Source organism: Mastigoproctus giganteus, chromosome 3 (genome assembly GCF_048544385.1).
Source record: "Mastigoproctus giganteus isolate SK-2022 chromosome 3, ASM4854438v1, whole genome shotgun sequence".
Classification (NCBI taxonomy): domain Eukaryota; kingdom Metazoa; phylum Arthropoda; class Arachnida; order Uropygi; family Thelyphonidae; genus Mastigoproctus; species Mastigoproctus giganteus.
Window position 1 is genome coordinate 172,847,236 of NC_143577.1, and position 72,089 is coordinate 172,919,324.

A 72,089-nucleotide genomic window follows, 5' to 3' on the forward strand; every position below is an offset into this window, starting at 1 on the left:
GCAACTCTTGCAGAACGTGCTTACATAGCTGAAAGTAACAGCTGATGCAATATTAAGTCATCACCGACGCGTGTCAATCTTATCTGATGCAATATGTAAGAAATATTGCCATCTACTTCCGTTATTCGGACGACTATTACTGTACAATTTTAAGGGGTGATGCGCTTTCTTTGAACACCAGCGTATTTCTCTGCTCGTATGTGAATCGCGTGCGATGCTCGCCTAAACTCATCATGGCTGTCTTTTATGCAGGCCACAGCGTTCAATATGAAATAAAGTAATGCATCTCGTGTTTGCACTTTTGTGTGGTATATGATTTTCATCCGCTCCCACAGGCAAAAATCTAAATAATTTGGATCCGATGACCTAGGTAGCCAATTTTGTGAACTACTGTGACCGATCCATCACCCACTGAACCAGTCGAGGTGAGTAGCCATTGCAAAGGAACAACGATGAGGAGCTCTGTCGTGTTGGAAGTACATTCGGCGTCGTGTGACCAAAGGTACATCTAATAGTTGCAAAAATTGTAGATAGAACTGCCAGTACGACTTTCAAAAATAAATGGACTTATCAATCAGCGCAGCTATAGTAGAAGTAGGAGTCGCTCTAAGGGAAGGGAAAGACGACGAATCAGATTCTCTGCAACGCACAATTGCGTTGCAGAGAATCTGGTTGATTTGTTCATTTATTGAAAATAACCCACTCTTACTAGATTGTGCCAAAGAAAGATTGCATCCAGTTTCTAGTTTTGTTTGCTTTTGTTATTATTTTTTCATAATGAATAACGTAATTTATTTAAAAACAATTCTTTGTCATCGGAGTCAAACGATAATAGACTTGACATTAAAGGATTAAGCAGAGCTCCAGATAATTTAAATATTGTGGAAAAGAAATATCCTAATGGAAAAAAAAAAAAAGAAAAAATTTATTTTTGCTTAGTTTGGCGCTATCAGTTGAAATCACCAGCGGCCTCTATTTCTGCTTACTCAGGTCGGGTCTGTAAGTGAGTCCCCGAGAAAAGGGACTTGCGGAAGGTTTCCAGCGTAAAATGTAAACTGCTGGACGGAAGAGGTGTATACTACCTCATTCCGCAATTTTCAGTTAAAATAACCTGAATGCCATAAGAAAATGCCTGTATCTCCACTATTTCACGAATTGTCAAGTTCCTGTCATTTTGTCCTTTCGCACTAAATTACGTATTTCAGCTGTCGATTAATCGTTTCTACTGGTTGAAGGCGTCCACAAGTCACCCTTCTTTAAAACGATAAAAACCACTTAAAACGGTGCACGGCTCTTCGGGAGGGTCTTTTTCTTATTTATTTCCCCTGTCTTATTTATTTCACCTTAGTATTGCCGTCAGTGGCAATTGTTATTATATTAGTACAATAGCTCACCTGAAGCACTAAGGTCCACAAGCTACCTGACGTCATTAAAATATCAAAGAATTTCCATGAGCTGAGTGATTTTCTCCTATAATATACAGGGTGTTTCAAACGTGATGGTCAATAATTTAAAGGTGAATTGTACAGACTACAATATGCAAAAAAAGCGTAGTAAACATGGATCCTTAAGTGAATCATTTTCGAGATATTGCACATTTCTCGTTGGTATCCACCACTGACAAGGTGAACTGTACAGAATTGGGATCCACCACTGACTTGTTTGTTTAGGTTAGGTTGTGCTGATTCTCTCCCTTTCCCCTCTCTCAGTGCTCCGAGACGTAGCAGGCATACTAGTACTTCTCAAAGGATAGTCAATGTCCGAAGTGCATGTCCGTAAAGCAACGAAGAGTATACGGACATGCACTTCATGTATGGTAAAGCCAACGGCAGTGCACCCGAGGCTGCACGTTTGTACCAAGAAGCATTTCTCCGCCGAAGGCACCCCAACAGGCGCACATTCATCAGGGTACATCAACGCCTTAGAGAACATGGGCGCTTCGCACATGGAGTACGAGTAAGTAGGCCCAGAAGCATAACACCTGATGTTGAGGAAAGGGTGTTAGAAAGAATATTCAAACTTCAAATTATTATATTAGGGTCTCCCGTAAATGATTACATATACCCGTTTATGTATTATGTCTGTAAATTGCGTGTTCTCTGGTCGATTTGCCTGTTTGCTGGACGAAAAACTCTAGTTGCTGGGAAACAAATTCTTGCTATCTACACCTGAGACCGACTAACTCAGTCACGGAGTAAAAAAAAAGCCCACTAAAGATCTTCGCGTCATCGACGGGATTCGAACCCGGGCCTTTTCCACCCGGTGTGTGGGAGGACGTTGACGATACACGCGCAGACTGTTAGAAAGAATATAATAAAATCCAGGAATTTCGACAAGGAGGGTTGCTCTGCAAGAGCATGTACTGAGTCATAGCAGTGTGTGACGAATTTTACATCGTCAATTACTGTACCCCTGCCATATCCAGCGTGTACAAGGTCTCAGCAATACAGACTAACCTCCCAGAGTGCTCCCATAGTCAGTGGCGGATCTTAACAGAAAATGTGCATTATCTCGAAAATGGTTCATTTGCAGCCTGATTTTCACTAGGACTTTTTTGCTTATTTTAGTTTGTACTTTTCACCTTTAAATTATTGACTATCATTTTTGAAACACCCTGTATATACGTATATTATATACGTGAGCTGTGCTGTCAGTTTCTCATGAGCAATGGCACAAAATTATAAAGCTAAGTCATTTATTAAACAAAACTATTTACAAGTATATACAAGTAGTATTCATTTACACTTAATCTATTCATTTTCCTCATTTAATCTGATAATACATAATGCATGCTATCATTTCCATAAATTTTCTCTCAATTAACAATATTAGTTCTCTCTACAACTGCGATTACTCAACTGATTGAGTAATCAGTTGAGTAATCGCAGTTGTAGAGAGAACTAATATTGTTAATTGATTGAGTAACCAATAAACCAACTCAATACTAAACATTTCCTTACATGTCTCGTAATTCCTTCAAATTAAACCTTACTCGAAAATAATCTACAATTTTATCTATGTATCCTTTTCAACACAATGCAGTAAGCAACAGTTCAGAGGACTTGCGTTCCTTCTCTTTGACGGCAGGGTTTCTTTCTGCCGATTCCTTCCACGGAGTGTGGTTAAGGCTCTTTTCTTAGTTAAGTCTGCCATATAGCTCTTTCAGTACTGTCTTATTTCGGCACTGAGCGGTTGCACAGTGGTATCGTCCCCGTCCTCCTCATACCGGGTGGAAAAGGCCCGGATTCGAATCCCGTCGATGACGCGAGGAACTTTAGTGGGCTCTTTTCACTGCGTGGCTAAGTTAGTTAATTTCTTTTTTTTTTCTTTATCTTATTTCGGGGGATGACCTTAATATAGTTTGGTTTTTGGTTTTGTCTTATTTCGGGAACAGTTCTCTGTTAATACTGAAGGAAATTACCACAGCAATAATTGAAACTAGGAGCGCTATCTGATGAACCGTTACTCAGCCTCCGACTTTAACTTATCCGACGACAGATAAGTTAAACTTTCCCAAATAACGTCACTGCTTAAGAAGTAACTGGGCAAGATAGGTACCAGTTACTCCTTTTACTTTACTCTTTTCGATACTTTCTTTCTTGTAACACTCAGATTCCCCCCCCCCCCCCCAACGCTACTAAACAGCCTCCGTAGTGCACAACGGGACTCTCCCAGAACTGAACCACGAATTGAACCCAGAACTACAACAGCAACAACCCACTTTTGGCGCAAAAACCTTATTTATTTTCTCCTCATTCCTTATCCCCGCCCATCTAAGTTAAACCTGACCCAATAGCGGTGTTATTTTCTAAACTCATTCTTCCCATGTGCAGCATTCTGTTTTTCCCACACAACGGAACTTTTTTACCTTTAACTCTAGATTATCTGCTGACCATACCTTTGAAGCTGCACACCGACGCCCTTTCCCAAAATACCTCAAGTGTCGCGTCCTCAAGTAGCGGTGTCACATACAGATAAAACTATTGTGGTGATTATTTCCCTGAGCACCTTTTAAATTTACACTTTCTTTGCTGTGGCACAACCCTTTGTTTTTCCTATTTAAACACTTAAAGGACTCCTCTTCTTTGTCTATCCGAAGCTTTTAATTTTAACCTACTTCCACACCTGACCATACCGTTGTTTACCATATTCCTTAAATGCCCTATCGCCAGGCCTACTCCCACTAATGGATATATTTCCGTAATAATGTTTTCTTTACTTCTCAAGTGCCTTACTTCCACACTCTATTCTTACTAAGAGAAATATATTTGTAAGACTTTTATGTCTTACAGCATGTTGTTGTTGTATCTGCAACAACTAGTTGCGTTTTCCGATAAATTTCTGTCTTCTTTCGATCTATAGCAAACAGCTCATCTTCATGAAGTAAAATTTCAAATTTTTTACCTAACTTTATTTTAATTCCGGGATTTGTTTACTTGAGTGATATTCTTTTAAATAATATATATTCTAAAACTTGTTGACAAGAGGCTAGGTCCCTTAATGAGTTTGTACTGTATATCTTTTATGGCTACTAATAAAACTGCATTGTACGGTATTGTGTTATTATTATTATTATTGAAAAATATTTGAAATACATGGTGACAAACATGAATATTTTGATGAGTATTCCTATTTCAGTGCGATAATTCTCATAGTATGTTAATATGCAAATTATAACTTTGAAATTTGCTAAGAAATTGTCAGAGTACTTGATGTCACCACTTTGAAGTGAGAAAAATTACCTTAATATTCCTAGCAACGCTTGTATTTCTCAAGCTTATGTTTGCTAATGTGCACCTAAATTTTAATTATAACCATACCTCCCACTTTTATATGAATCAAAACAAAATACCCTTTCTGAATGTGCTCATTATGAGTTTCGAAACAACGAAAAGCGGTTCTTAAGTTGACTATCTCCTTTATATTACCGTCATCTTTATTTAAGGATAGTATATTGTCCTTGAGTAGAGTAGTTCTAAGGGAAGAATAAAAAAAATATTTATTTGTTGTATTTATCTGTTTTATTCATTATTACACAATATGAAATCAAATGCACTTAGCAGCAAACCTTCTTTGCGCAATGGTACGTACAAGAGTACTAGGCTATGCTTAGACATTACATATTTGTTTATATAATACCCAAAATTTATGTTTATATATACCATTAAATTAAATGTTTATATACACCATTTTAAGAAATAAAATTGAATAATAACAGAAAAGAAAAATAGTCCGTGTAAGTTTCTCTAGCAGCATATGGAAGTGCCTTACACAAATTTGTAGCTGAGGAGGTGGACTAAACTAGACTTTAGAATTCAAAAAGAGTTAGGGTTGTTTTCAGCACTTTCTATGAAGTAGCGTTCAAGCATGCTACTTCGTTATCCCATACTAGCCATTCGGAATAAAACGCACCAACTTCTATGGTTACACACTCAATTACCTGTCCTGCACTTTGATAAGAAGCTTCCCTAGAAGCAAGGTAGACGATGTTATGGTATCACGTTTCAAGGACAGATTTACCGACTCTGAACAATGATGATTACAATCTTGCCATCAGGTATTTCGTTAGTAATAAAAAGTAAAGGATATGCGCAACAAATAAGTTCTGAATCCTTATACACTTTGTTAAAATACCTTATACAAGTTGGAATCCTTTACAAGTTGTCTGAATCCTTATACAAGTTGGTTAAAATATTAGAAACCTTGTCTCAATATGAAATTCGGTATCCCCATTCGCTTAAGAGTCTGCACATGTCATGACATGGATTACACCAAATGATTACAAAATAACATGGATTACAAATCTTCTTTGGAAGGTATCAAGATGGATGTCATGCAATTCTTGTTGCAAGGATTCCATATCGGTACCGAGTTCCAAGATTTCTTGTGTTTTTTTTTAAAACCCTCAAAGTGCCCACCATTTTCTGGAACAGGCTGTAATATAGAAGTGCGCCATGCTCTTCTTAACACATGCACAGGCAGCACATCGTGACTCCAGATTCCCAGAATGAACTGTTGAGGTTATGTGTGGTAGTAGCAGTAGTGGCAAATGATGCAAGAAAGCAAGCTTATACAGCATCAGCAAAAAAAAAAAAAAAAAACCTACACGCTTCTCCCATCCATACCATCAAAGAATTTATGTAGTTCTTACTTGAATTTATTCAAACCATCCACTTCCACAACAACAGATTGCAAGCCTGTTCCAACAATAAAACCAACAGCTGGATGAAGGAAAACTTCAGCACATCTGTCTTGCAACCATCCTTCCTCAACTTAAATTTATGCACGATCATGTGTGTAGTTTCAGAAAGAAGAAAAATGCCATTCACATTCAGCTTCCTTAATCCATTCAATCCCCTCCCCTAAAGCATTCCTCATTTGTGAATGAATATTTTGACAAGCTCAGCAGGATCATCTACAGTTAACAGGTGGTGCATGTTGCGCGAAACACTACTTATAACGATAAGCAGAGTGGTTTTTTTTTGCTCTCAGATTTGGGCGGCCGGAGAGCGAGATTGCAGGCACCCACTGGTATTGCACTATTTCCTGTGGGTGCGATATTCGTGCAATATGCGCATACGGTGATAGTAAACCAGGGCCTAGCTTACACTTTTATTCTAAATAATCCTCAGGCTGGTTATGTAGTTTCTACAATAACAATAACACAATTTACCAAGGCGAAGATGGGCTTATGCCTGGGAGCCACCCCGATACAAGAAAATACTCACTTACGCATTCTTGAACTAAGATTGTACAGAGAGCATATTAATATATGTAAATAAATCTTGTATATAAATTGATGTATATAATCTTGAAATTGTAAATTGTGTGTAATAAATAAATGAATGAATGAAATGCTTATAACGATGCTTTAATGTAGTAAATAAAGCATCGCATTACAAAGAAAGAATCTATTCGGCACAAAAGTAGAACAAGAAAACCAAATGTTTCAAATTTGGATTTACCGATTCTATCTTTTCCTTTAAAATGTTAAAAATGAGGAAGACCTTGCGGAACGGATTAGTAATGTTTGATTACTTTTTTGTATCGTCTTTCTAAAAAAAATAAATTGATTCTCATAGTACTAAATTTTAGCAAAATAGCTGGATTCTCCATATGATGTCTTTCAAAGCAAGTAACAAAAAAGGTTATCGTCAGTGACGGGATCCGAACCGATAACATATATATTAGAAACAGGAATTGTGTGTAAGTCCATTTACTATCCAAAGCTTCATTACTTCATTACGTTACGTTACCTTTAAACCTAGTCATTCCGTTCATAAATCAGGTAACAAATCAGTTTGCTCACTCATATCCCTTAACAAATAGCGGTAATCCAATACGCTGTCCTCAAAGAATGCACGGACACTGAACACTGATAATTCAGAAAATCACTAAACTTTTCATAAAATATTTAAAATTATTTTTGGTGTCAATTTGCGCCTTACTCATCTTAAGAGATATTCTCCTAGGCAAAGTACATTCCAATAATAATTAAAAATATAATAATTTGGGAGCGGTAGTGGTCCAGTAGACAATTTTGTATGTATGTTGAGCCTGCATGTCCTACAAGTACATTGTCCATTGCAATAGTATACGCAGTTGTAAAACCATTGAAGCTGCAAACTTTCCATTATGGCCATACCAGAATATAAAATGAAAGTGTATTTATTTATACAACTGCAATATACCATTGCAGTTGTAATGGTCTTACAACTGCATATACCATTGCAATGGACAATGTACTTGTAGGACATGCAGGCTCAACATACATACAAAATTGTCTACTGGATCACTACCGCGCCCAAATTATTATATTTTTAATTATTATTGGAATGTACTTTACCTAGGAGAATATCTCTTAAGATGAGTAAGGCGCAAATTGACACCAAAAATAATTTTAAATATTTTATGAAAAGTTTAGTGATTTTCTGAATTATCAGTGTCCGTGCATTCTTTGAGGGCAGCGTATTGGATTACCGCTATTTGTTAAGGGATATGAGTGAGCAAACTGATTTGTTACCTGATTTATGAACGGAATGACCAGGTTTAAAGGTAACGTAACGTAATGAAGCTTTGGATAGCAAATGGACTTACGCCCATTTGCCATATTCAGGAAGCTTAATATAACAAAAGAGTTTTCTGAAAGGGAGAATTAATCGTTCTTCGCAAAGGCATGGGATTCTCAAATTGCAATGCTATCGCTCACGTTCTGTTTCCTTAGGCGTGAGCAAATTAGCGAAAGTCCTGACAGTCACATGATCCATTAGCCCAATCAGGAATTAATGCTGTGCGAGCGAATTTCTTTTTCCTCACCATCTTTTAATGAAGTTTTGAAATCATAATCAAAGACAATTTCATTTTTTAAAATTTTTTCTTTCTTCTATTAAATTTGCTGATACAAATTTTTGAGGTGGGGAAGAGGAGTACCGATCCTCAATGACTGGATTTGGAGGACATCGAGATGATCCCTTAGGCCAATTCACACTGTCATCCACGTATTAAGACAAGCATATCATTATTTCACAAAGAGCAAGGTGCCTTTGTAAAATTATTTCAAGTGCTAATGGCAGACAGCTTATCACATTTAAAACATCTGACTAGAATTGGAATCCCCCTTGAGCTCCTTTCTTTAGATGTCCGAAGATATAGAAATCGGAAGGGTGGGGGAGAAGACGAGTTGTAACCTATTAGGTCCAGGATCTCCATTACTACAGCGTGTACCCACTGGCCATTGTGTGTTTACTCAGTGAAGAGCAAAAGCTGACTGTCGACTCTCGTAGGACTTCGTGCAAGTCCACATGATCATTTTGAAAATAAAAGAATTTTCATACGCACCATACGATGAGGCTTTTCTGGCTGACAGTGTTTTGTATCCAAAACTATATAACGGTTTTCTGGTACTGTTTGGGCAGTAGTGGAATCCAAAATGTATTGTTTTATGACTTTTCACAGGTCACACATTATTTGCTCTCAAATCAGACACGCGACTGACACCGCCTCCTGCGAACAGGTTTCTGTTGCATCTACCTTATCTATAATCAACACATATTTAGCTCAGTTGCCGCTCGTTTAGTATCATCGGCAATCTAAACTGCATCGAAAGCGGAGATATTTATGAAACATTCTCTCATTGTCTCGTAGGACATGTGTGTATATGTATGTGTTCCCTGTCTACGGTGGCTCCTAGGCATAGCCTATCTCCATCTAATGTCTCTGTAAAGAAATACAGAATCTCTGTAAAACGGGCCTGACATAGTGTTAATGCATGTACTGTAGTGTGTGTTATTTATGTAAGTCCACTTTGCCACCAGGGAGCAGCAAGCACCTGGATAGCTGATTCCTTGTGCCCGTCCATCGGCACCTGTACCTATAATCTGTGTTATGTGTATAGCGCGCAAAATATCGCATCCACCGGTGAGTGTGCTATACCAGTGGATGCCAACAATCCCGTACCCAGGGTGCCAGATCCTCAGTACCAGCAAAAAAAAAAAAAAAAAAAAAAAAAAACAAACCCAAACTATGGGTTAAAAAAAAAAAAAAAGAATCCCAAATTATGGGTTTAAAAAAAATGTATTTTCTCGTAGAACATAGTATATAGTGTTTCTTGTCTAGCGGCACCAGGGGTTTCCTTTACACACCACGAAGTATGCTTTTTGACGCAGTATAAACTGTGTAAATGCCAAAGATAGTGTATTTGTATCAGTTTGCGTAGTGTAGTGTAGAGTTATCTTGGTTCGTTTACCATAATATTACTTGTATACCATTGACAACACACTATGACCTGCTCTGGCAGCCTGTCTGCACTGCTCAGAAAACTTCACATCTAACTGCACAATTACCCCAGGTATTTTTCATTTTCTACCACCCTAAGTGTAGTACCACACAGTTGGTACTTTTCTCTGGGGTTACTTCGACCCATATGCAGTACTTTGCATTTGTCAATGTTATACTTCAGTTGCCACTTCTCAGTAGTACACTGCCATTACTGTCATTAACAACCCTACCAACTTTCGTATCATCTGCAAATTTGGACATGAAGCCTGATATAACTTCATCAATATCATTGATAAATATACAAAACAACAATGGGTCCAACATCGAACCCTGGGGAACTCCACTAATAACATAAGTCCACGAAGTGCAGGGCCCATTGATTACCATTCTCTGTCTTCTCCTACTCAACCACCCTTTTATCCATTGTAGCAACTTACCTTTAATACCATACTACTCCAATTTGTACAGCAGTCTTCCATGCGCAACAGTGTCAAAAGCTTTCCTAAAAGTGATTCGAGGAACACAGTGAACATCATCCATCTTTATTGGCCTCCAAATTCGCCTGATCTTAATCTAATTGAACACCTGTCGTATGTTTTGAAACGGGAAGTGAGACCTATGGACAACAACTGCCATCTATTCCGACACTATGGAAAGGCTTGCAGGCAGCATGGCTGCAAATCCGTACGGACGTCTTCAGGTATTTAGTGCAGTCAATGTCTAGGCCAACAGAGGCTGTTATCCGTGCGAACGGTGGCCCAACACGGTATTAGATAGATGGTCACTGATTCAATGATCACTGAATGTATAATACACTGGTGTGCAAAACTTAAGGACCAACACTATTTCTAAAGGTTACAGCCAAAAATCTTTACTGATGAGAGTAGATTCAGTTTCAGCAGCGATTCTGGACGTCAGCTAATCTGGCAAACATCACTGAAAGGGATGTCGGTCGAGGTGTTCTCGTCTGGGGAGGCGCTATCTTGGATGGACGTACACAACTATAGATACTGGAAGGCGGTACTGTAACCGGTGCACGCTGCTGTACTGAGGTAATCCTTCCCTATGTGCGTCTGTTCCGAGGTGCCATTGGCCCCAAGTTCGTGTTTATGGATGATAACGCCACACCCCATCGCACTGCAGTTGTTGGTCTGCTTTTGGAAAGTGAGGATATTGTTCGTATGGATTGGCTTGCCTGTTCCCTGCCGATCTAAATCCCATCGAACACATATGGGACGCTCTGGGGAGACACCTACCGGCATCGACATTAGGGGTGGCCATATCTCCCTTTGTTCCATCTTTGGCATTGATGCATCCGCAGTGCTATGTTGCCATTTTTGAATAAAGTCCCTCTGTACCGTTTCGTCCACACCCACCAGAAAATATTCACCAGCTGAAGATGGCCTTGACAGAGGAATGGATGATGTTACCGCAAGAACTTATCAACACCATTGTTCTAAGTATGGACAGGCATCGACATTAGGGGTGGCCATATCTCCTACTGAAGACCACCTCTTCCCTTTGTTCCATCTTTGGCATTCATGCATCCGCAGTGCTATGTTGCCATTTTTGAATAAAGTCCCTCTGTACCGTTTCGTTTCCGTTGTTGCGTCAGCGTTGTTTCCTTCATCATTTCTGTACCTCACGAGGTTCCTTTGGTATGCTTTTCCCATATCCAGGCCACTCCTATGAGAAGCTACAGGTGAAAACCTGACTGGTCCTTAAGTTTTTCACACCAGTATATTAATATCGTCTACGTAAATACAGTACAATATATTAATGTACATACAAGAAAACATAATAAGCATGTTTTATTGTAGGGCTTAAATTTACATAGCTGCAAATGTCATCCTTCTGAATAAATAACAGCTCCGATTCGAGTATTTAATTTACAAACAGTGGAAGAAAACAACTAGGGGTAGCTTTGGTTACTGTCTCTAGAAGCAGCCTTTTAGATAACTCCACACCAGTAATTAACAGGGTTGTGGAGACTGAACTGCGAGGTGGCTACTTTGTTTCAAACCGCCGATGTTTCTTCCAACAAAATATTCTTTGAATAATGCAGTTGCTCTCCGGTGAATATGTGTGGACACCCCTTTCCGCTGAAAGATCATCTGCTCCAACTCACTCTCTTTCTCAAGTCCGCAATTAAAATGTTTTCCAACATATCCGCATATCTTTGCCAATTCATAACTGAGTAACGAAGTGTCCATTAATAATTTCTTAAATAAAGTACCGTCCAATTATGTAAGTCAGGGCCAGGTCCTGGATTTTAGGGGACCACAACGCATCAATTAATGTTGGGAATACTCGAGGGGCCCTTAATTTGGATTTGAGCCTTTTTTCCAATTGGAAGTCCAACTGCGTTGCACTCGCTGTTCCCCCTATTACATCCAATCTCACGAATCGGCTCTGATAAAGGTGAATGTGAAACTGCATCATATTGTTAAATTCTTATCATTGGTCCGTTACAATGAGTGTGCTTCTTCCACCACATACAACCGAGTTAGGCTGGTGTTTTGTGGTATTAACAGCACCATGACCCTCGTGGGTAGCCCAGTTGGTAGGATCGCCGTCCTCCCCACATCGGGTGAGAAAGACCTAAGTTCGAGTCCCGTCGATGACGTGAGGAATTGTAATGGGCTTTTTTCACAACATGGCTGAGTTAGTCGGTCTCAGGTGAGGGTAGCATGGTTTTTCCTTCTGGAAACTCTGGTTTTTCGTTCAGCAAAAAGCAAATCGACCAAGAACGCACGCAATTTACAGACAGTATACACGGAGCAATATAGCCTTAGTCGCTGATGCTCCTGAAATCACGTAAACAACAACAACGACAGCAGCATGACGATAAAAGTGGGCTTCTTCGGAACATAAAATGCAATCTAGCTATCGATGATGATATTCAGGTTGAGCCAGCGGACTGACTTTAGGGTCTGAAGACAACAACTAATGCTGGATTTAGTTAGTCCGAGGTCCTGATGCATAATTTTTATATGCCCTGCAAATAACGTAGTAGGGCCAGATACTAACAGTGATTGTATGGATCTCAGAGCGCCTGGAGAAACTGCGCCAATGCGCCAATGTAAATCCGGCTTTGGCAACAATAATAAACCCTACTGAACTTTTAAGGGTGAAGTTTGAGAATCTTAGTCATAGTTTAGAGTACAGATGACTTGAGTATTTGTAAATACTTTGACATGTCTAATGGACTGCATTTTTCTGGGGCGGAAATTGAGGATAATTCGTTTACAGTTCAGCTAATTTGGATAACAGTTTACATTGAGGGATATAAACTGTTAACCTTTTCGTTTATTGTCAGTAACGGATTCACTGTGTTCAAAATTTCATATCGATGTCTTCAAGAATTGAACTGAGAAACAACTGTATTTATAAAGTTTGATATATTTTTAAAATAACTGAAGGCTGCATAAAAATATCCATTTTAGATATACATGTACATGTAATCTCTAATGGAGTATTTTAGGCAGAAAAATAGTTACAGATTTCGCCACCTGAGGGTTGAATATACACTGAGTGGACAGAAATCATGGGATATCTACCTAGTAACGAGTAGGCCCACCTTTCGCCCGGATAAGGGCAGTCACACGGCAAGTCATTGAGTACACTAGTTCACGAAAGCGTTCCATAGGTATGTCCATCCATGCTTGCTGCACCGCTGTCCAAAATTCCGTCGGATTCCTGGATGGAGAATCCAAAGCTCTAACGGACCTTTCCGTACACGTTGGCACTAATGACATTAAGAGTAGGAGACCGGCGGAATTACTTGACAAGTACAGGTCACTGATGAAAAAAAGCCGTGAATTAGGGTTGAAATTGAAAGTGTCTGCAATTCTGCCCAGACACGATAGGAGGGAGTATATGATGAGAGCCCTGTCAATCAATTCGGCCCTGGAAAGATTGTGCAGGGCTCAAGGGGTAGAATTTTTTTCAGCCTGGTCTGTACTTGTTAACAGGAGAGACTGCTTCTACAGGGATGGGATACACTTAAATAGAAAGGGTGCAAGAATGTTTGCTGATGCTATCGAGGCAATGTTAGGTGGGTCGGAAAACTGCTAGATTGGGGGGATACAAGGACTAATAGATTAACAGTAGCCACTGGCAGAGGTGAAAGTGATTCTTGCACTGCTTCTATTGGAATGAGCCGCAGCCTGGAAAATAAGATGCAGGATATTTCAGAGACTGCTGGGAATCATTGGGGTACAAGTAAACACATGGGTTGTGTTAGGGTAGCTAAGAAAAAGAACAGGTGCATGTATACTTGTGTGTACACCAATGCTAGGAGTTTAGTAAATAAATTTGATGAATTTGAGGTATTGCTCAAAACATCAAAGGCAGATATTGTGGGGATTTCAGAGACGTGGTGTCACACAGATATAAGAAATGCAGAACTGGAATTTGGGGAGTACAATGTCTACAGAAAGGATAGACAGGATAGGAAGGGAGGAGGGGTTATGCTATTAGTTAAAAAACACATAAAATCCAAGGAAGTGAAGCCAGTCGACATCGCTGGACAGTGCAGTGTCGAGTCAGTTTGGTGTGACATAAGCATTGGGAGATCAAAATTGAGAGTAGGAGAGTGCTATAGGCCTAATGACTCTGATGAGTATAATAAGAAACTGTTCGGAGAAATAGAGTGGGCCAGTAAATCAGAGAGTCTTATAATGGGGGATTTTAATTTCCCAGATATTGACTGGAATTTGGGGGCTGGTCACTCACACAGTAGCAAGGCTTTTGTGGATTTATTGGATGATTGTTTCCTACATCAGCATGTTCGGGAGGCAACTAGAGGGAGTAATACTCTTGATTTGATTATCAGTAGTGATTCTTCATGCATTAAGAATCTGCAGATAAATGAACCACTTGGTGGCAGTGATCACAGTGTGCTGAAGTGGGAGTTACTCAAAGAGGTAACTACCATTAGGGGTAAAGGGAAGGGGTATTGCTTTCGTAAAGGCGACTACAATGGACTGAGACAGTATTTAAATTCTATACAGTGGGATCAACTGATGATATTGCCAACAGCAAATTCAAAATGGGAAGCATTCAAAGAACTTATCGTGGAAGCTACTAGGCTTTACATACCAACTAAGAAATATTGTTCAAGGTTTAGGCCTAAATGGTTGTCAGATGAACTAATGAGGCATATGGCAGAGAAGAAAAATGCATGGGATACATACAAATTAACACGTGACACGGACGCCTATGATAGATACAAGTTGATCTGTAACCAAGTTACAAAGGAGGTTAGGCAGGCGAAGGCAGATTACGAGAGATCCTTGGCAAGGGATGCGAAGAAAAACAGCAAAGAGTTCTTTACTTATGTAAACTCTAGAAGGAAGGGGATGAATCAGATTGGTCCACTTGAGATCGATGGGTCAACTGTTGATGACCCTGCTCGGGTAGCTAACAAACTAAATGAATATTTTGCATCGACATTCACACATGAGGAGTTATTCAGCGAGGGGAATGCCAGAGGTGTATTCAACTCTAGCAGTAAGCTAGAGAATCTTGTAATAACTGAGAGCAAAGTGGAGGAGAAATTGTTGAAGATAAACACAAGAAAGGCACCTGGGGTGGATGGGATCTATCCAGTTATATTAAAGGAGGCAGCAAAGGAGGTAAGCAAACCCTTAGCCATAATTATGAGAGCTTCCTTGGACTCAGGGGAGGTACCCATTGACTGGAGATGTGCAAATGTGACCCCAATTCACAAAGGGGGATCAAAGGCTGACACAAGTAATTATAGACCTGTGAGTTTAACTTCTGTTCCCGGAAAATTAATGGAGGCACTGGTGAAAGAAGCACTGCAGGATCATCTAGACAAGACTTCAGTTATAGCTAGGACACAGCATGGTTTTGTTAAGGGGAAGTCTTGCCTGACCAATTTGATTGGATACTATGATGCAGTCACAAAAGAACTGGATGCAGGGAATAACTTTGATATTATATACTTGGATCTTAGAAAGGCTTTTGATACTGTTGCACATGGAAGACTGCTGCACAAATTGGAGCAGCGTGGCATTGGAGGCAAGTTGCTGCTATGGATAAAGGGGTGGTTGAGGGGGAGAAGACAGAGAGTGGTAATCAATGGACACTGCTCATCGTGGACTAATGTTATTAGTGGAGTCCCTCAGGGTTCAGTATTGGGGCCTTTATTGTTTTCTGTATTTATAAATGATATTGATGATGGTATATCAGGCTTAATGTCCAAGTTTGCAGACGATACGAAGGTTGGCAGGGTTGTCAAGGACACTACTGACACTATGCTGCTGCAACAGGATTTGGAAAGGTTGAGCAGATGGGCTTCGAGGTGGCAAATGAAGTTTAACATTGACAAATGTAAAGTACTACATATGAGAAACAGCAACCCCAGAGCAACGTATCAACTCTGTGGTACTACACTGACAGTGGTAGAGAATGAAAGGGACCTGGGGGTGGTGGTGCAGGCAGATATGAAATTCTCTGAGCAGTGCAGACGAGCTGCAAGAGTAGCTCATGGTGTATTGTCAATGATATATAGGAATTTTTCTAGCAGGGATAAGGAGGTGATTATTCCCTTGTATAAGGCAATGGTCAGGCCACACCTAGAGTACTGTATACAGGCCTGGAGGCCTCATTTCAGGAAGGATGTAGAGCTGCTGGAACGAGTACAGAGAAGGGCAACTAGATTGGTGAATGGGACAAAGGGGTTCTCTTACGAAGAAAGGCTTAAGTTTTGCAAATTACAGTGTCTGGAAACTAGGCACCAGCGGGGTGATCTGATAGAGGTGTACAAAGCCTTGAATGGTTTGAGCATGCTCAATGCTGATGGGATTCTTCCTCTAGCTCAGAAAAATCACCTGAGAGGGCATAAATTCAAATTGAGGAAAGACAGATGTAGGATAGATGTGCGGAAATTTGCCTTTAGCCAGCGGGTGGTTGGTGGGTGGAACAGACTTCCATCCCTTGTCGTGGAAGTTGATAGCCTAAATAAGTTTAAGGCTCAGCTGGACAGGTATTTCGAACGAACAGAGGGGTGAAGTGGAAGTGGTTATTTTTATTTATTTATGTTACTTTTTTTTTTTTTTTTTTTTTTTTTGGCTGATGCTGCATAAGCTTGCTTTCTTGCATCAAATGCCTCTACTAATGCTAATGCTAATGCTAATGCTAATAGCATCCCAATGGATACGCCGTTCTTCGGAAGATGCTCCAAAGGGTTCATATTCGGTGAACGGGAAGGCCATTCCATGCTGGTAAAATCTGCAGAATGCTCTTCGAACCATGTTCTAAACACCACAGCTCTGTGGGGAGGCGCATTGTCCTGTTGGACGAGTCCATTACTCTGTGGGTGCACGATGGCCATGAAGGGATGCAGATCGTCTTCAAGGATGGACACGTAACCTGGGCCGTTCAGAGATGCATCTAGACGTACCAGAGGTCCCAATGTGTGCCAGTTGAACACGCTCCAGACCATTACCGACCATTCACCTTCCACCAGAAGAGTTCCTTGTTGACATGACGGGTACATAGCTTCGTGTGGTTTCCGCCAGATACGCACCCTCCCACCGTTCGAAATAACTGGAAACGGAACTCATCGTACCCGGAGACCCGTCTCCAATCATTCAAGGTCCAGTGCCGATGTTCTTTCGCCCAGTTGAGGCGTAGAGTCTTGTGTCGTGGTGTTAGCAATGGGACTCTGGTGAGTCAGCGGTTCCCATAACCTATTGCGGCTAATGATTGCCTGATGGTCTTGGTGGAGACGATTCTGGCACCTCCCTCGTTGAAGTCGGCGGTGATTTGTGCCGCTGCCGCTCTCCGGTTGGGTGAAATAATGCGAGACAGATGTGGAAAGCCACGTTCATTCACCACCTTTCTCCGCTGTCCACGATGAGATGTTATTCCGGAAATGGCGTATTCCGGATAGACTCTTGGCACTGTCGAACGGGGATAGCGCAATTTCTGTACCACCTCCGCGATAGAGTGACCCATGCGTCGGGCACCCACTATCATCCCTCTTTCAAAGTCTTTACTCACGACGTTTATCCATACTGATATCGAATTACCGTCTACGTGAATATACCTGCTAAGCGGTGGGTTCGTCCACTAGCGAGAGGGGTGACAGCGTCGCGTTGCCCAGGAACCAGGTATATTTACTTTTTGTGTTTGGAATCTTTTTACAATAGGAGCCATTGTTAGTTTACCTGTACTATGAAAGGAAAAAACATCATCCCTCTCCGATCTAGTACTTGCTCTGTTCAGGAGGAGATAATTGCATGGAGCTTTCCCAATTTCTGGCCTCCTCCATCAGACCCAACCTCTCTCCCAGGCTGTAGGTTTTTTTTTGCATTCTTGAATTTTCACTTTTAACACGATGTTCCGCCGTTCTGTTATAGTTATGGATCAACATGGCCGAAAGCTGAACACGTATCTAAAGTAGCCTAGTGATCAGCGCGAGGGTACAGTAGTGAACGTAATACATGGTCAACACGTGTTTGTCTTGACCGTGGTTCGAACTCATATAATTAGTGAATACTAAATTAATTTTTATGAAATACTAGTTGAAACTCCTTTGTGTTTGTGCTGGAGTACAATAGAATATTCCCTTATTTTTTTTTTTTTTTTTTATTTAAGGTGCACCGGATTTGGTAAAAAATATACAGTATGTGTAATGGATTGATGAATAAATAACTATACCATCCCTCTGGTAGTGAACGTTGCAACTACATTTTTCGTTTCAATGATAAAACTCTCTTACAGAAACATGTATGTGAAAACCATACTCTTCTAGGGAGCTTCACTTTTTAGTTATTAATTTTTAAAAATTACCTCCCTCTATTTTCTTTTCCTTTCAAGCACTGCTATAAAACTTGGTTGTTATTATTATATTTTTCTTGTATATTAATTTATATGTTATATCAAAACATTTACATATTTTTATTTTGTTACTTTATAACGACTCTGTACTTTTACTTTTTAAATCCACATTGATTCTTTAAAATTAAAAAAAAAAGAATCTTTATTTATTTATTTATCATTTCATATCATCGCTTTCTTCCAAACGGTTAAAGATTAAAGAAAGCCAAACACTTTTGTATCAGATTTTTATCTCGCTATCTTATTTACAATCTTATGATAATAGTCCGTAAATAAATAAGCTACTTAATAAATGGCGCATAAGCTACTATAATTGCGTCTTAAATTTAATGTGCTTTCCGCTCTGGATACAAACATACCAAATGTCCTCTCCCCTTTAAAAAAAATCTATTATTTCTTATCATCTAATAGCAGAATAATGAAATAACGCAAATGGTCATTTGTAATACAGTATTTCCAAATTACAAAATTACAACATTAAAAATAAAAATAAAAAACACATATTACAGTAAATGAAATTAATTATGTATAACTACACCCTATACAACCTTAATGGCAAAATTTCAATAAAGCTAAAAATTTAATCAAAAAAGCATTATCTGATGAAAGCACTTACTGCAAATCGAAATTCATCCCCACAAATTACTAATGAACGTGACAGGAATTACAGAAAGAACAGACTACCAAAAGATACTTCTGATTAACGCCAGCTGATCATCTTTTGATTACAATTTTTTTTTTTAAACTGAATAAAGTTCGCTTTCTTATTACAAAATTAAAACCATGCTTAAAAAGAATTCAGTTAGAAATATAAATGCGAAATAAATATTTCTGTATGATATTAATTAATAAATTAAATTAAAATTAAAAATTCATTTCTATTAAATTAAATTATTATTAACATTAATTAATTGGTTAATCTTAATAATAACATTTAATAATAATAAGACAGAGTAAAAATTATCCGAATCGTTAACGAGCATCTCTTAACAATATTTCTTGTTTTTTTTAGTTTGCATGTTTAGCCTAAACTTCTAGGCTCGTATTAATTTCTAAATTGGAGCATATACAATATTATTAGGAAAGTGTGGCTTATTGCAAAGCCTATTTCCGATTAAAAAAAAAAAATATATATATATATATATATATATATATATATATATATCAGATTTAAAAATATATATATATATTTCCGATTAAAAAAAAATATATATATATATTATTTTAACGGCACCGGAGATCGTCGTTCATGTCCGTCTTGCTTTACGTATTTCTTTTTCTTTATAGAAGTGCATGCCGACAGGCCGAATTGCATATTGTGTAAATTGAAAAACCCGGAATATTCACGAAGAAATACCCTACGCCCTTTACCTGCAAACAGTTAACTACAAGCTTGATTGAATAGGACTTGAGAATTTCTCCAGTCATCGATGGGAATCGAAACCAGATCAGTGGTCGAAATATACTGGATTAATGATCACATTACGGATGTGTATGATGAACCGGCGACGTTCCGGTCCATTTCAAACCCTGATCCATCTCTTTCCAAACGAGGTAATCTATCGTGCCGACAAAGCTGCTAACCAGATCGCTTCGCTCACCAGTTAAAAGTTTTAAGATACACGTTACAGAGCAGTAAAAGTTTTGCAAAAAGGTTTTGTGGAAAACCACTGGGGTCGTCTAACACTAGGTCTACTCTAGTTGGACTACTGAATTGCAGTTACTCATTGGAAAGCCGTGTAAGTTAATCCATTAATAAGTAGGCAAGCCATGAACACAACATGAACTTAGGTTCATAGCCTGCCTACTTATTAATGTCAAATATCAACGTTGGCAAAAGTTAGGTGCCAACCTAAATTTTTCCAACGTTGATATTGTTAAGACCAAGATCTTGAGCGCCAACAGACATAAATGTATCAATAACCCATTTGCAACAAGGTTAGTTTTTGGCCAGATTATTGTTCCCTTATCCTTGTTGGTGCTGTAGATAAATACAGTAATACCTATCCTGTATTCAGGTTTACAGATAGTAGTAGTAGTGGCATGTGATGCAAGAAAGCAAGTGTATAAGCTTATGCAGCATCAGCCAGAAAAAAAAAAAAAAAAAAAATCACACCATTCACTCCAAATGCCTGGCCAGTTCCTCCTTAAATTTTTTTAACCTATCAACTTCCACAACGACAGATGATAGTTTGTTCCATTAATTAACCACCAGCTGGCTAAAGGCAAATTTATGCACATCTACATCTATTCTACATCTGTCTTTTCTTAATTTGAATTTATGCCCCCTTAGGCTCGTAATCTGAACAAGTGGAAGGATCCCATCAGAATTCAGCGTGCTCAACCCATTCAAGGCCTTATACACCTCAAGCAGATCACCGCGCAGGTGCCTAGTCTCCAGCCACCGCATTTGCGGAACTTAAGCCTCTCTTGGTAAGAGGATCCCTTCATTCCCCTCACCAATCTTGTTTCCCTTCTCTGTACACACTCAAGCAAATCTACATCCTTCTTAAAATGAGGCCTCCAGACCTGTACGCAGTACTCAAGGCGTGGCTTGACCATTGTCTTATACAGAGGGACAATCACCTCCTTTTCCCTTCTATATATAGGAATATATAGCAAAATTCCTATATATCATTGCACAACCCCATGACCTGCCCTGGCAGCCTGTCTGCATTGCTCAGAAAACTTCCTATCTGACTGCAGATTTACTCCCAGGTCTTTATCATTTTCTATCACCTTAAGTGTAGTACCACACAGTTGGTACGTTTCTCTGGGGTTACTTCTACCCATATGCAGTACTTTGCATTTGTCAAGGTTAAACTTCGGTTGCCACTTCTTAGCCCATCTGCCCAAATTTTCTAGATCCTGTTGCAGTAGCACACTGGCATTACTGTCATTAACAACCCTGCCAACCTTTGTATCATCTGCAAACTTAGACACTAAGCCTGATATACCTTCATCAATATCATTGATAAATATACAAAACAACAATGGACCCAACACCGAACCCTGTGGGACTCTACTAATAAGATTAGTCCACGAAGAGCAGCACCCATTGATTACCACCCTCTGTCTTCTCCCACTCAACCATCCTTTTATCCATTGTAGCAACTTACCATTAATACCATTCTGCTCCAATTTGTACAATAGTCTTCCATGCGCAACAGTGTCAAAAGCTTTCCTGAAATCCAAATATATGATATCAAAATTATTTTTTGCATCCACTTCCTTTGTAACCACATCATAATATCCTATCAAATTTGTCAAACTAGACTTTCCCTTAACAAACCCATGCTGTGTCTGAATTATTGCTGCAGTCTTGTCTAGATGATCCTGCAATGCATCTTTAACCAGTGACTCCATTATTTTACTCGAAACAGAAGTTTAACTGTTCTGTAATTACTCCTGTCACCCTTCGATCCCCCTTCATGAATTGGGGATACATTTGCACATCTCCAGTCCGTAGGGACCTCTCCTGAGTCCAAGGATGCTCTCATAATTATGGCTAAGGGTTTGCTTAGTTGCTTTTCCGCCTCCTTTAATATAACTGGATAGATCCCATCCACACCAGGTGCCTTTCTTATGTTTAACCAACAATTTCTCCTCCACTTTGCTCTCAGTAATTACAAAATCATTAAACACCCTGCTACAATTTGATAACCTTCCGCCATTTTCAAACCTTAATAACTCCTCATGTGTGAATGTAGATGCAAAATACTCATTCAGTTTGTTTGCTATCTGAGTAGGATCATCAACAGTCGAACCATCGATATCAAGTGGACCAATCAGATTCATCCCCTTACTTTTAGAGTTTATATAAGTAAAGAAATCCTTGCTATTTTTCTTAGCATCGTTTGCCAGAAATTTCTCGTAATCTGCCTTTGCCTGCCTAACCTCCTTTGTGACCCGATTACAGACTAACTTATATCTGCCATAGGCTTCTGAGTTGCTTGATGATTTATTTGCATCCCATGCATTTTTCTTCCCACTTAGAATTTGCTGTTGGTAACATTGTCAGTTGATCCCATTGAACAAAATTTAAAAACTGTCTGAGACCACTGTACTCACCTTTACGGAAGCAAAAACCCTTTCCTTTACCCCTGATGGTAATTAAATCTTTAAGAAAATCCCACATCAGTACACTGTGACCACTGACACCTAGTGGTTCCTTTATCTGCAAATTCTTAATACACGAATGATCACTGCTGATAACCAGATCAAGAGTATTACTCTCTCTGGTTGCCTGTCGAACATGCTGCTGCAGAAAACAATCATCCAATAAATTCACAAAAGTCTTGCTAGTGTGTGTGTGTGTGTGACCAACCCACAAGTTCCAGTCAATATCTGGGAAGTTAAAATCTCCCATTATAAGACATTCTGGTTTACTAGCCCACTCTATTTCTCTGTACAATTGTTCATTGTACTCATTCCAGTCATTAGGCCTATAACATACTCCTACTCTTATTTTTGCTTTCGCAGTGCTTATGTCACACCAAACTGACTCAACAGTGCACTGTTCATCTATATCAACTGGATGCACTTGTTTTGATTTTATGTTTTTCTTAATTAACAGCATGACACCTCCTCCCTTCCTATCCTGTCTATCCTTTCTGTACACATTGTACTCCCCAAATTCCAATTCTGCAGTCCTAATATCTGTTTGACACCACGTCTATGATATCCCAACAATATCCGCCTTTGATGTCTTGACTAACACTTCAAATTCATCAAATTTATTTACTATACTTCTAGCATACATACAAGCATACGAGTTTATAATGTCCTAAAAAATGGCATCATTGCATTTTTATCACATTATTTTTAAATCCTGAATAAGAACTAAAAAACAACCTTCGTGCTCGTGACATCGTAAATAAATTCATGTAAAGAGAGTGTTTCAAAGGTTACCCAGTCATATTATCTTAGCCCTTAATGTTCTCTTCTAACTATAGGGGATTTCTAAGGTGTGTTCAAAGTTCATCATCGTGCACTTCGTTCTCCGCAGCAGTTCGCTAACAATTCACTAACAATTCCCTGCACTTTTACAGTAACATCGTACCGTTGGTTATGATTGTCACACTCGATCTCCTGTTCGGTCTTTCCTGTAGGCTCGTATAATCAACCGTCTGGAAATTCGGGGTTAAGACGTGGCTCTTGTGGTTATTTCAGGCCTAAGTTCCTTTGAAACTAGCCAAATATCATTAACCGTTTCTTCTTCTTCTTCTAGGCGTAGCGCATCCTCTTTTCAAATGGCTGCTAACGCATTTGTTTTAGTAGGTTTTCCTTTTCACTTTACTATCTCAAATCGTTGTGTTTAATTATATTTTTAAATTGTTTGACTTTCTAGTGAGCTTATTTCTTCTACTGCCAGTCGTTTCATGATATGACTTGATGCTGAAATCCGGCCTTCTGCTTCTTCGGCAAGAAAACATATTTTCTTATCGAAGTACTGACACGTCTTAGGTAGGAATTATACAGGTACCATCTCCCCTTCCCTTTCCTTCTGCAACAAACAGTGGACAGTTGAGATCAAAAATGCAATTCAGATATCTAGGTTTTTCCAGAATGATTTAAAGCAAGTGATCATCGTCCTGAATTTTTGTTTTGGACCTGGTTCAATGGTACAGGGGTCTACTCCCACACTCCTTCCTACGTTCTAGAATAAAGTTGCCATTTCATGGCTATTTAATTCTAGGAGGTTTTTTCTAGATTAAAAAAAATAATAATACAATTTAACAATACTGAAACTTGTTTTATTGTCAATATCTAAAAGTAATAATAATGATCCCCTGTTACATAGTTATACCGGAAGTCGGGAGGGCATATTTACAGTTGATTAAATTCCGGGAGAGGTTATATAACCCGACAGAAATTGCATTTTTATGGCAAAATATTTAACCACCAAAAGTGTCTAGGCAAAAGGATTTAGTTTCTTGATTTAATAATTTGGCATTGACTAATATTCGAAATACTTTTTACTGTACTCTTCATATTGGAAACTTTTATAATCTAAATCAGGGGCCGGAAACTTTTTCTATCACAACATAAAGGCCGCCGTAGCCTAGTGGTCAGGCGCGTGGGTGCATAAGTACACGTGCCTTGAGTGACCGGGGTTCAAATCCGTGACTGTTGAATAGGGTGCTGTTTCTTGTATTCTGTCTATCTTGTTAACTCCTCTGATTGTTTGATCGTCCTGGAGTATAAACAGAAAATTTATTTATAAACTTTAAAAATAATATAAAAAACAAGTTTTTCAAAACTATACCTTAATTCCGATAAAATACAAGGTGTGGCCTTTACCGTTTTTTAAAATGAGGCATTTTATGTTGCAGGAGTATGGCCACACCTTATATTTTATCGGAATTAAAGTACATTTTTGAAAAACTTGCTTTTTATATTTGATATTTGATACGAGTAATTAATTTATCCCTATTTTGTGTTACACTTGTTGGGAGATAACACAAGAAGGGAATGAGAACACATAAGCCAGAGACTTTTCAGGGATGTTCCCTTTGAAAAACATATGAATAAAAATACAAACAGATCTGAAATTGTGCAGGTGTTATTCAGTAGATAATCATAAATAAGTCGGTCATATTTCTACATTTCATTACAGAGATCTTCGAAAACCAACCACGTGTGTCACATGGTTTACAACAGTATTTATAATTACATTGTGAACAACACTTCTACAATAACAGGTATGAAAGAAAATATGATTAAATAATTGCTTAGAGTGTTACAAGCTTTATTGACAACTATTCCTTCAACTTGTTTATATAATTTCCAAATTGGTATGCATTTCCTCTATGTTATTAAACCTAGAGGAAGTGCATTGGGGAATGCAAAGTTCAGGAGTTGAGCGGAAGGTGATTTAGATCAGACATGTCTAGTTAGGAGCTTCTTGAACCGATTTAGTGAAATGGCACTTTTGTTATTTTCGGGAAGATTATTCCAGGTTTTTGCGGCTCTGTATTTTATATTTTTCTGACCTATGGCTTTTCTAAAAAGCGAAACCTTCAGGTTCGCTTCATTTCTTAAATTATATGATATTTCTTCTTCTATTGTTATAAAAAAGGATCTGAAGAGAGGAGGAAAGTTTGGTATTTTCAGAGCATTGTAGACAAAGACCGCCTCAGCTTTCTGTAGCAGTTGTTAGATGCTTAAGAGTCTTGCTTCCTTATATCTCGAAGTTACCGATGCATTCCAGGGAAGGCCTAATATTGAACGAACACATCGATTGACAATGGAATTGATTCTCGCAAGGTTTTCTTGACGGGTAGTATCCCATGAGATGATTCCATGTGTGAGGTGAGGCTGTATTAAGGAAAGGAATACGAGTCTGAGAAGGGAAGGAGACACCCAGGCAGAAGCTCGGGCGAGTATTCCTGCTAGTGACGAAGTCTTCTTTCGTAAGGTGATCATTTGTTTATCCCAACTCAGCTTATCATCTAGCCAGATTTCTAGAAACTTGGTATCATTCACCCTTTCGAGTTGTTTTCCTTTGTATGTTATTTCGAAATCTATATTTAATGGTTTATTTTTCGTCCTAAACACCATGTATTTGAATTTTTCTGGATTTAGTATAAGCTGATTCTTTTGAAGCCAACTATGCATCACAGAGAGCACGGCAGAGATTTTGAGTTGGAGCTGGTTAAGGTCTTTATCAGTGATCAGAATAGAAAAATCATCGGCATACGCTATTAGGTGGGAAGATGGAAGAAGAGAGAGAAATTCATTAATGTAAAGAACAAATAGGACAGGTCCGAGAAGTGAGCCTTGAGGTACTCCCCTGGAGAAATAACAAATGTCTGAAAAAGACTGGTTTGTTTTGACGACAAATGGTCGATCAGTAAGGTAGTCTTCAAGGAAAAGGTTAATTTTTCTTCTAAGCCAAGATTGTTGAGTAGGATTTTATGGTTTATGCAGTCAAAAGCTTTAGATAGATCTAGAAACAGTGCTATTGAGTAGTGACTCTTTTCAAGACAATTCATGATCCCAGAGCAGAAGTCAACAATTGCCAGGTCAGCGGATCTTTTTGAACGATAAGCGTACTGTTGTTGATGGATAAGCTGATTGACTTCCAGGAAACCCATGAGTCTGCCGTGAAGAATTTTTTCTTCAGTATTATTTTTTATTTTCTTTATTATTATTTTTTTTTATGAATATAAATGTTCATACAATTTTTATAAATAAAGTATGATTACGTCAAAAGAGATTGTTTACAAAATTACACCCTTCTAATCATATAAGAAGTGGGGAAAAGGTCCGAAATCCCGGTCAGGTATAAATCCAGGTAGCCAATATATGACATGCAATCGCTGTACGGTGCACCGCTTCATAGATTTAGCTCAAATTTTGATAGAATTCATTGTCACACGAATTAGGAATATGTACAAAATTTCAGCCATCTATCTCTATTAGAAGTGACTGAAAAAGCGATCGACAGATTTGATGACAGAGCCAGTGACTTAATATAAGGTATATAAAAATAAACAAGGTTTCGGAATTGACGTACCACAATTTTTTTGAGTATTTGCTTTTTGCAAACTTTACTACTTTTTGTTAAAAGCAGCAAAAAAATTTAATATTTTATATACAACCGAATGTCATAATACCTACAAAACATGTTAATACACAACTATTTTTATAATACCTACAAAAGCCTTTAGAACTTTTAACAGAATGTTTGTGTTGCATTTTATGCGTAGGTATGTTTTCATTCATATGCACAGGGATCTACAAATTGCAGGTCCCTAATGTAGAGTGCTTTCCCTATAGAGTCATTTGTGTCTCTTCAAAAAAAAAAAAAGAAGAAGAAAAAGTATTTCCTTTGAATTATTGTTCTCATATTTCCAATAATTAATAGTACTTCTTAAGCTTAAAGATTATTGGTTGCCTCTCAACTATAAACTATTTTATACAAAGAGAAAAGTGAAATTCTAGCAATGCTGATAAATTCATTGGTTATAATGTAAATAGATCGATGTCATTATCTATTTATTGAAACAATGTTAAAGTCAAGTATCGTCAAAAAACGTTTATTATTATAGTGACAAATGGGCCTGGAGTACTGGGGTCCATAGTTTAACAGATATTTATTTAAAGTATACCCAGTAAAATAAAATAAAATAAAATATTTCCAGAAGCTTTCGGAACTCGTGTCCCTTTCTCAACTGACAGAATTTTTAAATACATTACAAGCAAACTGTGGCACGTTACTCATTCGTCATTGTTGTAGCACGGACGTGTGCTGCCTTGCGCCAGTGATCATCCATCAATAAAACGGTTGTCTCCAGGATTGGATGTATACGCATGCCTTTCTGGCGATTTAATGCCTTAGGGTTGTTCATTATGTTTAGTGACTCTAGCCATAGGCGGTGGCGAAAGTGTCGCGCGTGGTCCACTATCTCAAAGTCGCGCTTGGGGTCAAGATCGTGGTTGGTAGCCCAAAAATGTTCTGCAAGCGCGGACTGGTCAGTTTCGGCTTGCCGAAACTGACCAGTCCGCGCTTGCAGAACATTTTTGGGCTACCAACCACGATCTTGACCCCAAGCGCGACTTTGAGATAGTGGACCACGCGCGACACTTTCGCCACCGCCTATGGCTAGAGTCACTAAACATAATGAACAACCCTAAGGCATTAAATCGCCAGAAAGGCATGCGTATACATCCAATCCTGGAGACAACCGTTTTATTGATGGATGATCACTGGCGCAAGGCAGCACACGTCCGTGCTACAACAATGACGAATGAGTAACGTGCCACAGTTTGCTTGTAATGTATTTAAAAATTCTGTCAGTTGAGAAAGGGACACGAGTTCCGAAAGCTTCTGGAAATATTTTATTTTATTTTATTTTACTGGGTATACTTTAAATAAATATCTGTTTATTATTATAAACGCGAAAGTATGAGAGTTCACGAATGGGTTGCCAGGTCTCATTATCAAGGATGCTTTTGCGGATCTCGTCTCTTTGGAGAGTCGTACAAGGTCAAGATCCAGTTGACTGAGCAGACAGTTTGTGAATCGGGATAAACTTATCTGTGAGATGTAGTCTATATTTGTTAAGGTGAAGGAGGAGGGGTTACTCTCAGGCCAGAAGAAGCGGATCCTCCAATGGAAGAAGTCTGTGGGAAACATCAATATGCCAGCGTCTTGGTGGCATTTACCCTAACGGTGGCATTTACCCTAACATCCCTTATTTTGTTGGTAGTCCATGGACATTATGAGTGGTTGAAAGATCAGTAATGTAGTGACAGTGTCTGTTGCACGTGGATGTCACATTGTTTTGCATTCCATTTCAGCTTTTACACTCGTTCTATGGTAGGACCAAAGTGATTATTATATATGGGCTTTGGTCAAAAACAGCTCCAAGGGCAGTGTGCTGTTCCAAGTGGATAGAAGGGCATGTCATCTAACGATGGATTAATCTCTGCTTAGTTCTATCATAGTAAGAAGACCACTGTAGTAGATTCAGTTGGGTTTATTAGCATTCCATAGGTGGCAATGGTTTTTCTACTGACTCAGTTTCTGTTTAATTAACTTGGTTGTACTTTGGGAATCATCATATGTCTGAATAGTCAATAGCTTAATATTTACTGCTGATGATATGAAACTATTCACAGCCTAGACGTATGAATGACTCCATGATCCAGTTGAAGTTGAAGAATGCAGTTGGCCCATCCGTAGAGATATGGCAGCAGAATAGCACTAAATAATAATTTTAGAACCCCCTTCCTCGCTGTTGCAGTTTTGGATAATCTGTTTTAGTCAAATTGCAGATGTAATCCATGGTTTTTTTAATGGGAAGCAATGAATTTGATTATGTCATCTTTGATATTGAAGTGATGGTTAAGGAGGTGAGTAGCCTTGATATGTTGTGGGAATGAAATGCTAAACTGATATCAAGATAGATAATGGCTAGTTCGGAATTTGCCTCAATTTCAGAAAGGATGAAAAAAAAGATTTTTATATTATAAAAATCACCGCCACAGATCGAAACAATAACATAAAAAATATAGCTTTTAACACAAACACAGCTCTTCTTATCAAACACAAAAAGTAGCATTTATTAGAATAGTTTGTAGTAATAAGAAAAGTGTTCGTAGTAATAAGAGAAAATTGTGGAGCGCTGAACAGAAGTGGGATTCAACGAATCTTTATCAAATGCATTAACTCCTGTACATGTTTCCTTATACGAAGGAACAGGAACATGAATAGGAGCATAAGTTAATGCACACTTGTATAATGACCATTTAGAGAATTAACGCCCTGTGTCATCTTGGTTTGTACTGTTTCGCATACAGTTGTATTAATAAGAAAATTGTTTTTCATTTTTCATTTAATTAATTAATTAATATTTAAAAATATTTCTTCAATATTAAAAACAAAGAGTGTAATAATTTTGTATTAGAAGTTCAAGCAAACTATATAAATAGACAATTACCAATGCAATAACGTTTAAAGCCGAAATGAAAATAGAGATCAATCCAAATGAAAATCGCAAGTTATCCTATTTGCAATACACTTTTACGAGAACTTACATTGGGGAAAATTTTCTAAAAGTTATCTATGTCATCTTTACTTCTAAGAGGAAGTTTTGCATCTTCATGCTTTCTGAGTGTAATGTGGGGGCGTAGAAGCCAGAGAGGCCAAAGGAACATCTAGTCATTTTTGCAATCAGTTCGGCGCGTGTCAGAAGATTTTTGGTTTTATGGTTGTTTCCAAGGCGGAATTTCTAAATTGGGTACAAGATAGTCATTGAGATAGTCAAGGGCGTGTTCTATTTATCCATCTCAAAAGTCAATGTTCAAGGCTAAGAAAAGCTTTTAAAAGCCAACTTGTAGCCAGAACTAGATTTTTAATGCATATAGCGAGATTGAAATTTCACGTTTCTGAAAATATTGGATCATTAATCTTCGGTTCCTAATATTAATAAGCTTGCTTGTGGTGTCCCAGCGTGTTGAGTATTCCACATTTTGGATACATCGGTTTTCTTTCTGATATATTCAAAATGTGGAACAAAGGCCAGTCATGAGATGTAAATCCAAGATCGATGTGAAGGTGAAATTTCTGAATCTTCATTCCATTAATATGAACCGTGATGCTATTTTTGCGTTAATATTCACGAAAACTATGTGAGATGATTTATTTGCATTTTATAAGATGCTGAGCTATTATTAGAACATTGGATAGGCAGAATTAATAATCCAATTACGCTTCCAGGTCTGCAGTCCAATTTTCCAGGACTCCGTCATTTATATAATATATAAATGACGATAAAATATATTCATAAATGTCAGAATGAGCTGCAACGAATTTCTATACAGGAATGTGTACAATTTTGAATATTTTATACGAAGTCATTTATCCCACCAAAAATTTCAATTGGAGTAACGTAATTAAAAGTTTTGGTTTTATTGAATTATTTATTAATTTAATTGATGTATCTGATAAAAATATGTAATAATTTGTTGTATCTGAATGGTTTTGCTGTCATAATGCAGAGTTCGTGACCAGGATTACAACAAATTAAAATCACCTGTTTCTATCAAATAATTTTTTTCCAGTTATTCTTGAAATGTGCTCACTGACTGAAAGTACAGAGAGCATACTTGTGTAGCCTCAAACAGGAGAGTGAGAAACTCCATAATAATTGATCTCTATGTAAAAATGCGAACATGAAATACTAACTCAGCATATTTTGTCTCTTTCAGGTGCTGCGTAGCCTTTATCGTAGTAATGCTAACGAATCTTTCCTTTCTTCCTGCACGAATGTTGTGGAGATTATTGTGTGGAGTTGGTCTTTGGACGTGTATTGGGTACTTCGTCTTCAGGCTGCTTAATCCTCAGAATATCGACATTTTTTCTGCATCAGTATTACGTATTGTCCCTTCCAATACAGTAGCACTTACTGCAGCTAGCTTGATGCAAGAAGATGTAACCATTGCAGAGCCTGTAACAACAGTGAACTCTTCTGGGCCCACAGAAATACTTTTGAATCTTGTGGCAAGAGTAGACAACAGCTCTCACGTTACTGAGAAAGATATTCTTCAGCTATTGAGTAACAAACATATCAACCTTCCTCTGAACTATTGGATGAGTGCTCGAATCCAAAACTATGCCAGAAAATGTGCAAAGCTTCCAAGCATTTATGACCTAGAGTTCAACAACGTGTACTGGCAGCGTTTCTCATCATCTGGAGCAACATTTTACCTTTATGATGCATACTATGATAATAGGCATGGGGTTGCCCAAGGTCCCCTTGTGCGCGTTCTTACGATGATAGATAGACTAAAGCCACCCTCTGTAACATGCCAAATGTGGTTCGAGAATATGACCAATCCTATATATACTACAGGAGTATTTCTTAACTTATGGAGAAGATCCTGGGGAAACTACCAGAATGGTATTCTGCAACCATATTTTATCTCCTGTCCTGTTCCCGAAAAGGAGTCCAAAGGTCGGGTGCCCAAAGCCATTTCTTTGGCTTCGAAGCAATGCAAAACTCCAAATAACCTACTTCGAGTAGTGTACAATCCTTTGAATACATCTAAAAAAAAAGAGTTTGCAGTGTGCGTGAAGGGTTTAGATTTCTTATACTATGACATTAGCGTTAGGCTCGTTGAGTGGTTGGAACTACTTCAGATACTTGGAGCTAAAAAGGTATTTCTTTACGAAATTGAGATTCATCCGAATATTTCGAAAGTGCTCAGCTATTATCAGAGCATTGGACTGGTGGAATTAACTCCAATTACGCTTCCCGGTCTTCAGCCCAATTTTCCAGGACTGCGTCATTTATATATGAAGCTGAAATACATCCATAAACGGCAGAATGAGCTGATACCGTACAACGACTGTCTATACAGGAATATGTACAATTTTGAGTATCTTGTACTCCTGGATGTCGACGAAGTCATCTTACCTATCAAAAATTACAACTGGAGTGACTTAATGGCAAGGATTGTTCGTCTTGAGAAGACCCCTCAGGCCAATTATTACGTAAGAAATGTATATTTCTTTGATGATGTAGAGAGTGGGAAGGAATTAGAGCACGAGGCCCATGAACTTGGTATCCCTCGATACATGCACATGCTTCAGCACATCTACCGGTCCAAGAATTTTACAAAGCCACGCCATTATGTGAAAAGCTTCTATAATATTGGCAGAGTAGTGTCATTACAGAATCACTTTCCAATTAATTGCCTGGGTAGGTGCAATTCATTTCCAGTTGATACGACTTTGGCACAATCGCAACATTACAGAAAAGACTGTGTTGACGATTTGAAGAAAACATGTAAAAGAGACTTCCGCGATCATCTTGTTCGGGATCCTCTGATATGGCGATACAAAGAAGAGCTAACTCGTCGTGTAACGAAAATCCTTCTGTTGTTAAAGTTTCTGTTGTAAATTCATTCTTTCCATCGTTGCACATTATTCGTTGAGGCACTCCCAGTAACTGGAGTCATAAAGCTATAGGAAAGGCGAAGCGAAAATCCAGCACACTTTGAATTTCATCCGTAATACGAATAAGTTATTTGCAGTACAGAACTATGTTTCTGTTTAATAAATTGTTTTTGCATCCGTCATATGTTTAAGAAAGCCGTCGCAGGTTTTTTCCATCTACTCATGTAGTGAAAGGTTTAAGTGGTACGAAATCAGGAGCAGAACAAACAGCTTAATGTATAACTTAATCAAAGAGCACATGTCGTATTTCATATCAACACTTATTCTAAGTACTCAGTGGGGAAAACAGAGAGAAAAGGAAGAACTATTAACGAATGCTTGGGACTCTACTCATTACCCAAGTACAAAAAAGCCAAAAAGTTCCCATAAGAAAGATACTCCTTATTAATTAGAAATGTGACAGAAAGTTGACAAATGAAGAAACGTGAAACGCTAATTTAAAAATGCTTCTCTCCCAGCCGCCAAGGTGAAACTATGGGGTGGTTGAGAGAGAGAAATATGTCATTAAACTCATTCTATATTACAGGTTACCAGTATTATATTTTACATGTATCACTTTGTTTAAAATAAAATTAAAATTTCTGTACAAAATATAAGAAAAAAAAATGCATTAACATATTTTTAATATAAGCTATAATAGTGAATATCAAGTCATGAGATAATGACGGTTTACTAATAATTATCTAACTTCTCTTATAACCAATTAAAATGTTAATCAAATAATTAAATAAGTAAATATTTAATTAAATTATAAAAATTTAGTTTTCCAATGCATTTTCAGGAAAAAAAATGATTCGGATAAATATCTGTAGCTTTCTAAAAATCGCTAGTAGATTTGGAATCTGCATTGTGTTTTGTGAAATAAAATGTTTAAATGATGTTTAATATGCTTATTTTAATTTTTAAAAACTACATTGTTTTCCTCAAAACAATAAATGGAATTTCGTTCATACACCAAAAAAGAGAAAGATTGCACAGTAAATAACATGATGATGAGAGATTGATTTAAAAAAATATAATAATAATAATAAATAAATAAAATATAATATAAAAATTGTAACAAAATAATGAAATAAATAATAAAAAAAATAATAAAAATAATACAAAAAGAGAGTAAATGTAGCTTTGAAACTCTGAAATACCAGGTAAAATTGGGATTTAATGTAAAGAATCAGATATAAATTTCGAACGTTTTATTGCGTTTAAACTATGTACTTATTATGTTGAAAGTTATATCAACTTCGACTTACACTCCTGAAAACTATCGATTACAACAAAAATAATGTCAAGAGTTCTTCGATGTTTATACAAATGCTTAGAGAGAGAGAGAGAGAAGATTAAGTACAACAGGTAAATTATCTCTTTTGTGATGAATACCATTCACGTGACTACTGAGAAGAGAGGAAAGAATATGTCGCATTTACTCCGCTTTTACTCAGTGATGATATTAAAATATCATCACTGAGACCTGAAATCGATTGCTGGAAAATCGACTGGAAATAAGTTTAAAAACGACAAAGACGAAGTCCATCATCAGCTTTGCCAAGATTTGGCCGTTATTTGAATTTAACTGTTCATCGAAACGTCTGCTGCTTGCAACAGCGGTAAAGCGAGTGGTCTTGAGCAGCACGTCACGATGAGTATTCAACTCAGATCGTACGAAATCATCTTCGTCGAAGAAGATCGCCAACTAAAAATCTTATTCCATTTACCCCAGTCACAGACTAAACAAAATTAATATATTAGGGTCACCCGGTAATTTCTTACATATACCCATGTGTATTGAGTCTGTAAATTGCATGTGTTCTCTGGCCGATTTGTCTGTTTTGCTTGCCGAAAAAAATCTTGCTATCTACGCCTGAGACCGACTAATTCAGCCACGGAGTGAAAAAAAAAACTCATTAAGTTTCTCGCGTCATCGACAGGATTCGAACACAGGCCTTTTCCACCCGCTGTGGAGAGGATGGTGACGATACCACTGTACTACCGCACAGGCTCACCCCAGTCACGGTTGCAATCTTAGGAACTGGACTGGAGATTATCGCTTTTGGACCAATGAAGCTGCCCACGTGGACAACACAGTTGGTAGAATCGCTGTCCTTCCCACGCCGAGTGGAAAAGACCTGAGTTCGAGTCCCGTCGATGAGAGGAAGAATTTTTATGGGCCTTTTTCACAACGTGGTTGAGTAGTCGGGCTCAGGCGAGGGTAGCATAGTTTTTATTCCAGAAACTCTGGTTTTTCGTCCAGCAAACAGAAAATCGACCATAGAACACACTCAATTTACAGAAAGTATATACGGAGCTATATGGTCTTAATCGCTGATGCTCCCAAAACCCTATAACAACAACTAATGAGGCTAAGTTTCTTTTTTCTTTTTTTTTTTTTTTTTTTAATTGAGGAATGCAGGTTTAGCCTGCATCCCGACTTTCGGAGAAACTTTATGTGGATGAACATGGAACCCATTACAACTCTTCCCTTGCACATGAATCACTTAATGACGGTGGACTGATGGTCAGAAATGGCATCAATTTCAATGGCTATAATGATAGTTCAGCGGTATAAGAAAGAGGTCCTGTAATAAAAAAAAAAAAAAAAAAAAGCCATATTAGGGTTATCTGAGATTAACCTCATCCGTCCAATTGTGACCATGAATTGTGTGTGCCCCTTCGGGTGGAACCTCTGGAATTAGGAATTTTTATAACCTTTTTCACAACTTGGCAGAGTAATTGGTCTGAGGTGAAATTTTTACTCCCGGAAACTCGGGTTTTTCGTCCAGCAAACAGGGAAATCGACACACAATTTAGAGGCATAATATATGATAGGATTTTAGACATATCAGCGATTTAGGCAATATTGCACCATATATATTATGTCTGTAAAATTGTGTTCGTGGTTCAATTTGCCGGACGAAAAACCCGAGTTTCCGGGACGAAAAACCAAGATTCCCCTCGCCTGAGACCAGCTAACTCAGCTAAGTTATGAAAAAACCCATAAAAATCCTCAAGTCAAAAATGGGTTTCGAACGGGATTCAGGTCTTTTTCTCTCGGTGTTGGGAGGACGGCGATTATACCAACTGTTCTACCAGTAAGGGTTAACACTGCTATAAATTACACACCTTGTTCCAGTTTTTAGAAAACTGCATATTCCCAGTATTTCTGTTGGCTGTGTCACAACAATTCCTTATATTACAGTGAAAACAATATATATGTATATATATATCCCCCTCCCCAATTATACTCCAGGACGACCAAACGGTCAGAGGAATTCACAAGATAGACAGAATACAAGAAACAGCACCGTATTTAGCAGTCAGGGGCTTGAACTCCGGTAACTCAAGGCACGTGTACTTATGCACCCGCGCGCCTGACTAGGCTAAAGCGGCCTTCGCACTCTAAAATTTCATTCATTTATATAGTACATTTACTACGTAAATGAATGAAAATTCGGCCTCAGGCGAGGCATATAGGTAAATTTACATATAGGAAACATATATTTCCTATATGTAAATGAATATAAGTAAATATATTCATTTACATATAGGAAACTCAAACTGGTTCATGCTAAACAACTCATCACCATTTTATATTACGCAATTTTAGAAGTCATATCAGAGTTTTACACGAAAAATAAGATAGCGTTGATGACTTCAAATGAAGTTATTGAAATATGATAATTAAATCTTGTTGTTACAATTTTTTAAACAGCTATCGCGACAGTAAATATCGGTAAATTACATCAATCCAGTTCAAAACTAGTTTCGAAACGAAACACTTTTATGCACGGAGAAACTATGTTAGGGTTTCGTTTCGACTTTTTATCGTTTCGTTTCTGTCGAAACGAAACCCTAACATAAAGAAACGAAAACGGTTTCGACAGAAAAGAAACACTAGTGATTAAAGGCAGCCCACTCTCCGTACACACTCACCCATCTGGGGCGCGGAAATTGCAAATTTTTTTTATGAAAACCCCAAACACGAAAGGTATCAAAACCTATAGTACTTAGTACCGCGCATGGGTTGAAGGAGAAGTATGGGGGGGGGGAGGTGGGTGCCGGAAACTTTGCTCTAGAGACTAAACATGGGTTTCACCACTTCAAGCCTCCAATAAGCAAAGTGGTGGTATTTCACCGGTTGATGAAAGTCATCTACAGAATCCAGAACTTTTTCAAAGGGTAGATGGAAAATGACGATTTATTGTAAACTCTACTGATTTGGTTGTCGTGCCGGAGTATAAACAGAATTTTGAAGGCCGCCGTAGCCTAGTGGTCAGTCGCCACTAGGCTACTTTTTTTCCCCCCTCTAGTCGATCTAGTAAAATCTAGGCAGAGAGAAAAAAACGCCACACATACTTGTTGCAAAGAATTACAAAAGCCAGTCCACTAAGTTCGAAGAGAAATTGTGTCATGCAAATTTAAATCTGCTCGCATTGATATTGCAGTTATATACATCCCCCCCCCCACAGGACCCGATTCTGAAACCATCGATGAGATAAATAGTTGGCTCATTCATGGGCTCCGTCAGTCGTCAAGGCATGCTATCTGTGGAGACTAACTTTTCCCCTCAACTTGTTCATGTTGAATATACGAAACATGTTGAATATACGAAAATGCATATGCGCACTACAAAAATGAATATGCGCACATACAAAAATGAATATGCGCACATACAAAAATGAATATGCGCACGCGCATATGAAATTAGATATGCACACATGCGTATTTCGTATGAGCGTGCACATGTGCACGCTCATACGAAAATAGACATGCGCACGCGCATACGAAAATACATATGTGCACATACAAAAATTAATATACGAAAAATGGAGAGGAATTTTTCGTATATTCATATATGTACACGATATCAATATATACGATATACAGTGAAACTTCCCTTTAACGGACAGCCATGGGGAACGAAAATGTGTCCGTTAGAGAGAAGTGTCCGCTAACAGGAAGTCTGAGGGAGAGAAAAAAAAAGAAAGAAAGAAAAATCGTTAAACGTTTAATGTAAAATTAAATTAAATTATACACAGATTTTGCACAATATTTTTGTAAATAATATACATACAATTGTGCTATGCATATTATGACTTTATCTTATGAAAAATAGATACAGTAATCACTTATTTTCTTCTGCATCTTCTTCCGGCTGATAATTTTGTTTTCAACATTTGTTTGGAGTGAAGAAACCATCGAAAGTCCTTCAGTAAGATACTTCAGCGGCGAAAAACATTTTTAAACGATTGATTTGTATGAGCGCTTCTTCTATTTTCATTGGTGGTTCGTCGTTAATATGTTCTTCGACATAATGACCTCCTTCCATTTCTTCATCCTCATGAGGAACTTCTTGAAAAATATCGATGATAATGTAGTTGGGCTTGGGTAAAGAAAGCCTGCACGAGAACGACGACAAACGTCGGATAACTTACGCGGTAAATTAGTTTGCCGATACGGCACTCTAGCGCTGCTCACTCGGTAAACAGACGGTAGGTGTTATCGGACTGGAGCAAAGTCGAGAACGATATACTGATTGACAGGTAGGCGTGGCAAACAATGAAATGATTGGTGGTGGGCGCGACAGAAGACAAGCTATTAAGGTGCTGATTGACGTTATGATACGTGTGTATCCGCATGAGTGTCTTTAAAAATAAAAGTACATTAATAAAAAAATTAATATTTTATTAATAAACAATTTATGTGCTAGTCCACTCATGATTCTAAAGAAAAAAGGTTAGGTTACCCCCTCCATTTCGGGAGAGGTTCAAGCTCCCATGGGATTCAAGTGGAGGTAACCTGACCTATTTTCACCATTAGGGCATATTATTGAACAAGAAAATAAAAATACGGTCATAAAAAAATTTATTTATTTTAAAAAAATTTATTTTTTTATGAATGTATTTCTAAATATGACTGATTCTAAAGAAAAAAGGTTAGGTTACCCCCTCCACTTCGGGAGGGGTTCAAGCTCCCATGGGATTCAAGTCGAGGTAACCTGATCTTTTTTCACCGTTACAGTAAATGTTAGGGCATGTACGATTAGGACAAATTACCATTAGTGCTGCTACAGTGATACTAAACCGATGTTATCGTGTGTTGTGTTCGCGCACCAATCAGCACGTCGTTTGCCACGCCTACCTGTCAATCAGTATATCGTTCTCGACTTTGCTCCAGACCGTTAACACCTACCGTCTGTTTACCGAGTGAGCAGCGCTAGAGTGCCGTATCGGCAAACTAATTTTCCGCGTAAGTTATCCGACGTTTCTCGTCGTTCTCGTGCAGGCTTTCTTTACCTTCGCCTGTAGTTGATATCTATAGCACCATCTTCTGCAGTGAGGTTCGAGTCTATATCTTTGTAGCCAGGGTCACTTGTAGCTGAAGTATCGTACATTATCAATAGATGAAGTTCTTGTTCTTCTTGGTGCTCCACATTGCTGTTCACAACTTAAATTTTTGCGTTTGAGAAGCCAGATTTTACAAAACAGTTCACGACAGTTTGTTTTCTAATTGCGTTTACTGAAGAGGAAATCCATTGAATCGCATCTAGGATGCTGATTTTCTTTGCAAGGTCACTCGCACATGTTACATCGTTCATGTTTGCAATGAGATGTCTTAAAACACGTTTTCTGTAGTGAAGTTTAAAATTTTTTATTATCCCTTGATCCAAGGGCTGACACTCTGCAGATGTGTTTGGTGGCAGAAAAACGATTTGAATGTTGGACAATTCAATGTGCGGGTGAGATGCAGCATTATCCATGAAAAGAATAATTTTTCTGTTTTGACGAATCATGTTTTGGTTAAAGTGACTTATCCATTCGCTCATGATATCTCGTGTCATTCACGCTTTTTTATTAGACTTCCAATCAACATTCAAGATTCAACTTTATGCCCTTGAAACAACGAGGATTTTGTGGTTTTCCTATAACAAGAGGTTGTTCAAAGTCTCCCAGCATATTTGTACACAATAGTACAATCAAGCGTTCCTTAGAAATTTTTCCGCCCTGGCACTTTTCGTTTTTTAGACTCATTGTTTTTTCAGGAAGAGCTTTAAAAACAACCCTGTTTCGTCACAGTTGTAAATATTCTTAGCTTCAAAATCACGACATAAATCTTCCAATTTGACGGTCCACTCTGTTACAACCCCAGTATCAACAGATCCATCTTCACCACTTACGGTTTTCCAAGAAATTTTATGCCGAGTTTTGAACTTGTCTAGCCATCCCACAGAAGCTTTGAACTCATTTACTCCCATAGATTTCGCAACCTCCAAAACCTTTTCCCTAATAATAGGCCCGTTAATGAGAATTTTTTTAGCACGTTCGCAACAAAACCACTCATACGTAACATTGTCAATTTGAAGTCCAACAGTTTTCGGCAATGATTTTTGAACCTGATCATTTCCGTGTTGCCAAAATTGTTTGAGCAGTTCATTTTTTTTCTTTAGGATGTCGCTTACCTGAGTCTTCCCGATTTTGAATTTTGCAGCGAGAGTGCGAACATTATTTTTTTGCCGATTATACGCATTAATGAGTTCCACTTTATCTTTTAAAGTTAAATGTTTACGAGAAGACATTGTGCACTTCACAGGACACTGAACAAAACTGAAAACTGAAACTGAAAAGACGAAAGGCCGACCATATTCCACCCCCCCCCCTGCACACACCGAATTCATCAGAAGTTTTACACGTGCCTTAAAATTCTTGAAAAAGGGTTTAGAACCGCGACGTAAACTTTGATAAAATTCAGAGAATCGGAAATAGAAAATAAACACACGATTGAGGCAATACGTGGAAGAAAAGTTCCTAGTAAAAGGGCCGTAAGCTCGCCCACTGTCCGTTTTGGGGAGATCAAATTAAGTGCTAATCTAAACGAAACAGTGCAGATTGCCTGTCCGCGTCCGTTACAGAGAATGTCCACTAGACAGAAGCTGCAAACACGTTAAAACCAATGGAGGTGAGTTGGGGAATTTGAAAATGTCCGTTGTAGAGAGATGTCCGTTAGGAGAAGTTTCACTGTATTCAAATCGAAATATATACGATATATTCATATCGTATATATTTCGTATATGTATACGCATATGAATATACGAAAATATATATGCTCACGCGCATATGAAAATTAAAAAAATAAATTTTCTGAACTCCGGGACGACCAAACGGTCAGAGGTCACAAGATAGACAGAATACAAGAAACAGCACCATATTCAGCAGTCACGGGCTTGAACTCAAGGCAGAAGAGAAGAAGAAAATCTTTATTGTACAGTAAAAGATACAGATACAATAATGTGCCCGCCACAGCCAGGAGGCCAGGGGCTTGACAATGATATGGGGTAATATAAAAATATGTACAGTATAAAAATTTGTACAGTATAAAAGATAACATAACAATTAAAAACGTAGCATTAGCCATTCAATAGATATGAGTATGTACATAGTTGTGAGGCAGACAGTACACCAAGGTATGTACACGTTCATATGTACAAAGCACATATTTAAGCATATTCACACAAGTCAGAATATTTCACAGTGCCAAATTGATGTTCGGTATTGCATTTTCTTGTGAAACAGTTCGCAGTTCGATACCTCCACCTACTATCTGTTATGAGGCGCGTTCTGCGCCTCATAACAGATAGCAGGTGGAGGTATCGGTATGAGTCGACATCAGGGGCCAAACAAAAGGGGAACAAGTTCGGCCAACGAACGCCTGTAATTGCGATCAGAAGCGAATTTCTGGAGGTCAACTCCGATCGTTAGAAGGGCTTGTACTGTAGGAAGTACTTGTCCAGGTAGGAATCTGTCACTGATCTTCAGCCTGTTCCGTTGTAGCTGAAGAAGAGGGGTGGCTCGTAAGGGAGGAAGTGGAACATGCCACTGGCATATATCCCAGAAGTCAGGGGAGTTGATTTTGCCAGCCAGCATTTTGACTGTGGTCGCAGTTCTCCTCATGCGGATTATTTGAGTGTGGTCGCAGTTCTCCTCATGCGGATTATTTGAGTGTGGTCGCAGTTCTCCTCATGCGGATTATTTGAGTGTGGTCGCAGTTCTCCTCATGCGGATTATTTGAGGGGGGAGTCGATGTTTGTGGGTTGCCCACTTCAATATCCAGTATTCACTGGCGAATACTGGTTGCCCACTTCAATATCCAGTATCTTTACTGTACAATAAAGATTTTCTTCTTCTATTCACTGGCGAATATTCACAGAACGGTTTCCAGATATCTGATTGTGGTTCTTGCGTCTGTGTTATGAAGAAGATGTTGACGGGCAATCCAGCGCATTCGGCTGATCTTGCGTAGAACACATTCGATGTGACAGTTGAACCTAAGGGCACTGAACTGAACTCGGGTCACTCGAGGCACCCGCACGCCTGACCGGGCTACGGCGGCCTTCAATATTCTGTTTATACTCCGGCACGGCAACCATTATTATTATTATTATTATTATTATTATTATTAACAGCTACAAACAGCAAACAACGTGCCTGAGGGTGCAGCTACAAAGAGTAGTAGAGTTTACAATAAATCGTCAATACAATTTATCGTGCACACGTGCATACGAAAAATGCATATGCGCATTTCGGATGCAGATGGGCATGTCTATTTTTGTATGCGCACGCACATACAAAAATAGATATGCGCACGAGCATACGAATATAAAATGATCATGCACTACATGCACTACACACACGAAAATCCATTCGCGCGCGCATACGAAAATAGACATGCACACACGAAAATAAACATGCGCACGCATACGAAAATAGGTATGCGCATAGGAAAATAGACATGCGCAAGCGCATACGAAAATAAACATGCGCATACGAAAATGAATATGCGTACACGCATATTCGAAAACGATCACGAAAATAGACATGCGCACGCGCATAAGAAAATAGATATCCGAGGCGCATATGAAAATAGACATGCGCACGCGCACGCGCATACGAAAATAGGCATGCGCACGCGCACACGAAAATAGACATGCGCACGCGCATACGAAAATAGATATGCGCAGGCGCATACAAAAATAGATATGCGCACGCGCATATGAAAATAGACATGCATATGCTTGCGCATTCGCGCATACGAGAATAGATATGTGCAAGCATGTTTATGAAAATGGACATGCACATGCGCATGCGCATACGAAAATAGATATGCGCACGCGCATATGAAAATAGACATGCATGTGTGCATGTGCGCATACGAGAATAGACATGCACATGTTTATGAAAATGGACATGCAAAATGGAAAATGGGCATACGAAAATAGACATGCGCACGCGCATACGAAAATACATATGCGCACACGCATACGAAAATACATATGCGCATGCGCAAACGAAAATAGATATGTGCAGGCGCATACGAAAATAGACATGCGCACGCGCATACGAAAATACATATGCGCATGCGCATACAAAAATGGATATGCGCACCCGCATACGAAAATAGGCATGCGCACGCGCACACGAAAATAGATATGCGCACGCGCATACGGAAATGGACATGCGTACGCGCATAAGAAAATAAACATGCGCACGCGCATACGAAAACGGACATGCGCATGCGCATACAAAAATAGATATGCGCACGCGCATATGAAAATAGACATGCACACATGCATACGAAATGGATATGCGCATGTGCGCATACGAGAATAGACATGCACATGTTTATGAAAATGGACATGCAAAATGGAAAATGGGCATACGAAAATAGACATGCGCACGCGCATACGAAAATAGACATGCGCACGCGCATACGAAAATACATATGCGCACACGCATACGAAAATACATATGCGCATGCGCAAACGAAAATAGATGTGTGCAGGCGCATACGAAAATAGACATGCGCACGCGCATACGAAAATACATATGCGCATGCGCATACAAAAATGGATATGCGCACGCGCATACGAAAATAGGCATGCGCACACGCACACGAAAATAGATATGCGCACGCGCATACGGAAATGGACATGCGTACGCGCATAAGAAAATAAACATGCGCACGCGCATACGAAAACGGACATGCGCATGCGCATACAAAAATAGATATGCGCACGCCCATATGAAAATAGACATGCGTGCGCATGTCAATTTCCGTATACAACATTTCAACATACATTTCGTATACAACATTTCAACATTTCGTATACAACATTTCAACATTCGCATACGAAAATAGACATGCGTGCGAAAAAAACATGCGCGCATAACCCACCGAAGGCGAAACAGAAAACTTTCAGACAGTTTCAGATAGGTTGTTTATATGTGATGCCTGAAATAAACTAGCACAGCTTGCTAGTTTATTTCAGGCATAAACAAATACGAAAATAGATATTTCGCTAGTTCATTTCAGGCGCAGTCTTGAACAGCACTCACTGTTCGTCCAACACCCCAGGGGCTCACATCTGGTGAGTATGGGCTTGGCAAACCCAGGGTCCTGAGCTGGATTCCTTTCTACTTCTGACACTCTCTCTCTCTCTCTCCCTCTCAGGGTAAATCGGGGAATTTTTTTTTTTTTTTGGCTGGTGCAGCATAAACTTGGCTTCCTTGCACCATATGGCTAATAATAATAATAATAATAATAATAATAATAATAAAAAATAATAACACTGGAAAGGAAGGATTGCTCAATGCTGGCCTTCCGCTGGACGCTCCATGTTTATTTTCCTCATTGAGCAATGACGAAAATAAACATGCGCATGTGCATTGTATTTCCGTAACCAACTGTACGTCAATAACCGTCAAACTGTGTTTGTTCTATAGTCGGACAACGGAAGTATTGTATCGTATTGATACAATCAGCCAAAAAATTATATACAATAAAACAGGGGTGGCCCTTTGGCCAGCCCTGTTTTATTGTATATAATATAATTTTTATTGTATATAATTTTTTGTATATAATGAGGAAAATAAAAATTAAATCCGCGATCGACTCTTTAGTCGATCGCGGATTTAATTTCGGTCGGTCACGACGAAAATTTTAAATATACAGTCATCCCTGATTTGTGCATCTTGTGCAATTTTTTGAGATGGTAGATCGCGGCACATTTTGAAGGAAAACAGTAGATCGCATCACATATTAAGAAACATTACCCAATTTTTTTTTTTTTTTTTTTTTTTGCTAGCGGATCCTCACACCTAGCTCACTTAAATAGGGTCTCCGGATGACAGTTGAGGCATGTTTTGTCGTACAATGCCGTTTCAAATTATATTCTTTCAACACAGAAACTGCTTCCTTACATATAAGGCAGGTACATCGGTTATTGTCCCTTATAAAAAAATAATTAATCGACCAAAGTTCATTGAAGACACGACATTGGGAATCAATTTTTCTTTTCCTTGACATCTTGATTCGCTAAAATTAAAATTAAAAATTCTAAGTTAAATAAAATTAAAAATAGTATGCATTTATACAAATAGCGCTAATAAATTGTTGCGCGTGATAATCGGTGCAGCGGCTCGACGACTACGGTCTGAATGAGAATAGCTGACCAGGAGAAAGATTAATACGCGTACTCGTCTTTACATTGCAAACTGCAAAGAACGCATTGCATACAATTCTTTTACTAATACTTACTTGATTAATATTTAGATTAGTGTTTAGCAATTGTTTTAACAGTCGCTTATTTTAACTTTACTGTTTTACTTTTTGACAACTCGTGTTCGCCGGAAATACTCGAGGAAATTTAACTTATAGCCTTGGGCACTCGCACTGTTGGGATTTCCGATATCGCAAGAAACACTGCTGCCAAGTGGAAACGCACAGAGTTGCAACAATGTTACAAAATTATATTTGGACGCATTTACATTATATTTTGATTAAAAATATCCTTATATACGATATGTAGCAACCAAAAAAAGATTTCTATAGAATAAATTTCACGAGGCGGATGAAATAGTCTTTCGGGCCGGATGAAATCATCTGGCGAGGCCGGATCCGGCCAGCGGGCCGTAGGTTGGGAACCCCTGATCATGTAAAGAATGGTGTTTTTTTTATTCTCACAAAGTCCTTTAAATTTGGGAGTGATTGTAGACAACTGAATTCTGATGTAGGGTGCGAAATTCCAGTCCGTAACGAAATTTGAATTTTGTTTGAAAAAAAGTAAAGTTCACAGTAGGTCATTACGGAAGTTATCCCAAGGAATCAGCGGAGCAGAGTTAGGAAGCTACTCCCCGAAGGGATGAATTGCTATCTCATTGTTCCTTGTTGCATCTCGATGTGTTGCATTGGAATGTCGGTCTTTTGACACGTCTGAACAGTAACTGGATTCTGTGAGTATTCTATAATTTAGAATTATATTCGAGGATTATGTGCGGGTACAGAGTACGACTCGTACAGTTTTCAGACATACTCAGATATGTCTGAAAACTGTACAGTATTGTAAATAATAAATAAGTGGCTTTGCTTTGCTCGGTACAGTGCTTTTCTATACACACGGTGGGGGCGGGGGAGGTTGCCATAATCTGGCTCGAGACCGCCCTTAAACAAGAAATAAAAAAATATCCTTGCGATTATAATCATATGGTGGTTATCTGCGCAGGTAGTGGCATCGTCACCGTCCTCTCCACACTGGGTGGGAAAGGTCCGGGTTCGAATCCCGTAGATGACACGAGGAAATTTAATGGGCTTTTTTCATTCCTTGGCTGAGTTAGTCGGTCTCAGGCATAGATAGCAAGGTTTTCTCCCTGAAAAACTGGGGTTTTTCGTCCAGCAAATCAACCAGAAAACAACAATAGGCACCTGCCACTGAAATCTTCGGAAACTAGGGGGAGGGGCCTGCCAAAGTACTAATGCGATCCCTCTACGCCTGACCTACTCCTTGGGGTGAAGTATGGGCAACAGAGGGTTCCCACTAGGGGTCAACGGCTAAATGGTCAGAGGAACAACATAATACGACACTACACAGCACAAAAATACGCTTTACACTTTGTGAAAACCTCTGGCCTTCACAGAGTTCTGTGGTACACAAACAAAGTACACAACGTGGAGATGGGGGAACCCCCTGGGCCATTTGACAACTAACACTTTAAAATTTAACCCCCCCCCCGTGGGATGCCTCTATTCATACAATGATGTAAGGTAGAGGTTTTAGTCATAACCTGGGTTTGATGTCTTGAGAGGAGAACGAGTAGTATGGAAAGTAGATTATCCTAAAATGTTGTTTTAGGATATTACTGGAGTGGCTGAATCCACTGCTTCTCTATTAAGGAATACAATGTTCAGCTCTTTCTTTTTATTAAATGCTTTCTGTATTCTGAAGAAAGTTTCAAGGTTTGTGTTTGTGGATCTGTTGTGAATTATTGAATGGAGATAAGGTCTATGTCCAAAGCAATGCTGCTTGTGTTCCAGAATAGTATTTTCAAGAAGTTTTACAAGATTGCATCCGATGGATATTGGTCTGTTTTTTGCTTTTTGGAATTGTATTGACTGTGTATTTTCCCAAGACTTGGAGAACGCAGCTATTGTGAATATATATATATATATATATTTTTTTTTAAATCGAGGAGTAGAAAAATAGGAAAATAATCTGGATCGACTATGCATTTGTTGGGAAGGTAGTTAATTGTCCTCATAATGTCTTGTTTGGTTGTGATTACTAGGACTAAAAGTCATAGACTGATGGCTTTTAGTTTTGATGCATGAAAACTTGGCTTTTAGTGATGTGGGCAGCTGAGAGCTGCCCACATCAGTGCCGGAGCTTGCACTTCAGCTTCACAACACAGTGACGACCCCCAGGGCAGAGTGCACTGGTCCCAAAGGAACTCGTTGTTGTAGGTGACTCTATTGTCAGAGAAACGGGGAACATATTGTGCAAAAAGGATAGATGGAACAGGACCAGGGTATGTCTGCCAGGGGCAGAGGTTGATGACGTTGTAGGGCAGATATCATCCTTTAAGGATAAAGGATGATACTGTTGTACACGTTGGCACTAATGATATTAAGAGTAGGAGGCCATCAGAATTACTGAACAAGTACAAGACAATGCTGAAAAAAAGCCGTGAGTTAGGGTTGAATTTGAAAATGTCTTCAATTTTGCCCAGACACGATAAGAGGGATTATATGATGACAGCCATGTCGATCAATTCGGCTCTGGAGAGATCGTGCAAGGCTCAAGGGGTAGAATTTTTCTCAGCCTGATCTGTGCTTGTTAACAGGAGAGACTGTTTCTACAGGGATGGGATACACTTAATAAGAAAAGGTGCAAGAATATTTGCTCATGCTTTTGAGGCAGAGTTAGGTGGATCGGAAAACTGCTAGCTTGGGGGGGGGGATACACAGACTAATAGATTAACAGTAGCCGTTGGCAGAGGTAAAAGTGATTCTTACATACTTCTGTTGAAATGCAATTGAGCAGCAGCTCAATTGCATTTCAACCTGGAAAGCAAGACAAAGGGAATTTCTAGAACTGCTGGGAGTCATAGTGGAACAAGTAAATACATGGGCTGTATTAGGGTAACTAAGAGTAGAAACAGGTGCATGTATACTTGAATGTACACCAATTCTAGGAGTATAGTTAATAAATTTGGTGAGCTTGAAGTGCTAGTCAAGACATCAAAGGCAGATATCGTTTGGATATCAGAGACATGGTATCACACAGACATAAGCAGTGCAGAACCGGAATTTGGGGAGTACAATATGTACAGAAAGGATAGACAGGACAGGAATAGAGGAGGGGTTTTGTTGTTAGTTAAGAAACACAAAATATAAGGAAGTGCATCCAATTGATGTTGGTGGACAATCAATGTTGAGTCTGTTTGGTGTGACATAAGCACTGGGATTGGAAAAATGAGAATAGGTGTGTGTTATAGGCCTTATGAATCTGATGAGTATAATGAGCAGTTGTGCAGAGAAATAGAGTGGGCCAGTAAATTAGAGTGTCTTGTAATGGGGGATTTTAATTTCCCGGATATTGACTGGAATTTGTGGGTTGGTCACTCACACACTAGCAAGGCTTTTGTGGATTTATTGGATGATTGTTTTCTACAGCAGATCAGGCACTCTTGATCTGATTATCAGTAGGATTCTTAATGCATTAAGAATCTGCATAAAAAGGAACCACTAGGTGGCAGTGATCACAGTGTGCTGAAATGGGATTTACTCAAAGAGGTAACTACCATCAAGGATCAAGGGAAGGGTTTTTGCTTTCGTTAAGGTGACTATGGTGGTCTGAGACAGTATTTAAATTCTATACGGTGGAACCAACTGATGATGTTACCAACAGAAAATTCAAAATGGAAAGCATTCAAAGAATTAATCTTGGAAGCTACTATGCTTTTCATACCAACAAAGAAATATTGTTCAAGATTTAGGCCTAAATGGATGTCAGATGAACTAATTAGACATGTGACAGAGAAGAAAAATGCATGGGATACATATAAATAAACATGTGACACAGAATCCTATGATAGATATAAGCTGGTCTGTAACCGAGTTACAAAGTAGGTTCGGCAGGCGAAGGCAGATTACGAGAAATCTTTGGCAGAGGATGCAAAGAAAATTAGTAAAGAGTTCTTTACTTATGTAAACTCTAGAAGGAAGGGAATGAATCTGATTGGTCCATTTGATATTGATGGTTCAACTGTTGATGATCCTGCTCAGGTAGCTAACAAACTAAATGAATATTTTGCATCTACATTCACACATGAGGAGTTATTCTGGGAGGGGAATGCCAGAGGTGTATTCAACTCTGGCAGTAAGCTAGATAATCTTGTAATAACTCACAGTAAAGTGGAGGAGAAATTGTTGAAGATAACCACAAGAAAGGCACCTGGGGTGGATGGAATCTATCCAGTTATATTAAAGGAGGTGGCAAAGGAAGTAAGCAAACCTGTAGCCATAATTATGAGAGCTTTCCTGGAAGGTACCCATGGACTGGAGATGTGCAAATGTGACCCCAATTCGCAAAGGAGGATCAAATGGAGACACAGGTAATTACAGACTTGTTAGTTTAACTTCTGTTTTCCAGGGAAATTAACGGAGGCACTGGTTAAAGAAGTATTACAGGATTATCTAGACAAGACTTCCGTTATAGCTCGGACACAGCATGGGTTTTTTAAGAGGAAGTCTTGTCTGACTAATTTGATTGGATACTATGATGTGGTCACAAAGGAACTGGATGCAAAGAATAACTTTGATATCATATATTTGGATCTTAGAAAAGCCTTTGATACTGTTGCACATGGAAGACTTCTGCACAAATTGGAGCAGTGTGGCATTGGAGGCAAATTGCTGCTATGGATAAAGGGATAGTTGAGTGGGAGAAAATAAAGATAGTGGTGATCAATGGACACTGGTCTTTGTGGACTAATGTTATTAGTGGAGTCCCCCAGGCTTAATGTCCAAGTTTGCAGACGATACGAATTTTGGCAAGGTTGTTAATGACACTAATGACAGTACACTGCTGCAACAGCATCTAGAAAAATTGAGCAGATGGGCTGAGAGGTGGCAAATGAAGTTTAACATTGATAAATGTAAAGTACTACGTATGGGATTCCGTAATCCCAGAGTAACGTATCAACTCTGTGGTACCACACTGACAGTGGTAGAGAATGAAAAAGACCTGGGTGTAATTGTGCAGGCAGATATCAGGTTTTCTGAACAATGCAAACGGTTTACAAGAGTAATAACAATGCAAACGGTTTACAAGAGTAGCTCACGGTGTCTTGCTTGTACACCAATGCTAGGAATATATTATTATTTTATTATTATTATTATTAGCCATATGGTGCAAGGAAGCCTAAGGCTTATACTGCACCAGCAAAAAAAAAAAAATTCCGAGTTACCCTGGGGGGGGGGGAGAGAGAGAGAGAGAGAGAGAGAGAGAGAGAGAAGTAGAAAGGAATCACCAAGAAAGAGAAGAATGATGATACCTAGCTCAGGACCCTAGGTGTGCCATGCCCATACTCACCAGATGTGAGCCCCTGGGGCTATATATCTTGTCAATGATATTCAGGAAGTTTTCTGGCAGGGATAAGGAGGTGACCTGACCTGTATACACCTTGAGTAGTGTATACAGGTCAGGAGGCCTCATTTTAAGAAGGATGTAGAGCTGTTGGAATGAGTACAGAGAAGGCCAACAGGATTAGTGAATGGAACAAAGGGTTGCTCTTACAAAGAAAGGCTTAAGTTTTGCAAATTACAGTGTCTGGAGACTAGGCACCTGCGAGGTGATCTGATTGAGGTGTATAAAGCCTTGAATGGTTTCAGCATGCTCAATGCTGATGGGATTCTTCCTCTTGCTCAGAATAATTGACTGAGACGGCATAAATTCAAATTGAGGAAAGACGGCTGTAGGATAGATGGGCGAAAGTTTGCTTTTAGACAGCGGGTTGTTGATTGCTTGAACAAACTTCCATCTGTTGTTGTAGAAGTTGATAGCTTAAATAGATTCAAGGCAGAACTTGATAAACATTTGGAGCAAGTGGATGGGTGAAATAAGAGTGGTTTTTTTTTTTTTTTGGTTGATGCTAATAAGTTTGTTTTCTTGCATCATGTGCCTTTGCTAATGCTAATGCTAACCTCTGTCAAAAAAACACACTCTAAAATAACTCTCTGCTGGATCCCAGGACACTCTGGAATAAAAGGCAATGAAAAAGCAGTTAATGCAGTAAAGTCAGCTTCTGAACTGCCAAGCAATACAAAGATATTTCCATACTCTAATTTTGGACCAATTATTATTAGAGAATGTGAAGATGAATGGGCCCAGATATAGAGAAATCAAATGAACAACAAACTGCAGGAAATAAAACCAAATACACAAACATGGGACTCAAGTCTGAAAAAAGTTGCAGAGAAGAAGTATGCTTGCCAGACTAAGAATTGGCCACACCCATCCTACATATTATCATTTACTAGCTAATAAAAATCCCCCTCTCTGTTTTCAATACCAAGTTCAGCTTACAGTAAAACACATCCTTTTGGTATGCCCATGCTTCAGAAATTCCAGATTTCTTTGCTTCCAGAGTTTATGCAATAATCAGAATCCACTTGCCCTTCAACAGATATTAGACAACTCTGCAAATCTATATGAACTATTTAATTTTATCCGGCAAATACAATTTGACAAACAAATCTGAAAAAAATTGATTTATAAAAAAAAAAAAAAAAAAACTTGGAAAGACACATCTTGACCTTTGATGCCTTGTGTCTTAAAACCCTTAAACAACTACAACATATCTTTACCCCCTGATAATTTTCCCAAATAAATACCCAGATCTGTTTGTTTTTCAATATCTTGAGTGTGGTAGCACTGGATTGGTATTCTATTCTTCAATTACTACCCATTCGTCCCAAGGGCTCACATCTGGTTAGTATGGGCTTGATACACCCAGGGTCCTGAGCTGGATATCATCATTCTTCTCTTTCTTGGTGATTCCCTTCTACTTCTGTTGCTCTCTCTCTCTCTCTCTCTCTCTCTCTCTCTCTCTCTCTCTCTCTCTCTCTCTCTAGGTAACTGAGAATTTTTTTTTTTTTGCTGGTGCAGGCTTCCTTCCTTGCCTCAGGCTTCCTTGCAATACATGGCTAATAATAATAATATGCTTGCATTTATCAAAATTTCTTTCTTCCCAGCTGTCCATCTGTCTAATTTTTATAGGTCTTATTGCAGTAGCTTACCCTGATTCCTACTATTAGCCACCCTGTCAACATTTGTATCATTCTGCACAGTTACTCCAACATTGTTTGATATGTCTTCCTCATTATCATTAATAAATATTGAAAGCAATAAAGCATCTAGCATCTGAGGGAGAACCTTGAGGGACTCTGCTGAGTTTAATATTAGTGAACAAAGAGCAGTGCCCATTAATAACTACTCTCTCTCTTCTGCCACTCAGCCATCCCTTTATCCATAGCGGTTAATTTTTTTTTTTAATGAAAACCCCAACATGATATTTGAATCTATACTACTTAGTTGCATGCTTATGTTGAATGCTAAAAAGCCAGAAGATACTTCTTGACATTAGACTTGAATTTTTGTAGATTTTAATTTTGGGGAAATATGTTGAATTTCTTTAGATTGTAATGTTCGAGAAGTTGTTGCGGACAACAGAAACAGAAGGGATAAAGAGGGAAATGGAAGAGTTCATTCTGTGAGTTTGGGATTGGGCAGTGAATGGATGCTGATTGGCTGTAGCACATGTGCAGACTGGTTTGAAAGAGTTTAAAGAATTGCAGATACCACCTCAGAAGAATGGTTCCCATGGTGGGTTGAGCCAAAATATGTTTGTTCCACAATGTTTAGTTATGGTGACATTGGAGTTTCTAATATGCATTCTTACTTCTATGCTTATGCCATTCATAATGGAACAGCTCTCATGATCTCAATGTCCGATGCACACACAAACCTCATTTTGTTAGATCCAAAATTTTGATTAAACTAAATGATGATTATAAATTATGGACCATGAAAATGCTGGCCATTGCAAAATGCAAATCAGAGTATCTGCATACACTGAATGCCAGACTAGACTGCTCATCGAATGTTTCACATTTGGAGGCTTACACAAAATTATGTTGCTATTCTCTGCCCCACATGACAGCTCCAAGCTTTTGAATGTTCCCATTCTTCCCATGAGCATTTTTTTTGGTGATCGAGAATGATGACCTTGAAGTGGTTTGCACTGTTGTCATCATTTTTATTTTAAATAGAAAGGATGCAAGAATATTTTCTCCTGCTATTGAGGCAGTGTTAGGTGGGTCAGAAAACTGCTAGCTTAGGGGGATTCACTGACTAATAGATTAACAGTACCGGCTGGAAGAGGTGAAAGTGATTCTTGCACTGCTTCTATTGGAATGAGCAGCAGCCTGGAAAACAAGGTGCAAGGGATTTCAGAGACTGCTGGAAGTCATTGTGCAACAATTAAATATGTGGGCTGTGTTAGGATAGCTAAGAATAGGAACAGGTGCATGTATACATGTGTGTACACCAATGCTACGAATTTGGTAATTTAGAAGGGTTGTTTGTGAGAAAAAGATCAAGCGTATTGGCTGTATGGTCAGGATTGTCTGGTATTCGTGTAGGTAAATTAACAATTTGTAAGGTCATTAGTAATTGCAAAAGCCTCAGTATCTCGGCCAGCTTGGTCGGTGTGACTAGAAAACGGAAACCAGCTGGAGTTGTGAACATTAAAATCACCAAGGAAAATTACTTCACTTTTAAGAAAGTTGGACTGGAGAAAATCAATGTGCAAAGAGAGGAAGTCGAAGAGCTCCAAGTGATTAGTGGAGTCGGGAGAACGGTAGAGACAACAGATGAATTTTACACAATGAGGTAAAGAGATTTTAAGCCACAGAAATCGAAAAGAGGAGATTCCAAATTACCACGTCTCTGGCAGGGAATATCGGAACGGACATATGCACAAGTACCACCTTTGAGGCGAAAGGAATCATACAGCGAATAATTTGGGCAACTGAGATGAGCAGTAGTTGAATCAACCGATAACTGAGATTCTTTCAGAAAAAGTACATGGGATTTGGCAGACTGCAAGTGGTTATGGACATCATTGAGATTAGAATTGAGACCACGTGTATTTTTGAAATGAACTAGGAAATGCTTGGGAGGTTTAGATCTTTTCTCAGATAAGCTTACTCTATTAGTTTGACAATTCATGGTGTATTCAATAGTAAGAAAAAGTGGGGAGGACATGCTTTATGAAGTAATGAAATTTTTGGATATGGCGTACACATGGTAAGAATATACCCAGATCCTTGACATAACGTGGCCTCGACAATGCTCCCCGCATACACACTACTCGGATTCCCTCCGGTCACTATCTATAAGAGTAGAGGTAGCAAGATTATACACTAGCTGATCCGGAAGCCTCCTAGAGATTTACCAATAGGTTCGGTCCGGTGTACTAACTAGCGGCCGGCCTGCGAACACCGTTTTAGAGTTGTACCCTCGAAATGTAAGGAAGATTGGATCTCGCCAAGATGTCCATCATAACCTCAAAAATCATCAGTCATACAGCATGACAGCATATTCTACAACTCCTAGCCCCAGGCATGGTAAATTGATCCTCCTTCAGTGCAGTTTCTATTTCAGCTGTAGATGAGAAGAGTATTGGTCGTGCCTCGATACCGCATATTAGTTTATCTCAAAGGCGTTAGATCGGATTCAAGTCTCTGGGCCAGCCAGATCAGTTGTTGGACTTTGTTTTCCTTAAAAACAGTTTTTTTTTTTTTACATTGCTATCATGGACACAACGGAAATATCTAAGATGACAGCATATTATTACTAATAGTCCAAGTACGAACAACGAGAAGCAGTAGCGCACATCATACTCCATGCTGGGCATAGATTCAAATTGAGGAAAGACACTTGTAGAATAGATGTGCGGAAATTTACCTTTAGCCAGCAAGTGGTTAATTGCTAGAACAAACTTCCATCTGTCATTGTGGAGTTCATAGGTTAAATAAATTTAAGGAGAAACTGGACAAACATTTACATTTAGAGGGAATGGTTGTGTGAATTTTTTGGTTTTTTTTGGCTGATGCTGCATAAGCCAGACTGTGTGTTTTTTTTTTTTATTACTGTATATCTTGTATATTATTGTATATTTAATCCTGTAAATATCTCGGGTCGAGCACGCATGTACTCTTGTTTATTGTACATTGTGTTCCTCGCACCTTAGTGTGTAAATATTCACACCCTTCTGGCACAGAGCCGTCCCAGGGTGACCCAAGGTTTCTTGGGAAATAAACTGATTTAATAAATAAATAAATAAATATGTATAAATTGACTAGTTATTCCATAGGACCTGCTTCTACTGTCACACTGTCCAAGAAGGATGGGCAAGGAACCACCCTTTTTGGACAGTAAACAACACATTAGACGACCATTGGTGTGATGTGGGTAGGACTACTAAAACCCGAAAATCCCATACTATGAAATTCTTGGACATGCCTTAATTCCTTCTGCACTCACCTAAATGCCCTAGTTTTCTTCTATCGTTTGTGTACTTCGGCTATTTAACTTTTAAATGTTCAAATGTGCATTTGTTGCCCATAATAACAGGTCTCCTTCAAATTCCTTTCATTTATTTATCTGCTTACACCCTAAACTTATCTAAAAAGAGATCCTTCTCAAGATATTCAAAGACATTCAACCGAAGTTTGACTACCCCTTCAACTTGAGATAAGGACATGGCAGAACAATATGTATACAATTTTTTATCAGCATTTAAACACTAATTAAATATATAATTTTGTTTCAAATACTAATTAAATATATCATTTTCTCTAGTTCCTTTCCTGAGGGTGAAAGCCCAAATGACACTATTGTAGTTAGACCTCCAGGCTCAACAACAAAAGCCCAATGTCTGAAATATTGGACTCACCATAAACTTGAAAATATTTTACCTTCAGACAAGTTGCCGTCTTCTCTAAGTCAGATGGGCGTTCCCTTACGAGGGATGTGGTTCTTGTTAGGATACCGTTTCCTAAAGTACGAGTAATTATTTTTTTAGAATTTGTGATCTATGAAACTCCTTGAAACTTTTTAGTTCCTTGATGCAACTCATTCTGTTTGTAGTTGACATCTCTCTCTCTCGTTGTTTGCACACTTTTAGACTTGTTTCTGCTTTGCATATTATTTATATTATATTGTTTTCATTATTTACTACATTGGGATGGATAGCCGAATCTCCACCTCTTCCCTCTTCATTCCTCCTTCATTCCTTCAGTAGGATAGTCTACTTTTAAAGCAAAAGTTAATGTAAGTAATGCACTGAGTGTTGGTCTCAGGAAGTTTAAACAAAATTCTTAGGGCAATTTAGGACTGAGACCAACTAATATTCTGAAAGCATAAATCATTAAGTGGGTCATTACATGATGAACTGGAACTGAAAAATTGCTTACTAATAAAATGAATATAGCAGCTTCATAGACGGAGGTTTCTCCGCTCTCAAATCTGTTAGATTAATCGAGATTGAAAATAATATTAGTATTAGCCAAAAAAGTGCAAAAAAAAGTACACCTTTTCCTCAGAAATAAATAAAAAGCCCAAAAATAAAATAAAAAATTACATATGTGTTTCCCCCACCTCGCCTCGGTATCAATCCAACTGACCTTCTAAGTGTCCCAGGCTATCAGCCTTAACTAACAACAGAGGTAACTTATTACAGCAATTAACAGCACGCTGACCAAAGTTTTCTGTTGGTGAGATGGAGTTATGATTCACATGGAATTTTGTGAACAAACAGGGTTATGATTAACATGGAATTTGTACCTAAAGGGGAGAGAGTCAATGCTGCGTTATATATGCAGTTGCTTCAAAGGCGCATTTCTCAGGTGAGGCTGCAATTTCGAGAGAAAGACAACTGATTCTTGCACGACAATGTCCCCGCCCATTCAGCACTTGTCGTGAGACATTTCTGGCGAAACATGGCATTACAGTGCTCAATGGCATAGTACAGCTCAATCATCCCATTCTCCCATCTAGCACGAACGAACTTCTTTCTCTTTCCCATGGTGAAAATTTCCCCTCAAAGGAAAGAGATTTCAGGATGTTGAGGGCATACAGAAAAATGTAACCGCGGAACTGAACATAATCCCTTTTGGACGCCTGCCCCTGACTCTTTTTAGAAACTTTTAGAACCGTGTAATATGCATTCAACCAGGTGGTGATTACTTCAAATAAAAATAAAACCATTTTTGAGCTCCTTCACTTCACTTTGTGTTCTTTTTATTACACCAGTCCGGAAAACTATGAGGAAAAAACTACTGTGAGGAAAACTATGCAGATCTCGCCTGAAACTAACAAACTCAGCCACATTGTGGGGGGAAAAAAAAGCCTCTGAAAGCACTACCCATTTTCCTGATCTAAATATCATCTGCAAATTTCGACATAGTGCTCTGTATCTGTTCGTAAATGTCATTTAAGAAAATGAGAAACAATGGTCCTAGCACCGATTTTTGAGGAACGCTACTTCTAACACTACTGCAGTCTGAAGAGTAACCATTAATCACAATCTCATGATGTTTATAAAAGTTCGGACATTTGGTGTGTATCATGGCGTAATTAGTTTGTAAAATTAGTGCTCATGCAACTGGAAATATTTGAATTTGAGTTTTGTGATGCCTGTGCCTTCGAGGGTAGCACAGTAGATATAATCACTATCCTCCACACACGGGGGGTGGGGGGAGATGCCACGGTTCGAATCCCGTCAGTGAAGCCGGGAATTTTTACTAGTTTTTCCATAATGTGGCTGAGTTACTTGGTCTCAGGTGAGAAGGTTGCACGATTGTTTTTTTTTTTTTTTTTGTTTTCTTGAAACGAGTTTTCTTCCAACAAACAGGTAAATTGACCAAAGAATACACGCAGTTTAAAGACAGAATGTAGAGTCACTTCATAGCTTTAGTTACTTTGGCGTTTAACACACACACACATACAGACACATTTATATACGTTTGGATATTTTCAAAGTTATAGCAACATTTCAACCATTTTAGACTTGTTGTTGGGCCTAGAGTTTAAACAGTAGTGCCAGCTGTGCTTCATCTTGAGTAGAAAAACGAGCGAAAAATCATATACTGAAGTTCTGCATATAATTCTAACACTGATAAAAAAATCCCACTTATTTTCTCCACCACATCTTTACGTAAAGAGGGATATCTTTGAACGTCTTGAGAAGAATCGGAGGCGATTCTAGTTACCAGAATTGGTGTCGCGGGTTTTTATTAATTACAAAAAGAAGTACACGTCGTTCAATATATCCTTTAGGTCATTAGTTCACACCATGGCCGTGTTAGTCGGTTCAGACGAGGACAGGAAGGTCTTTATTGTGGAAACCCGAGATTTTTCACACCCTAAAACGGGCAAACCGACCAAATAACTCACGCAATTTATGTACATAATACATGATAACCCTGATATCACAAACCTTAGGTAGATCATCCAACTATGACTTAAGAGGCATTACCGCTGCCTTCATTCTTAACATCACCATTATTACTTAACTTGAATGACTTCAGACTTTGCCTGCCCTAGCTCATTATTCAAATTCATAACGAAGAATTTGTTATTGCAAAAATGGTGCTCCAAGGACTCACATTACTTGAAAAGTAATTAGTCGCTCGATCTCCATTTACTGCAGGTGTTTATACCCACCGGCTTCGGTGTTTCCAATTTATAAGAAGAAAAAGCATTTTACAGTGAAATTCTGTGCACTGGATACCAAGAAGTTAGGGGAAATTTTAATATTTAGCATTTTTAATCGAGAAGAAGAAATAGACCTGAGGAATAAATTGTAGTTCTGTACTCAATTTGCTTAATTGGAGTTGAAAGAAATCTTTTTCAAAAGACATTTAATTTGCCCCATGAGCTATGAAAAGAAATTGTGGGGGGTGGTTTGTTGGGATGTTATTACTTTTTTTTTTTTTTTTTTTTATTATTTATTAATAAATCCCGTTACCTTCCAGACCCACCTCTTTTAACTTTGTATTTCTCAATTAAATTTCCCCCTTAATTTACCACCCTACACGTTAACACCTGACTTGTATACTGCACAGAAGATCACAGATTCTGGGGGAATAATAGTTCGTGTATGTCTCCTCTGGACTGGCTGAGTATTCAGAATGACTCAATACTACACATGATAAACATATACAAATTTGTTTATTTCACAGTATATACATTAAAGAATTGTATCATACAACATCAATTGGTATAATGTTAATAACTAGCATTATATGTGTGTTAAGATGTAAAATTAATAGCAAATGATATAATATGTCTCTTCGTGTCTTTCTGCTTTTTCTCCTTCTGGTTTAGGTTACATCTCATAACATTATTTTTACTTTCTAACAGTTAAACTTCCCAACTGGAATTACCTCAGTGGGCTTAACACCTCTATGGATATTGTCCTAGATTTATAAATCCCCGCTATAATCTTTCATTAATTTATCCCTTCCAAAATAATTCAATCTTAATATCTTGTAACGTTTCAAGTACATAGAACACCTTTACTTCTTAACTTAGAACATACCAGTCTCAAGTACATGTATCTAAATCTTCCTTGCTTTAACTTATCCTTGAGATGAAGTACATACATCTATGAACCCTTTTCTTCCTTTTATACTAATCAATACCAAATCTACTATCAACTAAATAAACATTTTTCTAAAGTCCTTCTCTTCAAATCTACTATCAACTAAATAAACATTTTTCTTAAGTCCTTCTCTTCAAATCTAGCTTAAAATTATTATTTCGTACTTACATATTAACTTAGGGAATCACTCTTTACACTACCTTTTCTCAGTTCAGGGGAGACTCATCATCAACAGCATAGGGCATCATCAGGCTCCAACTGGAATTTTTCATCGGCAAAGGAACTGCTGCTCATCTACAGGGATTCTCCTACGTTCAGGAACTCGCTCTTCTTTCCATACGGCTATTAAATAAGTTGCTCCGGCCTGCTTTTTGGGCGTCTGATCAGTTCGATGAAACTGGGAAGGATAATTCTATTATCCTTCCCAGTTTCATCGTACTTTCTTCTTACTGCTTTATCAGGAACTCTTCTTACTGCTTTATCAGGAAGCCTGGCTATGTAGCTCTTCCTTATCTTTCTATACCGAGGCTTTTCGATCCTTTTTACTCAGCTCCAGCATATGTGTTTCCATCTTTCATCGGTTATCTCCTTCCTATTCCAACAACTCTTAAACAGCAACTCCCCCAACTCATTTCTCTGTCCGCTACTTTCTGGCGATTTCTCCCGGCACTTCTCGGGATTTCTTTCCAGCCGCACATCACTCAGGCATCTCCACGGGAACTCTCTAAACTTCCACACTGCCAAAACTCACAACTCTCCCAAAAAAAAAAAAAAAACTTCCTAACCCCCTTTCCTGTCTTGCATCTCCTTTTTGTTTCAGCCGCTCATTCTAATTTTTATCCAATCGTCGTTCGTTCTTCATCATCTCATTTTTCTCATTCGCTCTCTCCCACTTCTTCCGTTTTTCTTGGCCCTTCCCTCTCCTGGGGTAACTTCCTGTTTACGTTTTTTTTTCAGCAACTTCGATGAACTACTGGCGTCTAGAAATTTCTAGATATTTCCTTGTGATCATTCCCGATTCACTTACCGCCATTAGTCCACTCTGTTTCTTCTCTACCGCTCCTTGGAAATTAATAAGTGCTCAAGGAGTCGGTCTGTTTCATCTAGTGGCAGCCATTACCACAGGTGTATGCCACATCCAGGGTCTCCTTCACCCTCTTAGTTCTTAAAATCTTCCTCTCCACAAGGGGGAGTCGGTTCCCTTGTTCTTTCCTTCCAAAGAGCTGCTCACTTTCTGTTTATGCGACCATGAACTGGCCTTGCGGTGCTCCCTTTGTACTAGTGTTCCAGTGCTCCCATTGTCTTGTGTTCCGTCCTGCTACCCCCCGTTGTTACGTTAATCCTCCCCTACTTGACTGTATGGTACAGAGCGATCGCAATCTAAACTGAGAATCATCCTATGTAAATAATATTATTTAATATATACATATTTTTTTCTTGTTATGTTATAATATTTATAACATAACATTCGCTAGGATAAGTGTAAGAATTTTGTTCTTACAAAATAAAAGAACTTAGATGCTAAAATGAACAGGGCAAGTCACTCACGACATAAGTATAAAACTAGTTTTTCATCTTTGTTTTTTAGTGTGTTTGGTTTTTTGTTCAAAAACAAAAGTGTATAGAAATTGATTACATGCCGCTATACTTGAGAATAAAATTGTCTTCTTTTGCTCCTGATATAAAGTCGCTTGGTAATTTTAACATCATCATTAGTTCGCATTGGTTCTCTTCTTAATTATTTAAAAGCTATAAAATAAAATCTCTTTATTGCTTTCAATAATACAATCGCAGGGGCTCACATCTGGTGAGCATGGGCTTGGCACACCCAGGGTCCTGAGCTGGATATCATCATTCTTCTCTTTCTTGGTGATTCTCTCTCTCTCTCTCTCTCTCTCTCTCTCTCTCTCTCTCTCTCTCTCTCTCTCTCTCTCTCTCTCTTGGCTGATGCATGATGCAGCATAAGCCTCAGGCTGCCTTGCTCCATATGGCTAATAATAATAATAATAATACGACCCTTCGCGGCCAATAGCCAGGGGTTTTACATCGAAAACTGAAATAAGGCCAGAGGGCTCACTTCTAAATCCTGAGTCTATAGTCTTCTGGCGTAATCTGTCAAAATATTACATAAATTACAGATTAGGTTATTACAAAGAATAAAAGATAAAATTATACGAAATTTAAAAAAAAAGGTGATAGCAGATGACACTTTCCAATTGGACTTCCGATGATATCACAGTGGCCTGTACCTTTTCTCCTACAATGTTATGCTTGCAATGACATCTTTTCTGTACTTTCTGATACACATAAATTGATGGAGATCTGCATCCAGGTTCTGAACAGTGCTGGTGGGAATGAAGCAATCAGCTGGGTGGAGCCTATTACGGAGAGAGGGAAAGGCTCTGAAGGTTTGATGTAAGATTCTCCAATAACAAATATCTCAGAAATCAGGAGAGCTGATCTAGTAGCCTGTAATCAATTTGATAGTGGTACTCAGTCTTTTTCTTCAACCTTTGATTTCATAGTTGTGTAATTGAGGGGCTGTAATGGTAGTAAGGATGTCATTTGTAGTTTGCATGCAAGCCACCTGAACATTCCAATGTATATAATAAAGAGAATAAAATTCATAAAGGTAACAAATAATAAATTAGAGTATTAGTATTAATAGTGGCAAGAAATCAAGCTTAAATAGCATCAGCCAAAGAAAAAAAAAATCTCATTTTATCTATCCATTTACTCTAATAGTTTGGAGTAGATGGATAGCTGTTCCAGTTCCAGAAGAACCAGTTCTTCCTTGAATTTATTTAAGCTATCAACTTCCACAATGACAGATGGAAGTTTGTTCCAGCAATCAACTATTCTGCAACTGTCTTTCCTCGATTTGAATTTATGCTCCCTCACGTGTGTAATCTGAACAAGAGGAAGAATCCAATCAGAGCATTGGCCTTTCTCAAGCCATTCAAAGCTTTATACATCTCAATCAGATCACTTCACAGGTGCCTAAGTCTTCAGACACTGCAATTTGCAGACCTTAAATTCTTTCCTGGTAAGAGCACCCCTTCCCCCCCCCCCCCATCGCCAATCTCATTGTCCTTCGTACCAGTTACAGAAGCTCTACATCCTTCCTAAAATGACGCTTCCAGATCTGTATGCAGTACTCAAGATGTGGCCTGACTATTGCCTTATACGAAGGGATAATCACCTCCTTATCCCTGCTAGCAAAATCCCTGTATATCATTGACAAAATCCCATGAGTTGTCCTGGGCAACCCCTCTCTGCACTGCCCAGACTACTTCATATCAGACTGCGCAATTACCCCAGGTCATTTTCATTTTCGACTACCTTGAAAATGAAAATGACCTGCGGTAATAGTACCATAGGTACTATGTGGGATTACTGCTACCCATATGCAGTACCTTGCATTGTCAATATTAAACTTCAACGGCCATCTCTCAGCCCGTCTGCCTAATTTTTCTACATCTTATTGCAGTAACAGCATACCTTCATTCCTTTTATTAACCACCCTGCCAACCTTAGTGCGCCTGCAAATTTAGACATCAAGCTTGAAATACCCTCATCAGGGGCAATTCATGATGGTATATCAGTGATACTGATATACCTCATGAATTACTTATTCTTTATTGTTTTTTTTATGCGTTTTCACGTATGTTTTTGGCTCTTAAAAAAGGACACTGAAAAAATCGGTCCTCAGTTATGTATATTTGGAAAACTCTGTTCTAGCGCATTGCCCAGTTAACATAAGAGGTTCTAAAATAAAGCATAACCAAGAAAATTCAATTTATTGTAGAAAACAAAAAAATTAGAAACAATGTCAATTAAAGATTTGATTTCTTTAAAATTATAGCTCACAAACAGAAATAAAACAGGAAGCTTTTTTATGTTTTTAACAAAATGTTTTTATTAATAATAATTTTTAATAAATAAATTGTGATCATTTTTTAATAAAATGGTTTATTTTGTGTTTTTAATAAAAACAAAAAAACTACCAATTACGAAAAAGAAACAAACAAAAAATAAATAGAACAGAACAAAAAAAAAAAAAAAAATATAGTGGAAACTTTAATGATAAGCCAATTTACATTTCGCTGTGCATCCTAGGGAACTGCGAAATGAAGTAGGACACAATTTGACTATGTCATAAGAGCTACGGTTTTCAGTCGGGGTACACTTAGTTTATGTCATAAAAACAAGCTTAGTCCGCCGGGTGCATTTGAGCACACAGTAATAACATATCTTACTTCTCTGTCCATTTGAGCTATGTCGTTTTTTGGGACTCTGTCGGAACGTTCAAGTATTCCGACCGCGGGAGGCATTCCGGCTGAGCTGTTCCCAACCAAACAAGAACTCCACTGTCGATTTCGCTATCACTATTTTTGAAGATTTTCACTATTTTCTGGAGATAACACAAGGGTTTGTATCCTCCTGAACAAGGGTTGGGGAAAGACGGAATTTAATTGGCTAATTAAATTAACGTTTGACCACACTTTTAGCATTAGTATTAGCATTAGTAGAGGCATATGATGCAAGGAAGCAAGCTTATATAGCATCAGCCAAAAAATTTTAAAAAAATAAAATAAAATAAAACCCCTTCCCATTTCACCCACCCATTCACTCCAAATATTTGTCTGGTTATGCCTTGAACTTATTTAAGTTGCTGACCTCCACTACAACAGATGGAAGTTTGTTCCAACTATCAACCATTTGCTGACTAAAGGCGAAATTCCGCACAAATATATTCTACAATTGTCTTTCCTCAATTTGAATGTACACCCCCTCAGGTGAGTAATCTGAGCAAGAGGAAGAATCCCATCAGCATTGAGCTTGCTCAATCCATTCAAAGCCTTATACACCTCAATTAGATCACCTCGCAGATGCCTAGTCTCCAGAAGCTGCAATTTGCAGAAATTAAGCCTTTATTGGTAACACCAACCCTTTGTTCCACTCACCAATCTCGTTGCCCTTCTCTATACTCGTTCCAGCAGCTCGACATCTTTCCTCCAGACCTGCATACAGCACTCAAGGTGTGGTCTGACCATTGCCTTATTCAAGCGGACAATCACCCCCTTATCCCTGCTAGCAAAATTCTTGTATATCATTGACAAAACACCATGAGCAAAACACCACTATAAATATCTGTTGTATAAATAGCGTAACGCAAATAGTTGTGAAAAATAATTTACACAAAACAACTGAAAGTACTGATCGAGTATAACTTCTCACTGTTGCACAAATGTTTTTTTTTTTTTTCCCGGATCTTTGAATAACACGAAATGCTCTCATTTAATTGGCATGCATATATTGTGGAGCATATAGTTTCCTCAGTACTTTTCGAAAGTGGAAGATAAGTTTTATGTCTAGTATGGTAAATGTTATTTCGAACATCTCTGATAGATGTATAACCTATGGGGATGTTGTTCAATTGTAGAATTAACTATTTTGGTAGGTCTTTTTGTCAGTTTGTCCATGGGTTTTTTCTTTTGCAGCGCTTTTTTTTGTGTCCATTTAACTTTTTATTGTGTTTTGGTGATTATGCTGCAGATTACGTGTAATAATATTTTTCGCACCGACGATAACTTTTGGCTTTACATAACGACTATTTCAAAACAAAAAGAAGTTTTTTTACCAAGTTCTTTAAATAATTTTAGGTTTCATGATTTCTTCCGACTAGTCACTAGTCGGAAGAAAATAAAATAAGACTGATTGCAAATTATATTTTAAGTACGGCAATGTATATTATTTCTTCCAGCTGACAGTAATAGGCACGAAAACCTAATAATTTATTTTTCAAGGACAATAGCTTCAGTACATGACATAAAAAGAGAAACAGCAACAATTATAATTGTTGCTGTTTCTCTTTTTATGTCATCCGATTTATGTCATGTAATGATAACTATGTCATCCGTTAATTATCGGAGAGAAACTGATTTTGTGTGGGATTATTTAGGTGGTAATTTCATGCTAATCTTCAAAAGGGTGCCCAATTCTTGCGAAGTACTATTGTTAAAAATAATTTATTCCTAATCAATGGGTGGGCTTACACTTCAAAATGATCTGGGGGCGAATTCAAGGACGTGGCTACTCGGGCCACAGTGTTCCAATTATAATCTAGTTCTTACTATTGGGTGTTGTGTATTATGTCTGTATAAGTGTGGGTGCTCACGAGGCGGTTTGTATGTAATGGGACTTAAAAATCAGCAATAAATCACGAAGATGCCTCTACTACAGTTCCAACTAAAGAGATCTTTACGCATTCTCTCAGTATCCGACAGAATTCGAACTCAGACCTCCAAACAAAAAATAAGTGGCAATTGAAGATCATCATTCTTATCTTTCTTGATGATTCCTTTCTACTTGCACCATATGGCTAATAATAATAATACAAAATTTGTCTGTTTCCAATTTTGTTTTGTCTTTGGTTGTCGTTTTGTCATTTCTGCTTCCTAAACATAGGATTTTCTTTCTAAGGGCACCCAGCGATATGACCTATAGAACCTTATTTGCATGAAATTGATTTAAATATCCCCCCTCTCAAAAAACTGTGCTGTCCTTGTTCAGTTGAAACTGTTTTATGGCTCAAATGAAACTGAAAATTATTGTCAAGTATTTTTCGGTTTATATAAAAGAACTTGTCCGAGTTACTTTTTTTTTTTAATTGAAAGAATTCTGTAAAATATTTCTTCGTGTATTTTCTTTTATAACGCATGAAAAGATGTCTTCCAGGACCAATCTATTACGTGGCGCCATCTTGTGCAAATAATGGCTACTTTGAAAGATTTAACTTTCTCCGGTGTTTAATTTTCTCTAGGTCTGAGATCAGGAAAAAGTTAAACACGAGTTTCATTTGTTATCACTCTCCGAATCTCAGAAATATTAACAACTGGAACTTTAGTATTTGAAAACAAAAATAAACATAATATATAAAATTTTTGTAAAAAGTTTATTAATACATGCAAACAGTATACACCGTTTAAACCAGGGATTCTTAAACTGAGGGTCGCGACCCCTCCTGTGATCACGAAAAAGAATCTGGTGTCACTAATAATTTCGTCTTATGAAAAGGGGTCGCTGACAAAAAAGTTTAAGAACCTGTTATTTAAAGGACGGCTACAGCTCCTCTCAGGAGACAAATGATCTTACACCTCTGCTCAGGAGGCTGAGTATCAATCGTTAAGTATATGAATTGCCAGATTTTTTTGTGCACATATTTTTGAGAGCTGAAAATAAAATCACAGGTGTCCCTGGACCAATAGTAAGTGCGTTGTTTCGCAGCCCACACTGCGACCTTGGCACCTGCAGAAACTGCTCCACTAACCACTCTGTAAATCTAGCCTTGTGTATATACTATTTTTTATCACGATTCACGATTCGAGCTCGTGTGCTCGAAACTGTAATCGATAAGAACCACTTTGGGAAAACTCTTTTCGGAAGTTCAACTACCAGAACTTCTTGAGTTTAAATTCGAATAGTAAATAAACTGATCAAAGGGAATTATATTTCGGCCCTTTCTAGCAGTTATTGCCATTAGGACGTCTTCCCAGTAAGAAAATCAGTTAATTATGCAAGACTCGTAATATTTTAAGGCAGAAAGCCTCAAAGTATGATATTAATTAGTGCATTTGCATCATTAGTACATAGTTGAATTTTTTAAACAAACTGAAATTTGTACATTAGCATCAATATGAGAAACCAAATACACTGCTCGACAAAATTAACAGAACACGTAGAAAACGTGGTGTAACTCTTGCAATTTACGATGAACCGGGACAAAATTTGCATGGTGGTGTACCAAAGAATAGCAATGAAATGAGGAGACAGCGAGAAACGTCGGACAGGATTATTGGACATTTATAGCGGTTGTACGAGAATTACCAAAAAGGTCATATTACAGAAGTCCATACAAGATGCTCGAAAATATGGCCACGTGTATGATGCTTTAGTCCTTTATTTTTATTATTATTATTATTATTATTATTATTAGCCATATGATTCAAGGAAGCCTGCGGCTTATGCTGCACCAGCCAAAAAAAAAAAAAATTCTGAATTACCCCGAGAGAGAGAGAGAGAGAGAGAGAGAGAGAGAGAGAGAGAGAGAGAGAGAGAGAGAGAGAGAGAGAGGGGAAGGGAAGCGAAAAGAATCACAAAGAAAGAGAAGAATGATGATATCCAGCTCAGTACTGACATATCCAGCTCAGGACTCATACTCACCAGATGTGAGCCCCTGGGGATTTTCTCGTCCTGTTCTGTTCAATCTGCCCATCATTAAGTGTGTATGTCTTCTGTATCCCATACTGTTCGGTTCATATTGTATGCAGATTGATTAATTTTTTTTCTTTGATATAGGAGTAATTCTAATAACATATCATAAAATTAATATTAGTAGTGGCAAATGATGCGAGAAAGCAAGCTTATAAAGCATCAGCCAAAAAAAATAAAAAAATAAAACTTCCCACATCACCTGTCCATCCTCTCCAATAATTTGGAAAATATTTTAAAAAGAAATGATTTTTAAAATTTTTAAAATTTAGAATAAATCATTTGAAAAAAATTTGAAAATAAACAATTTGAAAAAAATTTCATATAAAAAATTTGCAAATAAATAATTATAAAAAAATTTGCAAATAAATAATTATAAAAAAATTTGCAAAAAAATAATTAGAAAAATTTTTTTAAAAAAAGGAAAATAATCAGAAAAAATGCTATTTTTCCGAACTGTAAGCCTATGTTACATTCCATGAATACTTACTAGAATACTTGATTTATCTTTAGTAGAATTATTCAAGTTTCCTCTACCTGCAAAAATGCACAGTTAATATTTAAGATAAGTTTTATTTGGCAAACTGGGATACATCTCAGCAATCAGGCTTTTAATCGCATTTTTATTTTATTTATTTATTTATTTTCAACCTCTACATTTTCTTGCTCCCTAGGCAAAATTTTTAGTATACCTTATTGGTAATGCCCTCCTGATCTGTGATATCTGGCATCTTTTATAACTCACTTAAATTTTGTGGTGTAGTAGCATCAGAGCAACTTGTTTCCATAGAATTGCAACCTGAAAAATCAAAGTCTATTTCCAAGACTTATATACTTAAAAATAAAATCAAACACACTTCATTCATCACATTTAATTTAAAATTTATCTTGATTGTTGACGTGTTATTTTGCTTGCAAATACCAAGATAAAATATCTTTGACCAAGGTATTTGCAAACCTATTAAACGTATTTAGGAGATAACAAAATTTACTTAAGGCATGTTTAACGAAAAGCTGCTACTTAGATATTGATAATCACCGTCCTCCCGTCACCGAATGAAAATGCCATGGTTCGAATCCCGTCAATGACGAGTAATTTTTATGAGATTTATTCAAAACATATCTGAGTTAGTCGGTTTCAGGCGGGGATTACGTGGTTTTTTCTACCGAAAACTTAGGTTCTTTATGCAGCAAACAAGCAAATTGACGCGATTTGTATACACAGTATACACTGAAAGAACAGAATTCATGGGATACTTGATTCTTGGGCAACGCGACGCTGTCATCCCTCTCCCCAGTGGGCGAACCCACCGCTTGACAGGTATATTCTTTGAAAGAGGGATGATTGTGGGTGCCTGACGCATGGATCACTCTATCTCAGAGGCGGTACACAAATTGCACTATCCCCGTTCGACAGTATCAAGAGTGTATCGGGAATACGCCACTTCCGGAATAACATCTCACAGTGGACAGCGCTGTGGACGGAGAAATAGTTGATGAACGTAGCCGTCGACGTCTGTTTCGCATTGTTTCAGCCAACTGGAGAGCGACAGTGGCACAAATCACCGCCAACTTCGACGAGGGACGTGCCAGAAACGTCTCCACCAAGACCACAGGCGATCATTAGCCGCAATAGGTTATGGGAGCCGCCGACTCACCAGAGTCCCATTGCTAACACCACGACACAGGACTCTACGCCTCAACTGGGTGAAAGAACATCGGCACTGGACCTTGGATGATTGGAGACGGCTCTCCTGGTCCGATGAGTCCCATTTCCAGTTATTTCGAGCGGACGAGAGGGTGCGTATTTGCCGGAAACCGCATGAAGATATGCACCCGTCATGTCAACAAGACAGGTGGATGGTCGGTAATGGTCTGGGGTTTGCGCGATTAGCACACGTTGGGACCTCTGGTACGTCCAGACGCATCTCTGAATTGTCCAGGTTACGTGTCCATCCTTGCAGACTATCTCCATCCCTTCGTAGTCATCGTTCACCCACAGGGCAATGGACTCTTCCAACAGGACAATGCGCCTCCCTACAGAGCCGTAGCGACCAGAACATGGTTCGAAGAGCATTCCGCAGATTTTACCAGCATGGAATGGCCTCCCCGTTCACCTGACGTGAACACTATGGAGCATCTTTGGGATGCTGTGGAAAGGTCCGTTCGAGCTTTGGATCCTCCACCCAGGAATGCGACGGAATTATGGACAGCAATGCAGCAAGCATTGATGGAAATACTTGTAGAACGCTTTCGTGAAATAGTGGACTCGTTCTGTGACTGCCCTTATCCCAGCGCAAGGTGGACCTACTCGTTATTAGGTATCCCATGATTTCTGTCCACTCGCTTCATAGCCATAGCTGCTTTGGTGCTTAACGTACGATCACTCATCCACTAAATATTGGTATGCTTCACCGAAAACGATGATTATTTTAAGCTTTCTTGTCAGTAATCTATATTCAGTTGGAAATCTGGCTCTTTTCCAAGACAACTGTTTGCTAATGATAAAGTTTAATCAGGAAGTAACTGTATAAGAAGACACTTGGCATGCAACCAACTAGTATTAAGCTGAGAGCAAAATAGGCTTAAACACGTCAAGTCAAAGTTTGGTTTGAATTAGTAACTCGTGCTTTTAATTTCCTGTTGTTAATTTTTTTATTTCTATAAAAATAAATGTTACGAGTAGCATTTTTATCAAATGCTACTCGTAACATTTATGTTCATAGTATGTACGGGATTGTGTTCTCAACCTATGTCTTCGTGCCAACAGTCGAAAATATGTCTTCATTCGTGGTCGTTGCTCTAGATAGGGAATTCTAAAATTTCTGAGTTGGTCTACTGAGAAAATTATTGAGTTATCATCGACTTCAAAATAAGTTCCGCGATAGTATTATATGACAAATTTGTAAAAGATGAAAAGCGAGTCAGTGCAACATACCTTTCAGTGTTAAGTCTTAAGAAATTCAGTTCCTTAATGAGGATTGGAATCAAGAAGAGCACGAATGTTAGGCTGCGTGTAAAATAAAATAAATAAATAAAATGTATTTAATTTATTTTATTTTAAAAGCCGCTGTTCACTCAGAGCACAGTTTCTCAAACAGGTACTTACTGATTGATGAGTAGTATGAATTGCTTCTTTGAAGAAGAAGAAGAGGTTATTATTATTATTATTAGCTATATGGTGCAAGGAAGCCTGAGGCTTATGCTGCAACAGCCAAAAAAAAAAAAAAAAAAAAATTTCCCTAGTTACCCTCAGAGTAAGTTTACTTTTTTACTTACCCTGAGAGAGAGAGAGAGAGAGAGAGAGAGAGAGAGAGAGAGAGAGAAGTAGAAGGGAATCACCAAGAAAGAGAAGAATGATGATATCCAGCTCAGGATCCTGGGTGTGCCAAGCCCATACTCACCAGATGTGAGCCCCTGGGGTGGAGGAGGTTTGTTCAGTTTTTCAGAAAGAGAGAGCAGAAAAATTTTGTTAAGTGCGCAACTTCGACTAGAGTACTGGACTCATAATTGTGTTAAAAAGGAGAAGTCTTTCATTTCTTTATTATTATTAATATAATATTAATGTTAATTTACTGAAACATATTAATGTTTCAGTAAAACGAACGACGTGTGCTTTAGTATTATGTGGTGATTAT

General features: G+C 38.3%; 1 protein-coding gene across 1 annotated transcript; it reads left to right on the forward strand.

The window, feature by feature from the left end:
- Positions 1 to 31,396: 31,396 nt before the first annotated feature.
- LOC150088412 (uncharacterized) lies at positions 31,397 to 33,064 on the forward strand. Its single transcript, XM_090370150.1, has one exon. It carries the CDS (start codon positions 31,397 to 31,399, stop codon positions 33,062 to 33,064), a length of 1,668 nt encoding a protein of 555 aa, XP_090226276.1.
- Positions 33,065 to 72,089: the final 39,025 nt, after the last annotated feature.

What these genes read in the sequence shown, in the direction of transcription:
- LOC150088412 (XM_090370150.1), top strand. Translation starts at nt 31,397, where the DNA reads ATGCTAACGAATCTTTCCTTTCTTCCTGCACGAATGTTGTGGAGATTA.